The sequence below is a fragment of the Suncus etruscus genome, chromosome 3 (genome assembly GCF_024139225.1).
Source record: "Suncus etruscus isolate mSunEtr1 chromosome 3, mSunEtr1.pri.cur, whole genome shotgun sequence".
Lineage (NCBI taxonomy): Eukaryota > Metazoa > Chordata > Mammalia > Eulipotyphla > Soricidae > Suncus > Suncus etruscus.
This window is the reverse complement of record NC_064850.1, coordinates 97,588,131-97,660,219: the sequence shown is the minus strand read 5'-3', so window position 1 is coordinate 97,660,219 and position 72,089 is coordinate 97,588,131. Positions and strand designations below refer to the sequence as shown.

General features: G+C 38.2%; 1 protein-coding gene across 1 annotated transcript; it reads right to left on the bottom strand.

Moving 5' to 3' along the window:
- Nucleotides 1–46,541: 46,541 nt before the first annotated feature.
- On the bottom strand, nucleotides 46,542–47,972 carry LOC126004414 (tripartite motif-containing protein 75-like). The gene has a single exon (XM_049770851.1). The coding sequence runs from the start codon at nucleotides 47,970–47,972 to the stop codon at nucleotides 46,542–46,544; it is 1,431 nt and encodes a 476-aa protein (XP_049626808.1).
- Nucleotides 47,973–72,089: the final 24,117 nt, after the last annotated feature.

Sequence of the window (72,089 nt, the reverse complement as noted above, 5' to 3'; positions counted from 1 at the left end):
TTGTCATCTTTTGTAAATTTAATTTTTTCTTCTTTTCTTTTTTTTGAGGGGGGGTCACACCCAGCTATGTTCAGGGGTTACTTCTGACTCTGTACTCAGGAATCTCTGGCAGGCTCAGGTGACCATATGAAATGCTGGGATTTGAACCACCATCTATCCTGAATCAACTACATACAAGGCAAACACCCTACCACTGTGCTATTTTTCCAGCCACGCAAAATTTAATTTGGGGGGATTTCACACCCGACACTGCTCCTCAAGAGTTACTTCTGGATCTCTACTCAGAAATTACTCCTTAAGGTGCTCAGTGGACCGTATGGGGTGCTGGGTATTGAACTGTTCCAAGCTCTAAATTATATTTTTTAAATTGACATGGTTTATAGTTATCTATTACTGAGATTTAGGATTTATATTTCCCTGTTTCCACTAAAATACTTCCACTAAACCCAGTCTGTAGTTTTGTTTGTTTTCTTGATTGTTCAAGGAGAGAGTATAATATTATCTTATCACAGTTTTGATAGTTTTCATGTGCATTTGCACAAATTCTTAATGAGAAAATTCATTTCACAATTATCCTCAAATTTTCAAGTTGTTAAAAATGGGCAATTACAGGGCTGGAGTGGGAGCACAGTGGTATGACATTTGCCTTACATGTGGTTGACCTAGGACAGACACGAGTTCAATCCCCAGCATCTTATATGATCCTCAGAGCCAGGAGCAATTTCTGAGCACAGAGCCAGGAGTAACACCTCAGTACCATTGGGTGTAGTCCCAAAACACAAAAACAAACAAAAATGTGGGCAATTAGGAGAGAGAGCATGGAGGTAAGGCATTTGCTTTTCATGCAGAAGGTCATTGGTTCGAATCCCAGCATCCCATATGGTCCTCCGAGCCTGCCATGAGCAATTTCTGAGTATGGAGCCAGGAGTAACTCCTGAGCACCGCCGGGTATGACCCAAAAACCAAAAAAAAATATATATGGACAATTACAAGTGAGACCATCTTAGTTTCTTATAAGTTATGAGGATGACATTGAATTCCGTGGACTCTTTCCAAAATGCTTGTTAAGGGAAAGGTCTTAATGAGTAGAGATTGTCTCTTCTGGCTCAGAAAAGTTGGGTTGGTTTCCTGGTTTCAGTGCAACATACAAGAATGTTAACTCCTTTTTTAACAATCATGTGATTTATAGCATTTATAATATAGATTTATAGTCTCACAAGACTGGAATTAAGATTTATTTCAATTAAAGTAGTCTTGAAAATTTATACATGTAGTTTTCCTGAACAATGAGAAGAACAGTTATTTTATGTTGGCATCTCAGGCATATGAACATTGAAGAAAGAGTTAGCTCAAAGTGGCAGATCTAAAAGTTGGTGACTAATCTCTTCACTTTGAGGTAATTTTAAATCCTGTACATTAAGGGTGGAATGTCAAGCTTTGGTCCATGCCTCTGTTATATGTATTGGGTCATACTTGAGTTCTTAATTTTCACAGTAACAATAACTGGTAATAGACATGAGCATAATAGAACCATGGCACATTTCTCTGCTTATTATGATTGTGGGATATTTACAGAGGTAAAGGAGAAATTGGAGGAAATACTAGCCCATGCCTATTTGGTTCCAGATCAGAGGCTTAATAGATTCACTATTTAGAATGGAATAATGATCCTTCTAGCCCTCCCTGCCCTTAACTCTATTGTCTCTGGACCTTATTACAATAATGTCTTTAATTTTTCTTAAAACCCATAGATGAGTGAGACTATTCTGTGTCTATCTCTCGCCCTCTGACTTATTTCACTCAGCATAATAGATTCCATATACATCCACGTATAGAAAACTTCATAATTTTATCTCTCCTGATGGCTGCATAAGTACTGGCTCACAATATGAAGCTCACCACAACGAGTGGTGAATGCTGTTAGGGAAAGAACTACACTAACAACTAGCATGACAATGTTAAAAATTGAGAGAAGTAGAATGCCTGTCTAGAATAAAGGCAGGGGTAAAGGAGGAGAGGGGTGGCATTGGTGGTGGAAATGTTGCACTGGTGAAGAAGGGTGTTCTGATTTTGACTAAAATCCAACTACAATCATGCTTATAATAATGGTACTTAAATAAAGATTTTTTAAAAAAAGAATATAATAATGAGATTTTTCTTTGAAGAGCTTCAATATGCCCTTTTAGTTTCATTTGGTGTTTTGTAATTCTAGAACCTGCATTTCATTTGTACTAGTTTTTGGTTACTACCCAACTGGCAGCAATCTTTACCTATAGATATATCTGCTGATATTTTTCCCACTAACATACAAATCTCTATCTGGAATCCCATTCACTGTCAGCATGTTTTACTAGTGTATTAATTTAACATATCTCTAGCTTTCTCACTCTCACATGAATCTGATCAGAGCCCTAGAAGAGTGACAATTGATGTTTCCCACAGAAAAAAAGAGGTACATTATGAGATTCATATTTTCAGACAGTAAGTTTTGCTTTTAAGAAATATTGTGATTCTGCTTATTTTTATAAATAATACCATATTTTGAAAGCCAAAGTAGCCTCGAAAAGAAAGTAATTGTGGATGTAGGCATTCTGCCATATGGTACATTGGCCATCCAGGCTTCCTGGAAAAGAATCAATAATACATCAGATTCATGGTACCCATCTATATACTATGACTGAAGGTCTAACAGAAATGACCTGAACCGTAAATATGGCGCAATTGAAATTGAGCCAATTAGCTCAGGTTTTTAATAGGACTCAGAGAGAAGTTTATATAAACCTTTTAAGATCTGAGGAACATACCATATATACTCGAGTATAAGCCTACCAGAGTATAAGCTGACCCCCTGAATTTTACCCTAAAAACTTGGAAACTTAGTGACTTGAGTACAAACCAAGGTGGACTGAGCTGAAGAACTGGACTTTGGGCATGCACCAAATCAAATAACCTGTATGATGGGAGTATAAGCCGAATTTGAAATTTTGTGCTGAAAACTCAACTTATAACGCGAGTATATATGTATATCAAAAGAATAGTATTTCTTCACTCAAGGTACACAGTGAACCATAGAATTTTCACACCACTTCTGATCTTCTGTAGAGGAGAATAACCCTGACTCCTCTGTATAGAAACTTTTTCAAAATGACTAGACATTTGGTTCTCATGATTCCTTTCCCAAGAGTCTTAATGCACATACATTTTTTTTTTTTGCCTAGCTCCAAGATAACTTTAGTAATTGCTACACTTACTGATGTGTTTTAATATTCTAGTTTACAGTCAGGTGAGATCTTAAGAGACATCCAATCCACCAGAATACATTCTGACAGATGGTTGAGTACAGTGAGAAAAAGATGTGAGATGTGATATGTTTTTGAGAATTTCTGTTTATCATACAATATCTCTATAAAACAGTGAAAGAATTTTAATCATTGTTTGCCACCTCTAAACTACATTAATATTTTAATAGTAGATATTGAACATACCACATCTATTAAAATCTTTAATGATCAGGGGGTAGAGCGATAGCAGGTAGGGCATTTGCTTTGCATGTGGCCAACCTGGGACCAACCCGGATTCTATCCCCAGCATCCCATATGGTCTCCTGAGCCTTCCATGAGCAACTTCTGAGTGCAGACTCAAAAGTAACCCCTAAGCATCAATAGTGTGACCCCTAAACCAAAAAATTATAAAATAAAAAACTGTAATGATCACAGTTACAAAAAATGATCAGTGTCATAGCTTTATTTATTAACATGGAAGCAATCCATTAATTTCCTGCTTGTCAGACACCAATGATGCTAGGATGGAGTAAAAAATTATGGACTTGACCCTAGCTCTAATCTTACATGACTTGGAATATGAAAGTCAGTTTCAATGTTGAACTTTTTTTTTATTTACAATAACTAGACTCAAAAAGAAAAAAGATTACTACTTAAAACACTAAGAATCTCTTGAAGGGCCCGGAGAGATAGCACAGCAGCGTTTGCCTTGCAAGCAGCCAATCCAGGACCAAAGGTTGTTGGTTCGAATCCTGGTGTCCCATATGGTCCCTTATGCCTGTCAGGAGCTATTTCTGAGCAGACAGCCAGGAGTAACCCCTGAGCAACGCCGGGTGTGGCCCAAAAACCAAAAAAAAAAAAAAAAAAAGAATCTCTTGAAGGACATTGAAAGGCAACTGACTTCTTATGTCTGCCCAATTCTACTGACAGCAATCTGACATCTTAGATCTTGACAGGTTTAACACAGAGACATACAACAATTATTTTTGTAATAATTTTTATTGTGACCAAAGTGAATTACAAGTCTTTTTGAACTTCAAGAATTATTTAAAGCACATAGTGTCATTGAATCAGGGGTATTTCCATCCCCAGTGTTGTCCTCCCTCCAACCCTGTAGCCAGCATCCCCCTCCTTTGCCCCTCAGACTGCTAGTATAACTGATCCCCTCTGTGTCTAGCTTGTTGAAGATTGGGTATTGATTCTGTTGTTGTTGACTTTGTGTTTAGTGTTTAAGTCTGATCATTTTTTATTGCTATTCAATGTTCATATGACTGTTTGATTTGGGTACCATCCATTTTCTTCCCTTTAATTTATGAGGCAGCACAAGATGACTCAAATTATGTTGTTCTATTTAAAAAAAAAAAAAAGAAAAGAAGAAAATGAGAAAAAGAAAAAAACAAAAAACAAAAAAACAAACAAACAAAAAACTGGGAGGAGTCTGTCTAGAGGTTATAAGTATCAATTTAAAAGGAAGAAAGGGAAAGAAAGAAGAAAAACATAAAAAACAAAAACAAAAAACAAAAACCAACACCAGCAACTACAAAAAAAAGCACCACAGTAACAAATATAACTACTAAACAATAATCATGAGACTAAAAGAAAAGAAAAAAGGAAGGCTGGTGTGACATGGTTTTTTGTTTTGTTTTGTTTTTGTTTTTGCATAGGCACAGTGAATATTGGGTACATTAGAAAGGGAATTCCCTTGGCCTAAAAGATAATAGGGTTTCTCTGCTTTTGAATTATGCTGTCATGGGAGTAACTACAGGCTCCATATATTCTCCTTTTCACACCCCAAGGAATTTTTATGGTACCAGGAAACTTTTTGCTCAGTTGTGGCTGATAGAATCAGGCCTCTAACTAGAGATCTTGGTATTTGCACAAGTCATAGGATGAAGCCTAGGATAGCATCTTTGTTTACAGTTCTAGCAGTTCTGTTCCATCATTGTTGCTGTAATCAGTCTTCTGTAATTGGTGGTCTTGGTTTTTGCACAGATCCTAGGATGAGCCTAGGATAGAGTCCTTCATTATGTTTTCAGAATATCTGCTCAGTCGCAGTTGTCAAAGTCAGACCTCTAAAATTAGAGATCTTGGTTGTTGTACAAATTTGAGGCCGAAGTCTAGGCTAGGGTCTTTCTTATTGGTCCTAGGATAAGTTCTGCTCAGTCATAGTTGTCAAGGTCAGTCTTTTGTAGTTAAGATCTTGATTTTTGCACAGATCAGAGGATGACATGTCTTCTGATTTCATCTTACCATTAGATAATTAGGACAACCTGTTCTTAGATCAAGTTGTTATTTCCTCTTTGTAAGGATACCATATCAAAACTGGAGCAAGTTGGTGCTAGAGCTGTATTAGGAATTTCCCAGGGGTAGTTTGGTTCCTGGTGCTGTTGCAGGGAACTGAGTCCTTTCTAGAGATATATAAAAATTTAAACTTATGTTTCAACAGAAAAAAAGAAAATAAATAGAATTATTTAATGTGAATAGTGATTTGTATAGTTTAAAGACAGCAAAATCACTGAAACCTTGGGCATGTAGGTTGTAGAATTATGTCTGGTGGCTCATACTGGAGAACACCTTGTAGAACTCCTTGCTCATGTCAGTGGGCTCTGGTGCTTCAGAGCTGCTGCTGTCCTAAATGCAGTCATAAGCTAGGTCAAAGGGCCATTAATCCAAAAACTTAAAAAAAAAAAGACAAAACTAAAAGACTTATTCTTAAATTTCAGTTCTTTATAGCTTTAACGTTAATAGAGTAAAAAATATAGAGTATCATCACTAGTTTATTTTTCTTTTCATGCCACATCCAGCAGTGTTCAGTTTCTACTTCTGATTCATTGCTCCCATGATATTTGGGGTTAATCTTCATTCTCCAGAATAAAAAAAAATTTTAGTTTACTGAGCTATTTCTATTTGTGTCTTCTATTATGTACCATTTTAATAATCAATAGATTGTATTTTTTAAAATAATTTTTATCCACATCTCTTCATCTTTGCAAATAATACAGGCTTAAGTCTAGTAAGTATTATTTATTATAAGGATGGCAATAATACAATAAATTCATTAAAATATGGTAGTATTCACTTAAAATTTTTAGAGAATTTTTCAGACTTCAAAATTGACTTGTCTTCAATATTAACCAATTGTGTCCATGATCAACACCCATTTACTTTTTGTATTTTTATTATAACACCATAATTCAGTCATTTTAGACATTAATTGTTCAAATATCTATCCCACCACCAATGTGACTTTCCATTCACTAGTGTCCCTATTTTCTCACTCACCACCTTAGCCTGTCTCCTTGTAGATACAAATTTTTCTTATACTGTGTTACAACACAAATGGAAATGAAATTTTTAAAACCTAGATCAATAAGGGTCAATTTGGAATCATTTTTTATAACTCTCAAAGGTATTGCTAAACTCAGTGTCTATGGATTTACTGGGTTGGTTCTACTAGAACTATTACTGTTACTATTTAGGCACACTGAGCTTGGTAATCTTTTATGTAATATTTCTATCAGGTTTACCGTGAATTTTCTGAGTTGACACTACTTTGAATTACTGGGTTGCTGTGCAACTGCCTGTGACAACACAGTCCATGATCTATGGAACTAGAACATGTGTGGTGGCTTGGCAGTTTGGTAAGTTTAAGTTGTGGAGCTGGACACTTTTTGTTGGAGGCTACTGGGTGTGTCAGTGTTCCTTAAGGCAGAAAGAGAAATCTGCCTCCACCCATTCTGAGATGGGTCCAGAGATTTTATCTATGCTCAGACTACCTGAGAAGAGTTGACAGCCATTATTTTCTTTGAGATCTTTATAGAGGAGTGGGGTCTTTTTTTTGTTTATTACAAAAAGAAGGTGTGGATGAAGGTTGCAGGGTCTTTCAGTGGAGAGGGGAGTGCATGAGGATCCATGAGGCTCTTGGCTTTTGCTCATTTTGAGAATACTTCAAATTTTTCAGCCCAAGCATTTAGGTATTAAAGTCATAATATACTAAAAGCTTTGATTTAAGCTTTAATTTTAAATATTAATAATTTCTGTATTTGTAAAATCTTGGGTCAAATTCAAGACATCCCATTCACAAATAATTTTATTAATTGATGAGAAAATTTTAAGTCCTAAACTACTTTTAAAAGTACATTTAACTTGAGCCTGAGTATATTTTGTGTGCAAAAGATTGCTAATCTTTTGTAGTATATAAACACAAAAACTCAACATTCTTTTTAAACAAACCATTAGATCTAGTAATGTTTTTTCATTGTTATTTTTTTCTATTAATTGTATACTCTCATAATGAAATAGTAATATATCTGTGCTTTTGTAAGTTGTTTATTTTTCTTCATATAATAATTTTCTCAGATATTGTGAACCTTGAAACAACTTGTTCTTATGTCTCTGAGGTCTAATTTGACCCTACACATACCAGATTTTCATTTTAAGAAAATGATAACCTTTACACAATTAATTTTATTTTATGTAACTTTTTTGTGGCCATATCCAAATATTCTCAGGGATTACTCTTAGCTCTATGTTCAGGAATCACATCTGGTCATATTCAGGGAACCATGTATCATGACTAAAATAAAGTACACATTAGCTATGTATAGGCGAGTGCTGTACTATTGATATAACTATTTATTTTTTTTAAATAATATCTTTAAACATCATGATTACAAACGAGTTTGTAGTTGTAGTTTTAGTCATAAAAAGAACACTCCCTTCACCAGTGCAACATTTTCACCACCAATGACTCCATCTCCCTCCTCCCTCACCCCCATCTGTATTTGAAATAGGCATTCTATTTCTCTCACTCACTACCATTGTCATGATAGTTGTTAGTGTACTTATTTCTCTAACTGCACTCACCACTCTTTGTGGTAAGCTTCATATTGTGGGTCGGTCCTTCCAGCCCTCATCTCTACTGTCTTTGGGTATTATTACCATACTGTCTTTTATTTTTCTTAAATCCCACATATTAGTGAAACTATTCTGTAGTTGTCTCTCTCCCTCTGTCTCATTTCACTTACCATAATAGTTTCAATATCCATTCATGTATAGGAAAATTTCATGACATTATTTTTCCTGATGGCTGTATAATATTTTACTGTGTATATGTACTACAGTTACTTTAGACACTCATCTCTTGTCAGGCATCTGGGTTGTTTCTAGATTCTAGAGATTGTAAATAGAGCTGCATTGAACATGAGTATGCAGAAGGTATTTTTGTATTGTGTTTTTGTATTCCTAGGGTTTAGCCCTAGGAGGATATTACTATTTCTTTTTTTTTTTTTTTTTTTTTTTGGTTTTTCGGGCCACACCCGTTAGATGCTCAGGGGTTACTCCTGGCTACGCGCTCAGAAATTGCCCCTGGCTTGGGGGGACCATATGGGACACCGGGGGATCGAACCGTGGTCCTTTCCTTGGCTAGCGCTTGTAAGGCAGACACCTTACCTCTAGCGCCACCTCGCCGGCCCCGGATATTACTATTTCTTAATCAAACTTACTTAAGAGTTTTGTAAGTCTGATGCAGAAATTGGGTCACACCCAGCACCCTTCTACCTCCTTCCTCCGGTACTCTAGGGCTTCCCCTGGGCCACAGGCCTGGACAAGCCAGTGAGGTGGGTCCCGACGACGAGGAGCTTAAAGGTTACTCCAGGCTTTCTCCATTTCCCACCCGGCTCCGGAGGGAGGGTTTGGGTGGAGGCTTTGAACTTCCGGGCTTCCAGCTCTTGAATAACCTTTCCTGGGAGCCAGTAGTTTTTGCCAGCATGGGGAATGGCAGCACAAGAGATTCTGGCTTCAGGAAGTCGCAGGCAACTTTCCTTACTAACCCTGTCCATTGTAAAACAGCACAGGGGCGGAATGTATAGAAAATATTTGTATATCATTGTGTTTAATCTGTTTGTCATATTCAGATCGCTGCCCAGAAGCTCATTCTTTTCCTTTACTCACTTATTCTCACCTCCTATTACCCCACATTTAACCATTTTTTTTGTACTAATGATTTTTGTTTTGGTCAAGGTGGATTGCATATCTTTCACAGTAATGTGTTGGGGGGAATCTGAAGCTTCAATATGCAACACGGGGATTACATGGCTCCTTGCGGTAGTCTTTTTGGCCAAGCTTAGGGGAAGATGCAGTCTCAGCTGCTCCCCCCCCCCCCCCCCCCCCCCCCCGCCTTCTCTCTCCTTCCTCCAGGTCCCTAGGGTTACCACTGGCCACCTGCTCAGGGTCCCAGCAAGTGGGTTCCGGCAAGGAGCAGTTTAAAGGAGACCCCAGGCTTCCTGTTCCTGCAGGGGGTGGGGAGGGGACTAGTAAACTTCCGGCTTCCAGCAATTAGGAAGCAAACGCCTCTCGGCGAGTAGGAAGATTCAGCAGGCTACACAGGGATGACACGGCTCCATGAGCTCTTCACTTGGCCAAATCACAGATCAAAGTGGTGTCTCAAAAACAACACCTCCCCCTCAACTATTTCTAAAGCATAAAAGGGACACTTTGTATATCTCAGATTGTTTTTTTTAATATGATTGTTTGCTTTTCCTCCTTTGAGATCTGTTTTATAAGCAATAATGGTAGAAGACTATATCTGTATAGAATTCATGTTTGAACCAAGTTACAGGGAATGTTGAACTTTATTCGTCGCTCCCCCCCCCCAGAAGCACCATCACTATCTTGTGGCATTGTTTCTCTTTTGCATAGGCACATTAAAATGGGAAAATAATACATATGCAAACAAGTTCTTATCTAATAGAGATGGGAACACAAATTTGGTGATGCAATTAGGCCTTATACCCTGAACATTGGCATAAAGATTTGGCTTAGGCCTCAGAAGAATGGGCATTGTTCATACACCCCTGAACAATGGATACCATCTACAGAAACAACAATAATTGCCTATAACATTACCAGGATCCAAACCTCTACCAGGGAAGACCTACCACTGCTCTGGCATTGACTTACTTCAAAGGGTGCTCTCAAAACCCAGACTACTCAGCAACAGCCTCCTTGCAGGGCAGATCGCTCTGCATCTAATGGTGTGCTAAAACTAGAGGATGCTCCACATCAGCCTGACTTCGATGAAAGAAATGCATAGAATCCAGAATCTTTAAATATAAGAATCTGATACCAACAATAGCTAAAGTGTGAAAAAGTTTTACCGGGACCATGGAGAATAACTCGGGTTGGAAAGACTGGTATGCCTGGAGCCCAGAGTCGGTCTTATGCCAATAAACTTAAGGGGCGAGGCCTTCTTGTAATCATGTCAAGGATTTTTTTTTCCATTTTCCGAATATTTTTCTGGGCCCGCAAGCAATTGTGATTGCCACTGTCACATCTTTACTTTTTTTTTTTTTTATAACTGTTATCCTTTAAGGAAAAAAAAACAATTTACTGAATTTAAAAACAACTGTAGTAGAATGTCTGTCTTGAATACAGACAAGGGATGGGAAGGGGGCATTGGGAGGGGGGAATGTTACACTGGTGAAGGGGGGGTGTTCTGTTTGTTACTCTAACAAACAGACTTAAAAAACTTAAAAAATACATAATTTAAGACAAAAAGAATTTTGTAAGTCTATGACTCCTCATGAATTTCTTCAGTTCATTCTTTGTTTATACCCAGAGATTCTCTTGGAAATAACTTTCAAAATCAATCATTCTGTGTCAGATAGAATATCATATTTTTAAATTACATTCAAATTGTTTTTATCTAAGTAAAATTACAAAGCTCAACTTCCATCAACAGAAGAAAAACAAGAATATGTGACAAACTTATATACTCATATATGACTGTTATTATATTGACATAAAATTTGTGATAATAATTTGGTAAAATGCACTGTCCAGGACTTTGAGGATCTGTGGAGATGGGCCAATGAACTTATATGGCAGCAATGTTGGCTTGTGTGTGAGACTAAGGAAAGGAGGCCTATCCTGATTCCAATAAAGAAGAAAGAACCCTAAATGAGAAATTGGAACTAAAGTGTCCTATGTACAGGACACTTCCTTCCTAGAAACTGAATCTTGTTTAATAGATGACCTGGATTTGATCCCTGGCATCCCATATGGTCCCCCAAGCCTAACAGAAATGATTTCTGAGAAAAGCTTTGAATTAAGATTAAAAATTTAAGATGCTTTTTTTCTTTTATATGTTATATATATATGTATATATATATATATTATAGAGTTAACCCTGAATGCCACTGGGAGTGACCCTTACAAAAAATAGAATCATCATGATTTATCTTTATCATTTAACAAATCTCATCTGGTACATCTATCTTTCAATCAAGTTAGATGTGAATCTATAGGACTCTGCTCTGATACCCAACCAAAAATGGAACTCCCAGAGTCATGTGATGTTACACTAGGATTACTGTAACTAGTCAAACAATATTCAAATAGAATACTAAGGCCTTGAAGCAAAATCACAAAAAAAACCCCCCATGTTTTCTTAAAATTTAGTTTTCAAAAAATAGTTACCTAAAATACTACTGTAAATTATTGTAATCCACTTTGGTCAAAATAAAAATTGTTAATTAAAAAAAATAGTTGCCCGAGCCATAGCAATTGCATAGAGGGTGTTTTACATGCAGTCAACTTGGTTCGATTCTCAGCATCCCATATGGTCCCTGAGCGCCACTAGAAATAACCACTGAGCACAGAGCCAAGAGTAATTTCTGACCACCTTTAAATTTGGCCCCCAAGGGCCCGAAGAGATAGCGCAGCAGCATTTGCCTTGCAAGCAGCCGATCCAGGACCAAAGGTGGTTGGTTCGAATCCCGGTGTCCCATATGGTCCCCCGTGCCTGCGAGGAGCTATTTCTGAGCAGACAGCCAGGAGTAACCCCTGAGCATCGCCGGGTGTGGCCCAAAAACCAAACCAAATTAAACAAAACAAAACAAAAACAAAAACAAACAAAAAAAATTTGGCCCCCAAACAAAAAGCATAATAGTAATGTTAATAATAATAATAATAATGTTAATAATAAAAAAGGGGCAGGGAGTTTGCCTTGCATATGACCAATCTGGGTTCAATTCTGTCATCTAATATGGTCCCCAGAGCCTGGTAGGAGTAATCCCTGAGCACTACCAGATGTGGTCCTAAAACAAAACAAAAAGAATAATTGCAAACTAATCCTGATTCACATTAAATAGAAAAGACTGTTTCCTTGAAAAAAAAATCATGAACCAAAAGTCAATCTATTATTACCACAGTAGTCATTTTTTGTTTCTTATTGTTCTGTTTAGTTTTATTTTAGCTTTTAACTAAGATTACAATTTTAAGATTGTTTTCTTTTATATGTTAATTGTAATATATACATTATTTACAACATTTATATTACATATAATACAAAATACAATATTTTCTCTATGACATATATAGATATATAGAAAGATGTTATATCCACACTTAAAATGGTAAAGCCACAATTAAAATTTATTGAGCATTGTATTTTCTAATAAAGTGTTTTAATAAGTTTATACATAAAGTTAACCTATAGATCTGTTGCTAAATTTTGATTTAGAAGATAAGCTACATTCTCCTTAGTTTTCTTTTATTTTATTAAAAAAATGAAGTTTTTACCTATTAGGGATAAAAACTCACAATTTTACAATACAGGGTCACCTCCTACCTTGAACATATGTCATGTGGTCCCAACTTAGTCTCCATGTAATTAGACAGTGACCTCCAACCTCAAACCCTAGATCTCACATATAGAACCAACACAGTTCTCCATAACAGCTCCAGGAACCAAACTCCCTCTGGGACATTCTTAATACTGCTCTGATGCCAATATGGGCCAGTTTTGGTATGACATCCTGACAATGACGAAATGGCAACAACTTGGTCTAAGAGCAGGTTGTCTCATTAACAATAAGATGAAATCAGAAGACACATCATCCTTTGATCAGTACAAAAGCCAAGATTGCTAACTACAGAAGACTGACTGTGACCACCATGACTGGGCAGAATGTATCGTTCTGCCATAGGCTTTGGCCTATGATCTGTACAACAACCAAGATCTCTAATTCCAGACGTCTGACTGAGACAACTGCAACTGAGCAGAACTTCTGGAAACATAATGAAAGACTCTATCCTAGACTTTGTCCTAATGCAAAAGCCAAGACCACCAACTACAGAAGACTGATTAAAACAACAGTGATGGAACAGAACTTCTGGAACTGTAAAGCAAAATTCCATCCTATGACATGTGCAAATACTAAGATCACTAGCTACAGAGGCCTGATTTTATCATGCATACGGAGCAGAAAACTTCCAGACATCACAAAAGGATCTAGGGGAGAGTAAAAGAGCATGTACGAAGCCTGTAGTTATACCCATGACAGTAAACTTCAAGTGCAGAGAAACCCTGTATCTCTTAGGCCAGGGTAATTCCCTTTCTAATCTCCCCTATTTTGCCTATACCTAGGCAAAAATAATAGCACAAATAAAAATTAAAAAAAATTTTTTGTAATTGCTGTTGATTGTTTTTTTGTTTGTTTTTATTTTTTTCCCCTGTGCTTTGATTCATCTTTATTTCAGGACCGTGGTTAGTGTTTGGTTGTTGTCTTTATTGCTGTGGTGCTTTTCAGGTTTCTTTGTTTTGTTTTGGTTTCGGTTTTTTGGGGGTTTGATCTTTCTTGTATTATTTTTATGTTTTCCTTCCTTTTACCCTTTCTTTTCTTAAACTGTTATTTATAGTCTCTAGAGGGACTTCTCCTGTTTTTTGCTTGTTTGAAGTTTTGTCACCTTTTTTCTTTTTTTCTTTTTTTCTCTTACCTTCAAACAGAACCACATAACTTGAATTATCTTGTTCTGCCTCACAAATGGGGGGGGGGGATAATGGAGGACACCAAAACCAAACAGTTGTATAAACATTGAGTAGAAATAAAAAACAATCAGACTTAAACACCAAATCCAAAGCCAACGACACTAGAATCGATATCCAATCTACAACAAGCTAGACACAGAGGGGACCACTTATACTAGCAGTCTGGGGGGTAAAGGAGGGGGATATGGGATGCATGCTGGGTACTGGGGTGGAGGGAGAACAACATTGGTAGTGGGAATGTCCTTGATTCAATGTCACTATGTACCTGAAATACTACTGTGAATGATTTGTAATCCACTTTAGTCAAAATAATAATTATTAATTAAAAAAAAGGAAAGCAAAAGCTAATCCATCCGTCAAACTACTTAGTAGTCTTTATGGAGTGACAATAGTTTTGTGTGTAAGTAAGCTTGAAATCAAATTTCCTGTACTTAGTTAAGTCTTCAAATGACTGAAGACTGCTTAGACTCTGTGTAAGAGCCATAGAATTAATCAATTTTTCAAATCCAGGCCCACCAAAACTGTGAGATAAAAAGTTAATTATTCGGGGCCGGAGAAATAGCATGGAGGTAGGGTGTTTGCTTTGCATCCAGAAGGATGGTGGTTCAAATCCCTACATCCTATATGGACCCCCGTGCCTGCCAGGGGTAATTTCTGAGCGCAGAGCCAAGAGTACCCCCTGGGCATTGCTGGGTGTGACCCAAAAACAAAACAAAGTTAATTATTTAAAACCATAAATTTTAGGGTAATTTATTAGGTAGCAATAAATAACATAACTTCAACATTAAAAAAATTGTTGTTCTTGGCCACATTCATTTGTGCTCCTGGCTCTTTCTGTGCTTGAAAATTAATTCTGGCAGGTTTGGGGTACCACATATGATGCCAGGGATCAAACCCAAGTAAGCATGTGCAAGGCAAGTGCCTTTCCCACTGCGTTATGGCTCCAGCTTTTCATTTTCTTTTTAATTGAAAGGAATTATATTCTGAGAAGTCTTATGTGTGTTTAGTAATCTATTTTCATGCCTAGTCAAAGTATACATTATCACAATAACTCTACCAACAAAGTATCAATATCTCTGCACACCAATCCATTCAACTCTTTCAACCCTTTCTCCCTTTGTTTCCTCTCTTTCATCCATCATAAATTTTAATAGAAAATATTGACACACTTAACATGACTGCTAATGACTGAAATTTGTCAACTGCATTAATTTTCCAAAAGAAAGTAATGAAATTTTGCCTCAATATTATAATTATTATTTAAAAATCTCCATAACACAAAAGTTACCTCTTCTAGGTAAATTATGACTTCTATATTCTTAAAATGCAGGAATTACAATGTATTGTTACTACAAAATTTTGGTGATTCATTATAAAAAGTAATGATAGAAAATAATTACTATCAAATTGGAATTAAAGAAAAAATGCTCAAATGTTAAAGGTTTTTGTATATGATTGAGGGACAGGGTGAAGTCCAGAGTTGAAACAGAGATTTAGTTTGGTCATTCACAAAGTTCTCTTTTTGTGACTGTGAGACATATAAAATTTAGCTTTAGAGCCTGAGACAGTGAGCATTACATATATAAAAAATTAAGGCCAGGTTTTAGCCAGTGGTCCTCCAACTACGGCCCGCGAGCCACATGTTGTCTTTGATTCCATTTTGTTTCTTCACTTCAAAATAAGATATATGCAGTGTGCATAGAAAATAGTTCATAGATTTTGTTCATAGTTTTCGTTCTTACTATAGTCTGGCCCTCCAACGGTCTGAGGGACAGTGAACTGGCCCCTGTTTAAAAAATTTGAGGACTACTGCTAGACTCAGGATGTTTTTATTCCAATTTATGTTTCTTTCTGAAACATAATCCTAAGAGTGAGCCTTTGTTGTGACTGCTTCTAGTAAGTCTTTTTTTTTTTTTTAGAATTAAAAAAAAATTTTTTTTAACTGAAACCCAACTACAAACATGTTATAATCACGGTGTTTAAACAAAGACACTATTATAAGAAAATAAATCTTCAATCCATTTTCTTCTTTTTTCCCCCTCTTCTTCTTCTTCCTCATTCTGAGATCAGACGAGATTGGGCACATTCAGGTTGGTATGGTTGTAGACTCTTCTTCCTCTTTCTCCTCTTCTTTCTCTTATTTTTCCTCCTCCTCTTCTCTCTTTTCTTCCTTCCCTTCTACTTCTTCCTCTTCTTTTTCTTTCTCCTCCTCTTCTTCATTTTTTTTCTTTCTCTTCTTTCCCTTATTACTCTTTTCTTGTCTTTTTCTTCTCTTCTTTTCCTTTTAATAACAAATCATATGACTGCATCAACATTTTTTTTGTGCACAATATAAAAATTCACTAAACTAAGTTTGTATGTTACAAGATCTCTTCTGGGTTATTAATCCCACTGGAATCTAAGTGAAAATGCAGAATATAGCAGTATAAAGGTATCTACTTAATCTCTACTAGCATGACCCTCCTAGTCCCTAGATAAGAAAAATTCTTATATCCATTACTGAAAAATTGCCCCTGCATAAATTAATGTCCATCTTATCTGAACATATGAAGAATCTTTCTATACTAATATATGTGTCCTGCATTTCTTGAGCATAAGGCCATGAAGTAATGATGAGTTTTCAGTAATTCCTCATAAAAACAAGTTCATAAAGTCCTGAGCTTTGAGTCAGACTTCAGGTGCCTTCCTATACTAGCCCCTTTGCTCTGATCAATCATTATAAATAAAGACCCACTTATTATCATGCTATATATTGTTTGTGTGCAAAATTAAGCAAATATCCATTACAAGAAAATGAACAATTATTTCATAATAATTGAGTTCTTAGAATAAATGCTCAAAGAATTCAAATCTTAACATTACTAAGTCCTCTTCACACATTAATTTAGTTATGTGATACTGAAACTCAGCACTCATTTGAAACTATTTTCAAGGGCTGTATTGATAGTACAATGGGTAAGATACTTGCAGTGGATAAGGTTCAATCACCAGCACTCCATATGATCTCCTCTGAACCTTTTCAGGATGATTCATGATTATAGAGCCATGAGAACACCTGAGCACAATGAGATGTGACCCCAAAACAAAAGAAAACAATTTTTTAGCAATTTATTAGAGGTTTAGCAATTAACCTCAATTTATTTTACTTTCCAAACAGTAAATCTAAATATACATTTAACTTCAGGCAAGACTTGTCCTTTCTCCTAGGGCGGAAGGAACTACTATTGTTACTGGGTGTGGTTTCTACCCACCCACTAGTATATAAATTCGTGGTATGTAAGAGATCACATAAACTGGTGTATCACTAGTACAGATCAAATTTAAGGACATTTTCCTCAGTTACCAGCTTAGAGAAGAGAAAGCTTCCCAGAGTTGCCATATTCAGGTAAGAAGGGAACATGTGTGTGGTGGGCACTGGTGGGGGTGGATGTAGAGACTCTGAATCCATAACTTCCTGAGATATCTGCTCTGCAGGGCTAGAGGTCTGAATCTCCAAATAATATCCAGTTTCTGATTTATTGAAAAAACTTTTTAACATGTTATAAGTCTGAGTTATTCAAAAAAATTGATCTTAGTTCACATAAATCTTTCTAATTAATGATAACAAATTTCTTTGCCTGTCCTAGGATCAGCAATATTGGGGTACTTATTGTGTGGGATTAAGGGTAGAAAGGGCTATACTAAGTCTATCTGCAGTATGAAAAATCCTCCAGAGGTATTGGTATGAAACGAAATATGAATCGTCTTTCCAGAATTCTCAGTAAGGGGTGGTTGTTTTAGATGAAGGTAGTAGATTGATTAAAACATCAAATCTGTAGAGCTAGGTATTCTGTGAATCTTGAGTAGGAAAGCTGGTTGGTGAGATACTAAGCCATATAATTTATCCAGGTATCTAGGTGAATTGTGGGTATAATTAAGTAACTGGTGTTTAAGTGGGTGATACACAATCCTGATAGCCAATGTCTTTCCATAGTATTATTAATTGGTAGAATCCGAATGCTTGATCTTACTCTGGTCTCCAACTGAATTATTACTGTTGGAAAGATTTATATACGGGGCTGGGAAATAAGGAATCTTAGAGAGATAAGATGTCAGGATATTTTTAGGAGAAACTGTAGGAATAATAGGAATGATAGGAACTAAGAAATAGTAGGAATAAAATCTCAGAGTTTGAAATAGAGGAAAATGAAAGTCAAGACAAATAGTTGTCATGGCTAGAAAGGAGCACTGGAAAACAACAATAATGATAAGCTTCATTAATTTTACTTAACAAAATAATAAGCCTTCAAAACTGTAGAACTTATACAGTAAACCTAAAAACTCATTTATGAACATGTTCCCCTATTCCATTTTTTCCTCAATATCATGAAGCAATCCAGATACATATTTGTTTATGTGTTGATCTTATACTCTACTCTTTACTGGATAGGCCCTGTTTTAATTCTCACGATATCATAATGCATAAGACTTTTTATTAATGGAGTTTTCAGCATTCGATTGGCTTATAATTATTTTTACAAGAAATACTTGTATATTTTGTATGTACATTTGTATATGTCTATCAATTAAAGCATGATGTTAATATATATTTATATACGGTATATACATATTATACATTGTCATTTAGTGAATTTGAACAGGTCACTTGTCCCAATAAAATTCTGTTTGTAATTAATTTTATAATTTTTTGAAACTATATATGTATTTTTTAACAGAGTACCAATTAACCAAGATGAATTGAACAATGGTATGTCAGATTCAGTGGATCAATGATTTTTGATTCAGTCTCTTAGAGCTAAAAGCAAGGAAGGAGAAACAGGTTTGTGGAGTTGCAACTTTCTAGGCAACTGGAAGAGTTCCAGTCTCCTGGAGAGAACAGATGCAAACAAGATTATTGCTTTTCTCACCTCATAATTGCTGGAAAAATCAGAATTTTCTAAAAACATTTTGCCCCACAGATCTCGCTTAAAATAATGGCCTTTGCAGCTTCTCTCTCTGAGCTTCAAGCAGAAGCCAGCTGCCCTCTCTGTCTGGATTACTTCAGAGACCCAGTAACCCTTGTCTGTGGGCACAACTTCTGTAAATCCTGTATCCAACAGCGTTGGGATGATCTGGAGGATGTCTTCCCCTGTCCAGTCTGCCTCCATCACTGTTCTGACAGGAACTTCAAGAGGAACAACCAATTGTGTCACATCACTGACTTTGTTAAACAACTTCCCACCAAAAAGACTACATGGAAACTTCAGGAAGCAAAAGTCCTCTGTCAGACTCACAAAGAGGTGCTGGATCTGTTCTGTGAAAAAGACCTGGAACTGTTGTGCCCTCGGTGCAGGTTCTCCCCTGAACACCAGAGTCACCATCTCATCTCCATTGAGAAAGCGGTAGTCAGTCAAAGAAAGAAGCTTGGTACATTCATGAAGATTTTGAAGAATCAAATTAAGGATGCAGAAACCATTCAAGCAAAACAACATTTAAAATCACTTGAAGCGATGGAGAAAATGGAAATTTGGAAAATGGAATTACAACCTGAATTGGAAGAACTTAAAACTTTCTTGAAAAAGCAGCGAGTTTCAATAAATGTCAGTTTACTTACGGAGGAGAAAGAGATGGAGGAGAAATTCAACAAACACAAAGGCCAAATTTTAAAGTATATATTCACCCTTAAAAACCTTTTAAATGAAATAACAATGAATTTTTTGCAGAATGACACGGATCTGCTAAGAAGCATTGGAGATGTTAATGACCAGTTCGGGGAGCTCACAGCCCCAAGAGACTTTTTCTATGAATTCAGGAAAGAGCGCTGCTCTCTCCCGCCACATTATTTTGGCCTTCAGAGAATGATCAGCACATTTCAGGTAGATTTGACACTGGACCCTAAAACTGCTCATTCAAGTCTTTCTGTCTCTGAAGACAAAAAAAGTGTGATGGTTAGAACAAGTATACCAGCTTTAGATAATCACACAAAATATGTTACTTACCCTGTTGTGTTCAGCTATCAAGGCTTTGAAGGTGGTAGGAATTTTTGGCAAGTAGACATTAGAGGAAGTGGTGAATGGGCTGTGGGGTTGTGTGAAAGATCTATTTCAGGAAATCACTCGAAATTACCAATCCCCAAAACTATCTTTTGGTCATCTCAGCAGTTTGAGAGCATCTCAAATATACAAAACAATGAGCAAGAACAAGTTGAAAGATTTGGTGTTTTTCTAGATTTTGAGTTGGGAGAATATTCAATATATGACTTACAAAATAGGAAATGTTTATATAAGTACAGTGATGTATTCACAGGAAAACTAATACCATATTTTGCTATTAGATGGTCTTCAAAACCATTTTCCATCAGTTTGGTTACAGAGGAATAAAACACTACGTAGAGAATGGTTTTCTTTTTCTGTAATTTTTCTTTTTTCTTTCTTTATTTTATTATTGGAAGGAGCATAATTTATGAAATTTTTTAATCCTTGCTTGAAGTTACTGTTAGGAGAAAGGAGGCCCAAACATTAGCACTGTGAGTAGGGTGTTTGCCTTGCATGAGGCTAATCCCTGACATCCCATTTATCCTCTGAACCTGCCAGGAGTGATTTCTGAACTCAGAGCTAGAAGCAACCCCTGAGCATCAGAGGAAGTGGCACCAAAATAAAAAATAATATTAAGAATAATAATAAACAAACACTGTGAGAACTGATGCACATAATTGAATTGATGAAGGAGTATTGGGATCCTTGGTCAAGGGAGGTGGGAACACTGGGAATGAGGTGAAATGCACACCACCACTAATTTATTGTAAATTATAAAACTTTAATAAATGAATGATAAAACTTTAATCTATGATAATGATTAATAAAACTTTTCAGAAACTTATGTGTATGCAACATAATTGCTGCTGACATTTAAAAGAACTTTCTCTGTGAGTGACACTTAGGTGCTAACTGTCCCTAGTAGCTGGTACTGCAAATGTGAGAATAGAGACATGAGGGCCCGGAGAGATAGCACAGCAGCGTTTGCCTTGCAAGCAGCCGATCCAGGACCAAAGGTGGTTGGTTCGAATCCCGGTGTCCCATATGGTCCCCCATGCCTGCCAGGAGCTATTTCTGAGCAGACAGCCAGGAGGAACCCCTGAGCACCACTGGGTGTGACCCAAAAACCAAAAAAAAAAAAAAAGAGAATAGAGACATGAGAGGACCACCAGCAGGGTTTTTCTTTAGACTTTGACTTTTCTTTTCTTTTTTTTTTTTATTTTGGGGTCAGACTCGGCAATGCTCAGGGTTAGCTTCTGGCTCTACACTCAGAAATTGCTCCTGGCAGGCTCGGGGGACTATATGGGATGCTGTGATTAGAACCATCATCATTCTGCATGCAAGGCAAATGCCTTACCTCCATGCTATCTCTTCAGCCTCGGGCTTTGACTATTTTGACAATAATTCACCCAACCAGTCCTGACTGCCTGGAACTTTCAGCTCATTGTTTTTTGCTGCACTCTATTACTTTAATGAACCCATCAAGATTAAATAGCCCTACTATTGGCAATTTGAGATAAAGTATGCCTGAGTTCTTAAAGTGGATTTATCTTGTATCTGAGAAAGGACTTGTTTTTCTTAAAGTCAATGGACTGACGTCAACCATGGCTCACATAATCACAGAGAATAGACTATTATCTATTACTTTGTGAATCTGTTTGATACTGACTCCTGTTCTGTGGAGTTATCATAGAAAATTTTATAACTGTGCATTATACAGCCTTTTGTGAATCTAGGATAGTCAATATATAAATAACCATCTTGACATACAGTTTTGAATGACTTACTGATGGCAACATTCCTAAACCAGAAAGTTTATTACAAAGATACAAAATGTCTTTGCTTCTACTTTTTTTCCCCACTCCCCCTGCTTCTACTTTTATAGTTAGAACACTTTCTTACCTTTCTGACCCAGATGTGTGTAGGCTTTTATTTTTTAATGTTTGAGAATTAATTTAAGCACTGATTTATGAAGTTGTTTATACACTCATTTCAGGTACGTAGTGTTCCTACATTTCCTTTATTGCAGGTACCCGATACTCCAACTCCCCAGCCTCACCCCTTAGAAGCATAAAATAATTTACTTTATATTCCTTGTTACCACATATATCTCATGATGATATTATTAGTCATGGTATGGGATTTTCTGAGCCTTAGGTGCTGAATTAGTTTTTGTTCATTAAATTTAGTTGATTATTTTCTACACAATTTTCCCATTTAATATGTTGCGCTCCTATTGGGCTGTCTGACCCCTGTGTTTGTCAGGCCTGCACAGGTCCACCTGTCAGCATGCACAGGTGGATAGGGAAACGTAGTTTGTTTGACAAAGATTAATGAAATGTCTTTTTTTTTTTTTTTTTTTGGTTTGTTTGTTTCTGGGGTTTGGGCCACACCCAATAAGGCTCAGGGGTTACTTCTGGCTCTGCACTCAAGAGTCACTCCTGGAGAGATAGCACAGCTGCGTTTGCCTTGCAAGCAGCCGATCCAGGACCAAAGGTGGTTGGTTCGAATCCCAGTGTCCCATATGGTCCCCCGTGCCTGCCAGGAGCGATTTCTGAGCAGACAGCCAGGAGTATCCCCTGAGCACCGCCGGGTGTGGCCCAAAAACCAAAAAAAAAAAAAAAAAAAGAGTCACTCCTGGCAGACTCAGGAGACCATATGGGAGGCTCGGACTCAAACCCCAGTAGGTCAAATCTAAGGCAAGTGCCCTACCCACTGTGCTCGATGAGATGCTTACACTTGGCAGAACCCTCTAGCAAGGCAAACACCCTAAGAGCTATAATATTGCTTTGGCTCCAAATAATTTTTTTTGTTTGTTTTGTAACTCACCCTGTTATGTTCAGGTGTTACTCCTGACTAGCTCAGGGATCACTCCAGGCAGTGCTTAGGGGTTGATATTGGATCTCAGAGTCAGTCTTTTACAATGCCAAGGCTTGCCTACTCTAATGTTTCTCAGGTCTTTCATTCATTGTCTTTTTCTTACCCCTCAACAGGAAGCATCTGTCATTTCATTCTGCATTGCTATGAAAAATATTGACCTTCTGGGTAGTAATATAGTTTCCAAATTTGGTGTTATTTCTGTAAAAATTTTAGGCATCATGGGGCCGAAGTGATGGTTCAGCAGTAGAGATTTTGCCTTGCACGCAGCTGACCCAGGATGGACCGAGTTTTGATCCTCCAGTATCCCATATGGTCCCCCAAGCCAGGAGCGATTTCTGACCACATAGCCAGGAGCACAGACTCTGAGGATGACTGGGTGTGGCCCAAAATTAAAAAAAAAATCTTTAGGCATCTTGTTCTCTCGTGACTGTGATCTTGATTTACTATCATAGACTATACAGTTTATATCTTTTTTTGTTTGTTTTTCTTTGGGTCACACCCGACAGCGCTCAGGGGTTACTCCTGGCTCTATGCTCAGAAATTGCTCCTGGCAGGCTCAGGGGACCATGTGAGATGCTGGGATTGGAACCACTGACCGTCTGCATGAAAGGCAAACGCCTTACCTCCATGCTATCTCTCCGGCCCCATATAGTTTATATCTTTAAGAGATTATGATCCTCTCCCTACCCCCTCAAATGTATGTAATTCTGAGACTCACTCTCATCACAATTTTGATTCGTCATCTCAGGACTGCTTCTTCTAATGACCCACTAGATGGTTATGCACAGCATTGAGATTCAAGAGAACATTAATGGAATAAACAGATTTGGTTGTTTTGTGTTTGTTTTGTTTTTGTAGTTTTGGGCCACACCCAGCAGCACTCAAGGGTTACCCCTGGCTCTGCACTTGGGAATCACTCTTGGTGTTTGGGAACTACATGACATGCCAGGGTTAGAACCCAGGTTGGCCAAGTATAAGGCAAATGCCCTCCCCACTGTGCTATCTCTCTGGATCCAGACATAGTTTGTTGTTGTTTTGGGGGCCACACCCAGAAGCGGACAGGGGTTACTCCCAGTTCTGAGCTCAGAAATAGGTTCTGGAAGACTGGGGGAACCATATGAGACAGGGGGAATGGAATCCCAATTGGCTACATGCAAGGCAAAAGCTCTACCCATTGTACTATTACTATAGCCCCCAGATTTAGGTTTTATTTGGTATTAAATAGTAAGACTTTGGGATTAAAATACAGTGCTAACTCTGACATACTGATCATATTTGTGACAAATTCATATTTGACCTGTTCCTTCCATCATTAGAGAATTGCCAAGCTACAATATGTGGTTTGAGGGAACCCTTTATGTGGATGGATGGCTATAATAGTTATTGAATAAAATAATGTTTACCTTCATGATTTGTTAAATAAAAAATGTAATTTATGAAATTAATTATTTAATTTATTAATTATAGACTTATGATTATTTTATTTAATTACATAATTATACATAAGATAAAATTTAAATATCAGATACTATAAAACATTATTTGATGTTTAATATTTTACCAAGTATTGCCAGTTTTAGAATATTTCAATAGCCCTTATAAGTTCCGTTTAAAACAAATACAGGGCCAGGGAAATATTACAGTACATAGGACTCTTGCCTTGCATATGGCTGAACTGGGTTTGATACCTAGAGCCACGTATGTTTTCAAAGTCCACAAGGAGTGATCAGTGAGCACAAAGCCAGGGGTAATTCCAGAGTACTGTTAGGTATGATCCCAATACACACATATAGTATAGTTATGTAAAATAAATATGCTATGTGCTGTAATCAGTACTTACCCTTTACACTTTATCTAGGGATCTTATTTCCTACCCACATATATACAACTATGCCATCTGTTACTTTTATAGATGAGCAGACTGTCTTGCACGCCATCTGAGAGTGATTTTATTTTATTTTATTTTTTATAATATTTTATTTAAACACCTTGGTTACAAACATGATTGTGGTTGGGTTTCAGTTATATAAGAGGACACCCCCATCACCATTGCAACATTCCCACCACCAATATCCCAAATATCCCTCCTCCCCACCCTGTCCCTGCCTGTACTCTAGACAGGCTTTCTATTTCTCTCATACATTCTCATTATTAGGATAGCTCGCAATGTAGTTATTTCTCTAAACTCATCACTCTTTGTGGTGAGGTTCATGAAGTGAGCTGTAACTTCCAGCTCTCCTCTCTTTTGTCTTTGAAAATTATTGCACGAATGTCTTTCACTTTTCATAAAACCCATAAATGAGTGAGACTAATTTTTGTCTTTCTCCCTCTCTCTCTCTGACTTATTTCACTCAGCATAATAGATTCCATGTACATCCATCTATAGGAAAATTTCATCTCTACTGATGTGTGCATAATACTCCATTGTTTATATGTACCACAGTTTCTTTAGCCATTCATCTGTTGAAGTGCATCTTGGTTGTTTCCAGAGTCTTGCTATGATAAATAGTGCTGCAATGAATATAGGTGTGAGGAAGGGATTTTTTAAATTGTATTTTTGTGTTCCTCGGGTATATCCCTAGGATTGGTATAGCTGGATTGTATGGGAGCTCAATTTCCAGTTTTTGGAGGAATCTCCATATCACTTTCCATAAAGCTTGGACTAGATGGCATTCACACCAGCAGTGGATAAGTTTCTTTCTCTCCACATCCCCACCAACACTGCTTGTTGAGAGTGATTTTAGCAATCACTGTCTCTTTGAAGTAAAGTGAAATAACAGATTATATCGTATTTTTTTATATTTTTATTATTTTTCAATAATTTTGTGTGTCTTTATTTAATAGAGGGTCAGATGCACAGTGATGTCTCTATTGTGGGATATAAAGATATTTAGTAAATAAGCAACAATTAATCAAAAGCAACAAGTGTTCAATTGGTCAACAAAATGAGCTTCCCTGAGGCAGGGGCACTCAATAGCAGTGTTCTAATATTGCATAGCAGAACATTTCTGGAAAAACCTGGATGCTGTGGTGGTGGTGGGTGTGGTATTGGAACTATGTTTGATGAATCTACCATTAACAATATTGTAAAGCATGGCACCACAATACAATGTGAATATATAAAATAACTTATTTTGCATTCCTTTATTTTGTTGAAAAGGTGTCATTTTATTTTATTTTATTATTATTATAATTTTTTTTTTTTTTTTTTTTTTTGGTTTTTGGTTTTTGGGCCACACCCTGTGACGCTCAGGGGTTACTCCTAGCTATGCACTCAGAAGTTGCTCCTGGCTTCTTGGGGGACCATATGGGACGCCGGGGGATCGAACCGTGGTCTGTCCTAGGCTAGCACAGGCAAAGCAGGCACCTTACCTCCAGCGCCACCGCCCGGCCCCTTTTTTTGGTTTTTTGAGCCACATCCGTTTGATGCTCAGGGGTTATTCCTGGCTAAACACTCAAAAATTGCCCCTGGCTTGGGGGGACCATATGGGACGCCAGGGGATCGAACCGTGGTCCTTCCTTGGCTAGTGCTTGCAAGGCAGACACCTTACCTCTAGCGCCACCTCATGGACCCCGAAAAGGTGTCATTTTATAATTGCAAAGAAGTCATTCTAATTTCAAACATTTCCCCATAAAAATTGGAACTAACTAAAATTGAAACAAATTTGAGAACTTATAGACTGTCAGAACAATTGAAAGAAATTATAAATTTTATAAATGTTTATAATTATAAATTATACATTCTAAACATTCAAAGTAATTAGAGAAAGATATCCTGTGTTTACTAGATCAGAATATCTTCAGAATTAAACTAGAATTATAAAATAACCTAGGTATATTTGTGAGCACATATGGAATTAAGCTGCTTTTTCAAATTATGCTCATTTTTCCATACATGTCTCAAAATTTTGAAGTAATTGTATAAATAAGATAACTATAGAAGAAAAGTTTACCACATAATAATATATTCCCCAAAGATGTTACAGAGTTTTAGAAATGAGGTTAATAAAAAATCTAATTGTATAGTTAATTCAAAAAATTAATAAATAAGTGATGAAAAAATATATAATTAATAGTTTTGATAATTTGATGAAAGCAACAGATTAAACTATACTCCTGATACAAGCCCCCAGTACCAAATTCAGATGTTTAAGCCCTTTATGAGGATGTGATTCTATCTGGGGATAGTGCATTTCAGAGTATATTACAGTAATTGAGACCATAATGGTAGGAATCTAACCAAAATGAACTGATGATCTCTTTTTTCAACCCAATATCAGTGCTCTGGAGCCACACCTGGCAATGCCCATGGAGCAAATAGCTTTGTGTTCCTTCACACAAAGTACATACTTGGCTACTCTGAGCTGTCTGTGTGCTCCCAGGATTGGTGTAAATAAACAAATGGGACTATAGTAAACTAAGAAGCTTCTTCACCTCAAAAGAAACAGTGACTAGTATAGAAATATACTAACAGAATGAGAGAAGCTAGTCACCCAATACCCATCAGATTAGTTCATGTCTAAGATATATAAGGCACTGTTAGAACTTAGCAAGAAAAAAATCTAACCACTTTCAAAAGTGTGGAGAAGAAATGAATAGACATTTCCTTAGAGAAGAAATACAGATGGCCAATAGACACTTGAAAAATTGCTCCACATCACAAATAATCAGGGAAATGCAAATAAAAACAACAATGAGATATCTCACAACACTGAGACTGGCACACATCACAAAGAACAAAACAACCATCAGTGCTGGTATCAATGTGGGGATAGAAGGACTCTCATTCACAGATGGTGAAAATGTCAACTGGTCCAGATTTATTGGAAAAAATGTGCATATTCCAGTAAAATCTAGAACTTGTCCTTATATATAATCCAGAAATACCCATCCTAGGGATATAACTCAGGAAACCAAAATACACATTGCAGAAAAAACCTAGGCATTCCTATATTTGTTGTAGCACTATTTACAATATCTAGAAACTGGAAACAACCCAAGTATCCTAGAACAGGTTAGAGGCAAGAGAAACTGGTGGATCTACATAATGAAATACTATGCAGTTATTAGGAAAAATGAATTCTTGACATTTGCTTATACATAGATGAATATGGAGTACAATTTTTAAAAATAATTTTTATTGTGACCAAAGTGACTTACTAATCTTCACAGTAGTATTTAAGGTACATAGTGACAATGAATCAGGGCCATTCCCACCACCAGGGTTGTCCTCCCTCCATCCCTATTCCTAGCATGTGTCTCTTACTCATTTGTGGGATATAAGAAAAATTAAATACAGTATGATAATAATATCCTGAGATGATAGAAATGATGGTCAGGAGGACTAGTAAGTGATATAAAGCTTGCCACTAATAATAGAGCAGGGAAGTTAGGGCAGAGAAGGAACTATTATGACAATGACAGATGAAATTAATCAAATTGGCTAAAGACAGGGTGTTAAAAGTGTTTAAAGTGACCTCTATAACACATACCCCTTCATTAATGATAGTGCAAACCACAGTGTCAAAAAGAGAAAAAAAAAGAAAGGTGGGGAGAAAGAAGTAAAATGTCTGCCAAGATGCAGGCAGAGGGGAAGATTCAAGGCTATTAGAAGGAAACTGGGGACATTATGGTGAAAAATACACACTGGTGAAGGTAGTATACAATGTATGATTGAAACTCAATTATGAACAATTTTGTTTTGTTTTTATTGTTTTTTTAGGGGACATATTGGTGGCACTCAGGGGTAACTCCTTGGTCTGTGCAAAGAAATCACTCCTGGCTTGGGTACCATTTCGGATGCTGGGGATCGAACCGATGTCTGTCCTGGGTAAGCCATGTGTAAGGCAAATGCCCTACCATTGTGCTACCACTCTGGCTCCCGTGAATAATTTTGTAACCAATTAACTAATTACAAAATAAAAAAAAGAAAGAAGTTCAGAAAACCATTGTCATGGTTCTCTTAGATCTATGCTTTAGTTCTTGGTTCACAGCAGATTTTCAGTAAATCTTAGGGCAATGACACAAAGACTGAATTAGGTTACAGTTGCCATTTATCATCTGAACCTTGAAAAATTGATAATTTTACTTTTTGAGCATTAACTTGATCTTTAATAACCACGCATTCAGGCAGGGAACAGTATCTTTGTAAGGCACTTAACTGTTTTCTATATAAACTATGACCAAGAAAGGAAAACTAGGGCAGGAGTGGTGGCACAAGTGGTAGGGCATTTGCCTTGCACGTGCTAACCTAGGATGGACCATGGTTAGATCCCCCAGAGTCCCATATGGTCCCCCCAAACAGGAGCAATTTCTGAGTGCCCCTGAGCAGCTCTGGGTGTGGCCCAAAGAGAAAAATAAATAAATAAATAAAAAGAAAGGAAAGCTCAGAAAGAGAGTGACATGCATGTGATGCAACTTTTCTCACATTACATGGACTCCTTATATGAAAGCAGAACAGAATAATTTTAAAACAAATTAAAACAGGGGCTAGAGTTTTAGTACAGCAGATGAGATTCTTGCCTTGCATGTGATCATCTTGGGTTCAACCCCTACCATTATATATGGTTGACTGAAACTACCAGGGGTGATTCCTGAGCTCAAATCAGGAGTAAAAACCCTGAGCAACAATGAATCTGGACCCCAAACCCAATCAGAACAAAACCAAATTGTGACATACACTAAGTGGGTTAAAAATCAGCTATCAATGCAGTTATAGATATGAATTACACAACCATGATTCAATACCTAGCACTACATAAGATTCTCTGAACACAGAGCCAGGAGTAGTCCCTGAGCATTATTGGAAGAGATTCCAGTGATCCCTCCCAAATAAACAAGAGGAATAATATACCCGTAAGCACGTGATACAAAAACAAGTAGAGACAGGAAGGCATTTTATGTTGTTCAAGTGTGAATCCTGGATAACCCTCACTAGCATAAGACTTGAATAGTTTTTGGCTTTCTGCCTGCATCTAAAAAGGGAGCACCTGGGTATCCTCATAAAACCATCCTTGAGAGGGACAAAGGGGAAGAGAAGAGCAAGGAAGGACAGCCACAGCCACACAATGGAAGAAGTCAGTCACTCTTTATGCACCATTCATGTTTAACTGTTGATATACAGTTTAGATGACCCAAACAAAGTGCCTCTCTGGAACCTCCCCTTCTGGCTCTTCTCTGGATAAAAATCCCAAGCTTAGACAACAGCTTCTGCTGTTTGATACCCCGGCATCCCATATGGTCTCCCAAGCCAGGAAGAATTTTTGAGCACATAGCCAGGAGTAATTCTTTAGCGTCACCAGTGTAGCCCAAAAACAAAGAAACAAAAAAAAAGATTATACAGAAAGAGCATAGAGGGGGAATGTGTGGTAAGAGTATTGCTCCAGCACCTGTGATGGCAATCAGAAGAAATTAGGGGTCAGGGAGACAGGTGTTATGCTGGAGGACACTTCCTCTGCTATGCTCAACCCCTTATACAACTCTTCCTGGCAACTAGATCATGGACTCTCCCTTTGTCCAGAGGCTTTACCCCAAAGTGGCTTTTCACGAAAGAAAGGAATGACCTAGAGCAAGAAACAGTACCATCCCTATTTGTTCTAGGGTCATTCTCATAACCTGGAGGGAAGGAAAATGAAAATGACCAATATTGTCTTAGAACATCTCCCTAAACATTTCTAAATGGAGGAGATGGTGGTAAACCAGCACAATATTTCCTATTTGGCTCCTGAAAACACAGCTTAAATACACATCCTGTGCTTTCTGAACCTGCCTTTCTCCTCAGAAATTGTAGCCAACTTCTCTGACTAGAGATAGGGGCACGTCATAAATTATAAATGAGAGCAATTATTGGCATCTCAGCTAATTCACAGAGAAGTAGGAGATACAGCCACAGAGAGGCTGAGTCAGGCCCCTTAGGGAAGGAATGGCCTTGACAAAGTCAGATTGGCTGGAGACCTCAGCCCTTAGAAATAAGGAACAGTCTAGTATTGGCACAGGGGTGGATTTGTCCTCCAGCCTTCCCACCTCCAGCTGAGAAATCTGGTTCTAGGCAGTTTCTTTAAAAAGAATAGGGGAGAGAGTGCCACACCAGAGAGTGATCAGGGGTTACTCCTGGCTCCTACCATATACAAGATAGTAACCTACCACTGTACTGTCACTCTGGCCTCTGGAGCAGGATGGTATCTAGGAGTTAAGAATGGAGGCGAGTGCAGGCAACCTCAGATAATCAGTCCTCTCTCTGCACATGGAGATCTATCTTTAAAGTCTAGGCCAATCCAGCTCCTGCAGTTAAGAGTCCTGTGTTAGGGCATGGGGGTTATTACTGTGGTTATAAAAAAGTTATTAGTCACAGGCTATGAAAAGTTTGATTCCTCTCAGATAAGCTCTTAGGAGGAGACTAGGAAAGCAGAGTAGGTCCCTAAGGCCTAAGAATGCATGGTGAATAGAATAGCTACTCTTCATATGATGGGTATTAGCCCATGTGAAGAGAGAATAAGTAAACTAGGGGGTTGTTTGCTGTAAGATTTATACTACGTCAGAGGTCTTTCTTATTAGCTTTGGAAGATTTGGGCTCAAGGAAAAGAGGAAATGAGTGCTAACCAGACAACAAATACAAACCCAAACCTTTATAAATACTGTTACTTGCAAAGAAAAAATGCACACAATCACAGATCATGCTCTAATTAATACATTATTCCTCTGTGACCAAACTAATTGAAAATCATTTTAAAGAAAATATAATAGAGGGACCAGAATGGTAGCACAGTTGTAGAACATTTGTCTTGCATGTGACTGACCCAGGAGGGATGCAGGTTCAATCCCCACAATTCAATATGGTCCCCCGAGCCAGGAGCGATTTCTGAGCACAGAGCCAAGAGTAACTCCTGAGAGTAGTTGGGTGTGACCCCCTAAAAAATCTAATAGAAAAATATGAAATCTCTTTTTCTGTGAATATATCAGTGACTTTATTGCAAGTATGACCTGCCAGTCAATTTATAAGGGTAAATTTCTCTAACTTCTAGTACATAAGTATACCGATCCACACACTTTCAGCTATTTTTTTTAAAGTCCTCTGTGGATTGTTCAAATGGCCAATAGCCATTCTCAGAAGAAAGAGATATAAGATTGTTCCTGTAGAAAGATTCTTTTCTTTTTTTTTTTTGGTTTTTGAGTCACACCCGGAGGTGCTCAGGGGTTACTCCTGGCTGTCTGCTCAGAAATAGCTCCTGGCAGGCACAGGGGACCATGTGGGACACCGGGATTCGAACCAACCACCTTTGGTCCTGGATCGGCTGCTTGCAAGGCAAACGCCGCTGTGCTATCTCTCCGGGCCCAGAAAGATTCTTTATACACTCCTAGTGACCATACACCTGTGCCTTTGACTTCTACCTGTCCAAAATGTCTGCCTCTGTCAAAGCCCTTACAGCTGAACATGGCTACACAAGAAGTAAATATCCGAATTGTTAAGAAATTGTGGTAGACTTGTTCTAAGCATAATACTTTTCTATCTCTGAAAATGGTAAAACTTGGCTGAGTAGTTTCAGCATCAAATTTTAAGTCCCCATTGAAAGTGCTGATCATTTTTTAAAGACCAAAATAATGTTGAGGGAGGGTGCAAATCTCTTTCTTAAAGCAGTCATGTGAAATGACTGCTGTTTGTGGTAGGTCTTCATACTTCCTTTGTCTGTTTGTTTTGATTTTGGTTTTGTTTGGGGGGGGTCACACCTTGTAGCACTCAGGGGCTACTCCTGACTGCACTAAGAAACTACTTCTGGCAGGCTCAGGATACCATGTAGGATGCAATGGATCAAACCTGTGTCTGTTGTGTGCAAGGCAAAGGTCCTATCCACTATACTATCACTCCAGCTCCCCAACAAGATAATTTTTAACTTCAAGTTTGGCTCAGAAGTTGGCTTTTAGGGTTGAACACATAATAATCCTGGTTCTTATTTTAGTCCTGTACCAGGAATGACAGTTGAGCATGGCCAGGTGTGACCAAAATGAGAATATCTACAATAAACATCTAAAAAAATAATCTTAAAATTAGTTCACTAAGGGCTGGAATAATAGAATAGTGGTTAGGGCATTTGCTTTACTCCCAGCCTATTTGGGTGTATTCCCAACAACCCCATATGTTAAACCAAGTTTGCCAGGAGTAATTTCTGAATGCAGAGACAAGAGTAACTTTTTGTGTTTGTGTCTCCCTCCAAGAAAGAATAACCACATCTTAACTGGTGTCCCTGCAGGAAGGGCAACCACAGTTGCAGACTTGGTAATTCATCTCTTCCTTCTCAAGCAGATAGATTTTTTATGTAGTTTGTAGACTCAGGAAAAAGGTATGGCAAAATCCATTACTTACTGATCATAAACAAGTAACTTGAAAATAAGCATTCTTAATGTATGAATGTCCAAATACACACACTAATGTGATGTGCTTTTATGTGATAGTTTTTAAGAACAGATTATTTCAACATGAAATTAATGTAAAATTGAAATTATTTAACATAAATACTAAATAAAAATATATAGTTTTATAAGTTCCATAATAAATACCTAGGTTAGTATAATATGTTAATAAATCACAAACACATAAATATATAAACATATCAAAATATAGAGGCCAGATATTATATTCAGGTTATTTCTATTATGCCTCTCCATTATCATAGTCCATCCAGCCACATAAATTCTTGTAGGAGATTCATTGTGCTCTACTACCCATATTTGGATTCTGACTTTTTTGTTTTGTTTTATTTTGGGGCTACACCCTGATGCACTCAGGGGTTACTTCTGGTTCTGTGTTTAGAAATAGCACCTGGCAGGTTCAGAGGAACCATATAGGTTGCAGGAGATCAAACATGCCTTGCCTGTCTGGAAGGAAAAAGTCCTTCTTGCTGTGCTATCTCTATGGCCCCAGATTCTGACTTTTTTTCTTTTTAGGTTTTTGGGTCATATCCAGCAGCTCTCAGGGGTTACTCCTGGCTCTATGCTCAGAAATTGCTCCTGTCAGGATTGGGAGACCATATGGGATGCCGGGATTTGAACCACTGTCCTGCATGCAAAGCAAACACCCTAAGTCCATACTATCTCTCTGGCCCGAGATTCTGACGCTTCTAATATCTTTTTATCACATCAAACTGAAGGATTTTTTAAAAGAGCAAGTAAGGTGAAGCCACTCCTAATTCTAATTCCTAATTCCGAATTCTTTTTCTAATTCCTAATTTCTAATTCTCCTCAGCCTGACTAGAATGTTTTACAAACTATTTTAAGCTAGGTTAAGAGACCTCCATTGGCCTTCATTCTCCACAATGTTGACTGTGGTCAATATTTCTAATAGTGCTTTCTCTCTCTTTTTTTTTTTTTAATCTCCCTCCTCCCCACCCAACCCCTGCCTGTACTCTAAACAGCTTTCTATTTCCCTTGTACATTCTCTTTATTAGGATAGTTAAAGATGTACTTATTTCTCTAACTAAACTCATCCCTGTCTGTGGTGAGCTTCATGAGGTGGGCTGTAACTTCCAGCTCGTTTCTCTTTTGTGTCTGACAGTTATTATTGCAAGAATGTCTTTCATTTTTCTTAAAACCCATAGATGAGTGAGACCATTTTGCGTCTTTCTCTCTCTCTCTGACTTATTTCACTCAGCATAATAGATTCCATATACATCCATGTATAGGAAAATTTCATGACTTCATCTCTCCTGATGGCTGCATAATATTCCATTGTGTATATGTACCACAGTTTCTTTAGTCATTCATCTGTTGAAGGATATCTTGGCTGTTTCCAGAGTCTTGCTATGGTAAATAGTGCTGAAATGAATATAGGTGTAAGGAAGGGATTTTTGTATTGTATTTTTGTGTTCCTAGGGTATATTCCTAGGAGTGGTATAGCTGGGTCGTATGGGAGCTTGATTTCCAGTTTTTGGAGGAATCTCCATATTGCTTTCCATAAAGGTTGAACTAGACTGCATTCCCACCAGCAGTGTATAAAAGTTCCATTCTCTCCACATCCCCACCAACACTGCTTGTTCTCATTCTTTGTGATGTGTGCCAATCTCTGGGGTGTGAGAAGGTAACTCATAGTTGTTTTGATTTGCATCTCCCTGATGATTAGTGATGTGGAGCATTTTTTCATGTGTCTTTGTATTTCTTCTTCTTTTTTTTTAACAAGCTAACAAGGTTTATTATATCAAATGCTTGTATAATTTCAATGTGAAAAAACTTAACATACATTTGTTAAGGTTTCATTATGATTTGTCAAAGTGTCTGTCCATTTCTTCTCCCCACTTTTTTATGGGATTAGATGTTTTTTTCTTGTAAATTTCTGTCAGTGACTTGTATATTTTGGAGATTAGCCCCTTGACTGATGGGTATTGGGTGAATAGTTTCTCCCACTTAGTGGTGGGCTCTTGTATCATGGGTGCTATTTGTTTTGAGGTGCAGAAGCTTCTCAGCTTAATATATTCCCATCTGTTAAACTCTGCTTTCACTTGCTTGGAGAGTGCAGTTTCCTCTTTGAAGATGCCTTTAATCTCAATGTCCTGCAGAGTTTTACCTACATGTTGTTCTATACACTTATCGTTTCAGGTCTGATATTGAGGTCTTTCATCCATTTGGATTTAACCTTCTTACATGATGTTAGCTGGGGGTCTAAGTTTAATTTTTTGCAAGTGGCTAGCCAGTTATGCCAACACCACATGTTGAAGAGGCTTTCTTTTCTCCATTTAGGATTTCTTGCTCCTTTATCAAAAGTTAGGTGATTGTATGTCTGGGGAACATTCTCTGAGTATTCAAGCCTATTCCACTGATCTGAGGGCCTGTCTTAATTCCAATACCATGTTGTTTTGATAACTATTGCTTTGTAGTACAGTTTAAAGTTGGGGAAAGTAATTCCTCCCATATTCTTTTTCCAAATAATTGCTTTAGCAATTCCACGGTGTTTATTGTTCCAAATGAATTCAAAAGTGCCTGATACACTTCTTTGAAGAATGTCATGGGTATCTTAAAGAGGAATTGCATTAAATCTGTACAATGCTTTGGGGAGTATTGCCATTCTGATTATGTTAATCCTGCCAATCCATGAGCAGGGTATGTGCTTCCATTTTCACGTGTCCTCTCTTATTTTGTGGAGCAGAGATTTATAGTTTCTTTGTATAGGTTTTTACATTTTTAGTCAAGTTGATTCCAAGATATTTGAGTTTGTGTGGCACTATTGTGAATGGGGTTGTTTTCTTAATGTCCATTTCATCCTAATTACTATTGGTGTATAGAAAGGCCATTGATTTTTGTGTGTTAATTTTGTAGCCTGCCACCTTGCTATATGAGTCTATTGTTTCTAGAAGCTTTTTCTAGAGACTTTAGGGTTTTCTAGGTAAAGTATCATGTCATCTGCAAACAGCGAGAGCTTGACTTCTTTCTTTCCTATCTGGATTCCCTTGATATTTTTTTCTTGCCTAATCGCTATAGTAAGTACTTCCAGTGCTATGTTGAATAGGAGTGGTGAGAGAGGACAGCCTTGTCTTGTGCCAGAATTTAGAGGAAAGGCTTTCAGTTTTTCTCCATTGAGGACAATATTTGCCTCTGGCTTGTGGTAGATGGCCTTAACTATATTGAGAAATGTTCCTGCCAGTCCCATCTTGCTGAGAGTTTTGATCAAGAATGGGTGTTGGACCTTATCTAATGCTTTCTCCGCATCTATTGATATGATCATGTGATTTTATTTTTCTTGTTGTTGATGTTGTGTACTATGTTGATAGATTTACGGATGTTAAACCATCCTTGCATTCCTGGGATGAAACCTACTTGATCGTAGTGGATAATCTTCTTAATGAGGCAATGAATCCTATTTGCCAGGATTTTGTTGAGGATCTTTGCATCTGCACTCATCAGCGATATGGGTCTGTAATTTTCTTTTTTCGTAGCATTTCTGTCTGGTTTAGGTATCAAGGTGATGTTGGCTTCATAAAAGCTATTTGGAAGTGTTTCTGTTTGTTCAATTTCATGAAAGAGTCTTGCCAGGATTGATAGTAGTTCCTCTTGGAAAGTTTGAAAGAATTCATTAGTGAATCCATCTGGGCCTGAGCTTTTGTTTTTGGGCAGACATTTGATGACCGTTTTAATTTCATCAATAGTGATGGGGGTGTTTAGATATGTTACATCCTCTTCCTTCAACCGTGGAAGATTATGAGAGTCCAAGAATTTATCCATTTCTTTCAGGTTCTCATTTTTAGTGGCGTAGAGTTTTTCAAAGTAGTTTCTAATTACCCTTTGAATCCCTGACATATCAGCAGTGATCTCTCCTTTTTCATTCTAATACGAGTTATCAAGTTTCTCTCTCTCTTTCTTTGTTAGTTTTGCCAGTGGTCTATCAATCTTGTTTATTCTTTCAAAGAACCAACTTCTGCTTTAGTTGATCTTTTGGATTGTTTTTTGGGTTTCCACTTGGTTGATTTCTGCTCTCAGCTTTGTTATTTCCTTCTGTCTTCCTATTTTTGGGTCCTTTTGTTGAGCACTTTCTAGTCCTCTGAGCTGCGTCATTAAGCTACTCAGTTAAGCTTCTTCTTCCTTCCTGATGTGTGATTGCAAAGCTATAAATTTTCCTCTCAGTACTGCTTTTGCTGTGTCCCATAAGTTCTGATAGTTTGTGTCTTTATTGTCATTTGTTTCCAGGAACCTTTTGATTTCCTGTTTGATTTCATCTCGGACCCACTGGTTATTGAGCATGAGGCTGTTTAACTTCCAGGTGTTAAAGTTTTTCTTTTGTGTCCCTTTGGAATTCACAAATAATTTCAGAGCCTTGCTTTCAGTGAAGGTAGTCTGCAAAATTTCTATCCTCTTGATATTATGAAGGTATGTTTTATGTGTCAGCATGTAGTCTATCCTGGAGAATGTCCCATATACATTAGAGAAGAATGTGTATCCAGGCTTCTGGAGGTGGAGTGTCCTATATATATCTACTAGGCCTCTTCCATTTCTCTTTTCAGGTCTAGTATATTCTTCTTGGTTTTCAGTCTGGTTGACCTATCAAGTGTTGACAATGCCATGTTGAGGTCTCCCACATTTATTGTGTTGTTATTGATATTATTTTTCAGATTTGTCAACAATTTTATTAAATATTTTGCTGTCCCCTCATTCGGTGTATATATGTTTAGGAGAGTGATTTCTTCCTGCTGTACGTATCCCTTGATTAATACAAAATATCCATATTTGTCCCTACAACTTTCCTAAGTATAAAGTTTGCATCATCTGATATTAATATGGCCACTCCAGCTTTTTTATGGGTGTTGTTTGCTTGGATGATTTTTCTCCAGCCTTTTATTTTGAGTCTATGTTTGTTCTGACTATTCAGGTGCGTTTCTGGGGATGAGGTTTCTTATATATATCCACTAGGCCTCTTTCTTCCATTTCTCTCCTCAGGTCTAGTACATTCTTGCTGGGTTTCAGTCTGGTTGACCTATCCACTGTTGACAAAGCCGTGTTGTACAGATTTAATGCGATACCCCTAAAGATACCCATGACATTCTTCAAAGAAGTGTATCAGGCACTTTTCAATTCATTTGGAACAATAAACACCCTAGAATAGCTAAAGCTATCATTTGGAAAAAGAATATGGGGGGAGGAAGAAGAAGAAGAAGAAGAAGAAGAAGAAGAAGAAGAAGAAGAAGAAGAAGAAGAAGAAGAAGAAGAAGGAGGAGGAGGAGGAGGAGGAGGAGGAGGAGGAGGAGGTGGAGGAAGAAGATGATGAAGAAGAAGAAGAAAAAAATAACCTAATTGTACTTGACACAAACCAGAGCCCTATTACCCCTTTCTGTAACTTACTCAACAATCTCTGTTGGTTAGGCATGCACCACACTTATACAAGTTGCCTCTTTGCAAATTAAAAAATTGAGGTAGAATATGTGTGAACTAAGGATACTGTTGACCATATGATGTAGCATAGAACTTTTATTCTAAAATTGGTCAAAAGATTTCAACAAAGTTGATAACACTGACAGCATTTCTGTTTCTAGGATCTACAAAAATAAAGCAGAAGAATTTGGAATCTATTTCTATTAAAATAGACCCATAAAATTGTGACATATCTTATATTAAAGAAGTTTTGAATGCAAGATGATGTTATAGATAAACTAATGTTAATATTTCTAGAAACTAAAATAGATGAATTTTCCTTCTCAGCTCAATCACATTATTATTTGACACAAGACTACTATCTTGTTCTTGACTTATTTTCACCTTTCTTATTTACTCTCACCCCATAACAGTTTTACACATTTAATCTGTATTAAATATGATGTGTCTGAAATGCATAGTATACTTTTGTGTGTACTTACTTTATTAATAAATACACTATACCTGTATATATGGCAAGGAAATTAATTTCAAATTTTTGTTTGTTTTTGGACCACACCAGTCAGTTCTCAGGGGTTTTGCACTCAGAAATCTCCCCCAGCAGGCTCTGGAGACCATAGAGATAGACCATAGAGATCTGTCCCTGGTCATCCACATGCAAGGCAAACATCCTATCACTGTGCTATAACTCAGGCCCCAAACAAACTTGTGAGCATTTCAATATATTTTGGAATGAGGAAACTCTGGTAAAAAAAAATTCTCAGGCAGACATGAAAACAGAAGTTAGGTTCCTTCCACAGCCCTAATGCTAGGTCCTATCCAGGACACATTAATATTTATTATATTGTCAAAGCAACAAATTGTGCAAAACTTCATTGCTCAAAATGAAGACTATACTGACAGAGCAACTATCAGCACAGGAACTATAACCAGGTATCTTTGTTGTCTTACTTTTGGTTTATTATGTTATTTGTTTATTTGTTTTGTTTTGTTTTAGGGTCATATTTAGTGGGACCCAAGGGATACTTCTGGTTCTGGACTCAGGAATTACTTCTAGTGTTTCTCAGAAGATCAATTGGGATGCCAGGGATTGAAACTGGGTCAGCAAGTGCAAGGCACACAATTTACCCACTTTACTTTTGCTCTACCCACTCTTTGCTGTTTTTATACTTTTATTTTTATTCTATTTTTTGTTTTTATACTTTAAATTATTCTTTCTCTCATTCCTTTGTGGTACTATGTCTTTGTGCAAATTTAGAATTTCTTTCTCTCTCTTTTTTTTTTTTTTTGTTTTTGGGCTACACCCACTGAAGCTCAGGAGTTACTCCTGGTTATGCATTCAGAAATTGCTCCTGGCTTGTGGGAACATATGGGATGCCAGGGGATAGAACTGAGGTTGGTCCTAGGCTAGAGCACTCAAGGCAGACAGTTTACTGCTTGCACCACTGCTCTGGCCCCCAAATTTAGGATTTTTATTTTCTATACTTTAGTGGGTGTTAAAAGTTTTGTTTAATTACTCATTAAAGGGGCTAGAGAGATAGCACAACTGTAGGGTGTTTGCCTTGCATGTGGCCAACCCAGGATGAACCTGGATTTGATTCTTGGCATCCTATATGGTCTCCTGAGTTTGCCAGAAGCAATTTCTAAGCCTAGAGCCAGGAGTAACCCCTGAGTGTCACTGGGTGTGGCCTCAAAAAAATACTCATTAAAATATCTTAACAATTTTTTTGATGTTTTGGCTAGCTTTATTTCAAAGTAGTTATTTGTAAGGAAATCTCCTGGTTATAAATAAATTTTATTTATTTAAGTTGCACTTTAATTTATACAAGCTCACTTCCAATATGTTTACCATGGTATGACTATCTCCTCTAACACAGAGTGAACAATAATTATGAATTATGTTTGTCAAAAGTACTTGAGGAGGGTAAATGATGGTGTTCACATGTTCTATGACTTGATCCAGTTAAGCACTCTATTCTTAACTTACTACTAAATCCAACTAAATCCTTTAGTCTCTAATATCATAAAAATTAGCATGTAATTGTTCTACATGTAGATGATGTAGCTCAAGGGACACCATAACAATGAAAATTTGTGGTATTAAAGAAAGCTCAATGGTATATGTGCATGTAGGAGGCTTTAGCACGCAGTTGAGAAAAACTGAGCATAGACAAATATGCTACTCCAATAAAAATAATAAAACAAAGTGCAAGCTCAACTATGTGTGTATATCTCTGATTATAAGAATAATAAATGATAATGACTGAGGGAAGGGGAAAATTATTTTAAAATAAAAATATTTTGTGGTAGACCTATGTCTTTAGTAGTAAGCTTCAGTTTTGTTCACTTCTGGTATTTTCTTTTATAATATCCATCTTTGGTTTTGATTTTGGCAACCAGTCTAGTATATAGGTGACCTGATGATGGTGCCTCACCAAGGTTTAAAAGGAGTCCATAGTCACTGTGAAATAGAGACTGAGACTCCTGGGTGCCCACGGTCTTGGCACCATTGCAAGTCAAATTTGCTCTTGAAGAATTAGAATCCTTTCTTGCACAGGCTGTCAACTTCCTGCAGTCAGGACAGCTTTGAACTGCTTGGAGCTTCTCTTCTATATTCTATGGCTTCTATTTTAGGAAGAAGGGAGCTTAGGCAGAGATTGGGAAGAAACCAGTGATGAAGTCCCAGGAGCATTAGAGAAAAAAAATGAGTGTTTCAGGGAGAGTCAGTTCAATAGATGCACTTTTTTTTTTTAACTTCTGACTAAAAGAACTTAATGTTTTTGTCTGATGCAGATGAGGATACAGCTGAGTAAAAACAGGGAGCATGTCACCAAATGAACTGGATATAAAATTAAATTTCCATGGTGCTGCTTACACTCAAGAAGGTGCCAGGTCAATGAGAACTTCCCTCCTCTTGTTCTATTAATTTTTTGTTCTATTAGTTTTGTTTTGACTGACAAATGCCAGTGCTTATCTAATCTCAGTGTATTGCTTGGCAAGGGACCTCAGCACTGCTCAGGAATTTTATATAAAATTTGATTAAAAATTCTGTAAAATTTGTAGAAAGAAATTTTTACAAATATAATACTAGAGTATTCTTTTATTTATGAAAATTTTATAGCATTGCAAAGAAATGATACTATTTCTATATCATATTCATGAAAAACTAGGTTCTAACAAAGTTAGTGTTACAATCAATTATAGAAAAGAATGACAAAATGTTTTATGGCAACTGAAATTTAAATACTGTACAGTCCTTCTAAGTTTATAAATGCCTTAGAATTACACAGGAATGACAAAATTTAAAATTTTTGCATCACATATGGTACCTGGAATCTCACCAGTGATCATTCCTGAGTACAAAGTCAGGAATAAGCCCTGATAATCAATGGGTCTGATCCCCACACATACCCAGACTTAAGTTACAAATGCATAAAGGCAGCTAAGTAAAAATCTGTGACTTATAAAGCAGGATTTTATAGTGTATATGGAAGTGTATTTGTGTTTGTTTGTTTGTTTGTTTTTGGTCACACCCAGCAGCGCTCAGGGGCTACTCCTGGCTCTATGCTCAGAAATAGCCCCCGGTAGGTTCGGGGGACCATATGGGATGCCGGAATTCGAACCACCATTTTTCTGCATGCAAGGCAAATGCCTTACCGCTGTGTTATCTCTTCTGCCTCAGGAAGGGTATTTTTAATAAGTTTTTATGATAGGGTTTTTTTTAATATTTTATGTGGGTTGAAAGTGGATCTTTTTGGGGGGTTGGGTCACACCCGATAACACTCAGGGATTACTCCTGGCTATGCACTCAGAAATTGGTCCTGCCTTGGGGACCATATGGGATGCCGGGATTGAACCGCAGTCTGTCCTAGGCTAGTGCAGGCAAGGCAAAAGCCCTACCATTGCGTTTTCGCTCCAGCCCCTGAAAGTGAATCTTAACCTAAAATTTGCTACTGTTTTTATCAGAGCCCCCAATTATGGATTGGACACTCAATAGCTTTTCATTAATACTTACAAAGAGAAGCTCAAGGATAGGTCATTTGATAGAATGCTATTATTCAGATATGTATATGAAGTATTTCTTTCTGATACAAATGGGAAATGAGAGTAAACAATAGTTAGGGAGACTCCTATACCAGAATACCTGGAAAACCTTGTTCAGTGTTTGTGAGCATTACAACTAAGGTATATGATTACCAGGAAGTAGCACAACCTCATGTGTAAAGTTCACTTTTATCATGTTTAAAATATTATGTTTACCCAATTTATAATTTTTAATTTTCAGTTAGGTTGTATAATATAAATGAATATTGTTGTCATTAGTAGGTAATGGATTCAAGTACTTGGTTTTCCAACATGGAAATTCTATATCCATTAGTGTGCTGGCCTATTCTGGTTCTATACTATTGATTAATTTGATATTTTCTATATAATTAAACATGATATTTCATGTAGAGCAGTGATGTGATTTTTCTGACTATAGTTCTTTGTATAGAGTAGACAATAGGATTTCTATTTTTGAAGGTTGCATAAAATTATTTTACTTCTGGCAGCTAGGAGGATGCTTGGTCATCCACATGCAAAGAAAACTCCCTACCCACTGTGCTATTGCTCTGGATCACATAAAATCATTTTAGTATAATATTATATTGCTAACTGTTAGTGGTAAGTTCCTGAGGAGTCATACATGGGAAAAATCTGCACAAAGTTTGGTGATGTGACCAGTCTGATCCTGCCAGTCCCAAAGGCAAGAGTCAGGCTACATCTGAGATTTTCTTGATCTACTTGATATGGAACTAGTTTCTACTATCAGAATTTTTGAAATCATGTTTTTTTTTTTTTTTGGTGGCACACTGGACAGTGTTCAGGGCTTATTTCTGGCTCTGCACTCTGGCATAATTTCTGGTCGGATTAGGGGGACCACATAGGATGCCAGGGATGGAACTTGGGTCATCTGTGTGCAAGATAGCACAGTCTTTCCCAGTGTACCATACTTTCTCTCAGGAAAGTCGAGCTCTTCAGAAGTAAAGAAAGCCAATCTAATTCTCCTCTTCTTCGGTTTAATTCTTTGACACTCCCCACCCCTTTGGGCCTTTCATGTGGTGCTCATGTGGTACTCAGGAAGTTCAGGTTGCACTAATGATACTTGGTCAACTTGGTCATCAGTACAAGATCTCATTAATATAAGAACACAAGGATGCAGTACTGCTTGTGTCTATGGGTTCTGAAAACCACCCTAGCAGTACTCAGGAGTATGCTCAGCATTGTCCAAGAGGCTATGTGAGACCAAGCATTAAACATGGATGAGGCAAATGAAAGGTATATATCCTAAGCCCTATGTTATATCTTAATCCAGTTTATTTGGGGGGGGTCGGCCACACCCAGTGACTCTGAGGGGTTACTGCTGGCTATGCACTTAGAAATCACTCCTGGCTTGGGGGACCATATGAGATGCAGGGGGATTGAACCGCAGTCCGTCCTAGGCTAACACATGCAGGGCAGACACCTTAAGGCTTGCATCGTCACTTAATCCAGTTATTTTTTGTTTTACCACTGAAAATAATTTTAGAAGACTCTTTGAGGATTTAAGGCATTTTATTAATGTCAAATTATTAAAGTCAACTAATTTTATTAATTATATAAATGCAGAATTTTTCAGAGAGAGAAAGAGGCAAAAGTCAAAAAATAAAGAAAATAGACACCCTGAAGAATAATACATCTCTTTGTGGACCTGTGTAAGAGATTAAACATCTGGGGTTGAGATGTTTGATGCTAGGGTGGTGGGCATGCAATAGTAAAGGGAGGGGACTGGAGAGATAGCATGGAGGTAAGGCATTTGCCTTTTATGCAGAAGGTTGCTGGTTCAAATCCTGGCATCCCATATGGTCCCCTGTGCCTGACGGGGGGTGATTTCTGAACATAGTGCTAGGAGCAACCCCTGAGCACTGCTGGGTGTAACTCAAAAACAAAAAAAAAAATAGTAAAGGGAGGAAGTCACACCCATAAGAGAAGGATGTGAGTGATTCAGTGATTGATTGGATCATAAAGAGAAAGTATACACCCTGTGCTTGGACACTGGCAGCTCCAGAATAGAGCATCTAAGGCAATTGTCTGGGTTACTTGTGACTTATGACTCTATCAACTATCAACTAGGGTTTTCAAGGAGAAAGATTTCTGACTTCTGGTATTCTTCTGCATTTAGAACACCATTAGTCTTTAGTTTCTGGTGCATTGTAACCTGAGGAATATTTAGTCATTGAGTTTAGATAGGGTTCTTCATTGGGTCTTAAGTAACAGCTGGATCCTGTGTCATTTTAAGCTGAATTTTTGGCCTGAACAAAGCAGGAAACCTTTCCCAATTATCACTAAGGACTTCCCCTAATAACCAAGTTATAGACACATGTATATGTTCCATTTATATATTTATGCATTATTTTAATTTACTTATAAAACAGTTCAAGCAAATTATAAAGTCCTCATACAACAAAATGATTTAAAAATGCCAAAATTTGATCATGCTCCTCAAAATACTTGTTAGTCTGAAGCAAGAGTGAATACAAAGAAAACAGTGGGCAATAAATATATTCTGGGATCTGATATTTATATCTGAGAAGGTTTGAGTAAAACACATTTGCATAAAATAATATGAAACAACTGATTTCCCAACAGTACTCCACTGGTACTTGATAGAAACAGTGAATAACAAGAAAAAGTTGTTTTAGACTTGAACAGCGATAACAAACAGTTCAAAGGATTGAAGCAGATATTTTGAATATAGAGAGTCCAGGTTCAGTTACCAGCACCAAATGGTCCTCTTGAGAACATCTGAAACCTACCATAAAGAATGTGGCTAAATGTAAAGATAACATAGCTAGATGTATTCTAAATGTATTCTGAATTTTGATAATTGCCTTTGTGTTTAACAATATGAAGTAAAATGTTTTTGTCTGCTGATGGAACAGAACGGGGTGCTGGGTGGGAAATTAGGAACACTGGTGGAGGGAAGGTCACACTGGTAGTGGGATTGATGTTGGGAATTTTAATGTATGAAACCATTGTATGATGAATAACTTGGTAAAGAGTAAGCTGTGTCAAATTTTATTTAAAGTATAGAGTTCTTAAATATTTATAATGATCAAATGTTAGATTCTTCAAATATTCTACTGTGATGATTCTTTTTAATTTACTGAAGTAGAGAATTCTGCTGCTCTCCAAAAGTATCTGAGCCTGTGTCAGGACAAAGGTAAAAATTCTCTCCTCTTGTACCTAATCACTATCACAAACATGTCATACACTTTAAAATAACTTTTTGTTACAATAAAATAACATATAGTTAAATTTTTATTTAATTAAAGGCTTATTCGGGGCCAGAGTGATATAGCACAGCGATAGGGCATTTGCCTTGCACTGGGCCAACCCAATTTCGATGCGGGTTTGATCCCCGCATCCCATATGGTCCCCGAGCCTGACAGGAGTGATATATGAGCATAAGCCAGAAGTAACCCCTCAGAACCTCCGGGTATGGCCCCAAAACAAAAACAAAAAATTGATTATTTACCACAGAATTGTGCCAAAGAAACATATCTTCCACATCTTCCTCAAGTGTAAACATCACATCCAATTTACAAAGCGTTCCAACCATCCCACTGTTTATAACAGCAAAATCTTTCCAAAATTAAGCCAAGGCAGAGATCATTCCTGTTCCCCTGTGCCAGAGTTCAGGGTCAGAGGGGTGCAGTCGGGCCCCACACGGAAATAGGGCTTCAGCACCTCAACAAAGTTCTCCGAGAAAGAGTGGAGGTAGGACCTATCGCTTGCGTTGTAGAAGCAAAGCTGGCCCAGCTCATAGTCCAGGAAAATGCCGATGACCTTGGGCCTGTCCTTGAGAGCCAGGGGCGCCAGCGCAGAGCCGGCCCCCAGGTAGACGCCATCCTGCAGCTGCAGGACCCAGAGTCCCTTCCTGCCTGGCGGGAAGCCCTGGGCCTGGTTGCAAGGGGCGTCTGTGCACACGCCCACGGCCCACTCGGGCTTGTCGCCCACCTGCACCTCCCAGTAGTGGCGGCCACAGGCGAAGCTTTCCCTGCCCAGGACCACCAGTTCGGCGCTGCTGCCCTGGGCCTGGCCTCTGGCCTGCGCTTTGGGGCTCCCGGGCACCCAGGACACGGACTTGCCGTCTTCGGACACGCGCAGACTGGGGTGAGCCATTTGGGGATCCAGGCTCACGGGCTCGAGGAACCTGCGGATGAGGTTGCTCAGCGCAGAGCACAGAGGAGGGAGGCTGTAGTTGATCCAGCTGAAGGTCGGGGGCTGCACGTCCGGGGGCTCCGGGTCCTTGCAAAGCTGCTCAATGCCTTTGAGCTGCCTCAGCAACATCACCTCGGACATCACGCTCCGCTCTACTAACTCCTTGATGAGGCCCCTTATTGTGTCGAAGTACTGTGAGTAGGCTGCATTTCTGGTGTTTAGTTGCCTTTTCAGGTGTTTTCCTTCTTCCACCAGCGTGGACAGAGCCACCTCTTGTTCATGCTGCACAAACCGGTTTAACTGCTCAAATTCCGAGACTAGTTTTATCCTATGCTTCGTCATGTCCTCCTTCATATGCAGGAGGTTCTTGTCCTGTAGGGCCAGCAGCTTCTGCACCTCTTCCATTTGCTTCTTCAGGGGCTCAATATAACTAATGAGCCTCTGTCGGTGATGATTCGCAGCCTCTGCCACAGGTGTCGTGTGGTGGCCCTGGTGGGCAGGACCCTGAGCGCACAGGGGACACAGCAGCTCTTCGTGGTCCTCACAGAAGAGGCTCAGCTCTTGCTGGTGCTCTGCACACCTGCCTGCCTCTTCCTGAGTCATTGCCATGCTCTTGGCGTCCTTTAGAATCTTGACCAGGTCTACCAGCCTTCCCAGCTGCAGGTTTTCACTGATGAACTTCTCTGGCAGAGACATCCTGCACAGAGGACAAGGGAACATGTCCTGCAGGTCCTGCCACGACATCTTGATGCAGGAGCCACAGAAATTGTGGCCACAGATGAGAGTCATTGGGTCTTTGAGGTAGTCCAGACACACGGGACACATGACCTCTCCCTGCAGCTGGTGGGCCAGGGATATCGACAACTCCGACAACTCCATTCTCAACTGTGGGAAGGGCAGGACTGGGGTGAATATTGTTGTTAAAAACAATGCACTCAGATAGCACTCCTAAGCTTAATGTATCATCAGGGTAAGTGTCCAAAGGTAAGACTTTGACTTGCCACTAGGATTTGATCACACATGGATGAAGATGTGAAGAGAGCCAAGCTCAATAACTTTTTTGACCAGGAGTCTTTTAGGCCTGTAAAGTACTTTTTTGAACATTTATGAGAAGATACTTCCGCCCTTTATTCTATCATTTAAGTAGACCTGCTCATGCCATTAATAATACAACTCTCCATTATTGCCCAACAATCCATCTGCATTCACATCCTAGAGCTCTCAAAGAACTTCACCTCAGTAATAAACTCTGTGGATGGGGCAGTGATTCAACTCAAAGATATCAGTTCATGGGCCGGAGAGAAAGCACAGTGGTGTTTGCCTTGCAAGCAGCTGATCCAGGACCTAAGGTGGTTGGTTCCAATCCCGGCGACCCATATGGTCCCCCGTGCCTGCCAGGAGCTATTTCTGAGCAGATAGCCAGGAGTAACCCCTGAGTTCCGCCAGATGTGGCCCATAAACAAAAACAACAACAACAACAAAAAGATATCAGTTCATTTGTGAGATATTCAAACACTCCCTGAACAAAACAGGCCCTAAGAAAGTCAGAGAAGTTATGTTTTTCTGCCCCACCCTCCACCCACTATAAAAGAAAATTCCTGACTGATCATTACCTTAATTGGTGATGATGGTCTGATGCTAGTATTAAGATGACTCTTCCTGCAGAGCAGATGAGAAAAGGCTAACACACTGTGTGCCTTTGGCAGTAACCCTGCCTTATTTATGCTCAGTGGGTGGTGCCTTGGACACACACCCAGGAAATATGTGTAGGGTGGTGGCTGGAGTTATGAGAGTTTTAGAAATGTGACTGGATTATTATGGTAGTTTCTTAAGTAAATTGGGACAAGATTTGGGCATTTGTTAACTTCATAGCTTAATTTCCATCAATGCCTCCTTCCTCAAATTCTTCTCACTCTAAATTTCATCCTTTTTAAAAAATGGAAAAGCAAGGTTTACCTGCAAGTCCACTCTTTCTCGAGAGAAATGTAAGAATTTTTCTCCGGGGACCCTATAGTTCTGCATCAATGCCATGAAAATAGTTTTTTATTGTTACATATAAATATTATATCAAGATTGACATTAAAGACACATTCTCCATGAAAAACTAACCTTTAATCATTTCCACAGCACTGTGACAAGTTTGCCATCTTTTTTAAATACTGAATTTTATTTTTTTCAGAGTCTGTAGTTATTCCTGGAGGCTTATGACATTACTTTTTTTCTAATATGTAGAAGTATTTTCCTTGAGGGCATGAAATATTAAAGGGATCTCTTGTGATTCCTGGGTGATAGCACAGCAGGAAGAACATTTAAATATCTTGCAAGTGGCTGATCTAGTTTGATTCCCGAAACATCACAGAAATGATCCTTGAGTACAGAGCCAGGAATAACCCCTCAGTATTACTGGGTATAGCTCCCCAAACAAAAACAAAACAAATAAAATAAAAACAAAAATATTATCATACATTCTACTTCTGCGAGGCAGCATTCCTGTGTAAAGAGCCAGTAAAAGCTTCTAAGCTTTTAGGGTGAGGTCAAACACCCCTCTCACCTCACCCCCTCCCTCATTTATATCCTGGTTGTTAGTCAAATCATGAACACAGTCAGCACTGAATTCTAAATGATCTCCACAGCTCACTAAATGCTCTGTAATGAGATTTGAATTCTCATTCCAAAATTACAAACTGCAAACATGCCACCCAAGGGGAAAACCCTGGCTGACATACTATGAAACTATTTCTCTAGTTTTCTACGATTCTTTCCTATTGCCTCTGCTCTGTGTCCTCCCCCTAGAACCCCCTTTAATGCTTTGTCACAATACCTCAGTAGCTCAACCAGTTGCTATGCTACATCAGCTGTCAGAGTAAAGACCTTTACCAGTGAGTCTTGGCAAACTATTAACTGTCTGGAAACATGGAGTTTTTCTTAACCCAATTTCCATGAATAGAGCCAATTCATAGAGAAAACACTGAATAATAGCTTCCAGATTTTGTTTTGAAATTACTTAAAATAGGAACCAGAGTACAGTAGTAGGGTATTTATGAAGCACACAGCCGACCCTAGTTCAATATCTGGTATTCCATATTGTCCTTCAAGCTTGCCAGGAGAGATTTCTGAATGCAGAGCCAGTAGTAAACCCTGAGCTCACCAGGTTGAACAAAAAAACCACAAAAATTAAGAAATAAATAAAATAAAAATAATAAAAAATACTTAAAATAGTTTTACTTGAGCTATAAGATTTAGTGTTAACTTTGAATTGATGCATAAAAACAGGTCAAAATATATTATCATCTCAGTTATTCAGTTCACCTATTGTAGGAGATTCAACCAATGAAGAAGATCTTCTCCCTCTTATTTGTTTCCATTTCTTAGGCCACACCCAGTTCCCTGCATGGGGACAGTGGTGCTGAAATCAGACAGTGCTCAGAAGTATTCCTTATAATATTCCTGTGTCTGTCTTCTTTCTTTCTCTCTCTTTCTCTCTTTCTCTCTCTCTCTTTCTCTCTTTCTTTCTTTCTTTCTTTCTTTCTTTCTTTCTTTCTTTCTTTTCTTTCTTTCTTTCTTTCTTTCTTTCTTTCTTTCTTTCTTCTTCCTTCCTTCCTTCCTTCCTTCCTTCCTTCCTTCCTTCCTTCCTTCCTTCCTTCCTTCCTTCCTTCCTTCCTTCCTTCCTTCCTTCTTCTTCTTTCTTTCTTTCTTTCTTTCTTTCTTTCTTTCTTTCTTTCTTTCTTTCTTTCTTTCTTTCTTTCTTTCTTTCTCTCTCTTTCTTTCTTTTTCTTTCTTTCTCTCTCTCTCTCTTTCTTTCTCTCTCTCTCTCTTTCTTTCTTTCTGTCTTTCTTTCTTTCTTTCTTTCTTTCTTTCTTTCTTTCTTTCTTTCTTTCTTTCTTTCTTTCTTTCTTTCTTTCTTTCTTTCTTTCTTTCTTTCTTTCTTTCTTTCTTTCTTTCTTTCTTTCTTTCTTTCTTTCTTTCTTTCTTTCTTTCTTTCTTTCTTTCCTTCCGTCCTTTCTTTCCTTTCCTTTCTTTCTTCTCACTGTGCTATCACAGTGTATTTCTATATTCCAGCCCAGGCCTAGTGTATTTCTATATTCTAACTGTTGTACTGATCATGAAATTAACTTGACTACCTGGGAGATTTCAACACATAAAATTAATTTAAAATTGCCAAATTTATGTCTTGTTTTCTGGTATATACTAGCTAAAATCTGGAGGTTAGAGGTGCTTTTGTTGGGGGACATAAAAGAGATAAGAAGTATTGTTTTATGCGAAATAAATAGGTTTCAGCTGTAGGTTGGTCTTCATAATAGCTGAACAGGGTCCAAAAGTAGTTTTTAAAAGCAAATCATTCAGAAATTTCAGTATTAAGCTGAAAAAAATTTTTTTGACATTTTAATTTAATTTTATTCTATCTCTGACTTTCCATACAAAATACTTTTATAGCATCAAAATTGATCTCATACATTTCTTAAAGAAGTACTACTGCTCTATCAATAATTTCTTCTATGACATTGACTTTTTTATTGAATATATTTTTTATTTAAGTAACATGATCATATTTGGGTTAGTCATAACCAGAACACCCCCCTTCACCAGTGCAACATTACTCCCTTCCCCCTTCCCATCCCCTATCTGTATTAGAGACAGGCATTCTACTACAGTAATTTGTTTTTAAGTTTAGTAAGTTGTATATTTTTTCCTTAAAGGATAAGAGTAAAAAAATATAGTAAAGGTGTGATAGTGGCAATCGCCAATTTTTGCATAGGTCCAGAAAAATGGAGAAAATGGAAAATAAGCTGAAATTTTTAACTAAGTGCTTTAAGATCCAAAATATGTTTTTTTTTCTTGTAGGAAAATGTGACAGTGAAGAGATAAATTGAAGGGTCAATTAGGAAGAAGAAAAAGAAGATGGAGAAAGAAACAGAATAAGGGGAGGAAAGAAAGAATCAGTGCTCACAAGTTGGTTCATTTACACTATATCCAGTTTCTTTAATTTTTGGGCAAGGGTTTTTGGGGGACTATACCTGGCAATATACTCAGGAGTTACTCTTGACTCTATTCCTGGTATATCAGGGACCATGTGAGATACTGAGAATGGAACCTGGGCCAGTTGTATGCTGTATTATAGCTCCATCACCTCACTATATTCATTTTGTAAAAATGTACACAAATTAGGAGGCAAAGAGATAGTATAGCAGGTAAGACACTTGCCTTGCTCATGGCCAACTCATATTCCATTTGCAGAATCACATATGCTCCCCTAAAGGCTCTCCAGGAGTGATTCCTGAGCATAGATCAGAATAAACCTGAGCACAACTGGGTGTGATTCTAAAACCTCCCAAATAATTAACTATAATCTTAAATAAAAGAGTCTAGAACTGTGCTCATAGCTGCACCTGTCTAGTTTTTCCTAAAGTTATCAGATTTTTCTCTCTCTGCATCTATGAAGCCATGGGTTTAATTCCTGAGATTACTCATGAAATTAAATGATCAGGGACACTTATTCAACAAATTGTTAACTTCAGCAGAAAATATTCTACTATGTTTATAAACCTGGAATTAATCTTCTGAATTATATAGTGTGCTATTAGGATCCTAATTACTTACATTAAACGTTCAAGCACAGCGAATATACCTGAAGGTTGAACCAGTAGAAAGTGTGTTATTTAACTAAATATGTGCTGAGTTTTGTATTTATTGAACTCTTTAAAGGAAAGTTATTTCTCTATTTCCCTGAGTGTTTATTAGGTATAAGCAAATTTCAACACATTCATGTCCTTGCAATGCCATTCTAGTCACTTACAAAATCCCTAGTTCTTTGTCCACAAATTGAGAAAGATTGGGTTGGAGCAGTAGCACAGTGGGTAAGGTGTTTGCCTTGCACATGGCCAAACCGGGTTCAATCCTCAGCATTCCATATGGTGCCTGTGAGGCAAAGAAGATGGATCCAGAAAAATTATTTTTTCAATGCCTTGAAACTGATTAGAGAAGTGTGGCAATTTTCTCCTATCTCTACAGAAGCATGAAAAAACCTCAGAAAATTGTTGTTCTCGGCTTAATCACTGTGTGCTGTGGTGTTCTGAGCACATTTGGGTTCTGTTAGTATTTACCTTTCTCATGATTTATATATAGTCTTGGGAAAAGAGAGGTCCATACAGTAGAAGAAAGACATTCCAGGGTACTTAGTTGGATACATTATTGAAAGGTTTCCCTGAGAGCAAAAATACTAAGACAGAGGGTGTCATAAAAAGAACAATGACTCAAGGGCAATTTGACTTCACAAGGCAGATTTTGAAAACTCATGCCCTAAAATTGCTTTGTCTTTGAAACAGTGGTAATTTGATGCTGAGGGATGGTTGCATGGAGATGTTTAAGATCTTCTCTTTATAATAAAATACATTAAAAATGTTTTTGTTGTTATTTTGAGCCACATCTGGCAGCTTTCAGGGGTTATTCCTGGCTCTGTGCTCAAAAACTACTCCTTGTAGACACTGGGAAACCATATGGAATGCCTGGATTGAACCCAGGTTACCCAACATGCATGATAAACGCTCTACCTGCTCTGCTATTACTCAGGCTTTTATTTAAAATTTTTTCAATACAATTTTAACAGGAGTGATTCAAGTTTAGACATCTATAGAGCTTTGAGGCCAACTCCAGTGCAGATTAATTTAAGATCTGAATTTGGGATTAAAAACCAGAAAAACCTATTCAGTTTGGAATACTTGAAAATGTTAAGAATGCCCCCCTTGGGGCCTGAGAGATAGCATGGAGGTAAGGCATTTGCCTTTCATGCAGAAGGTCATTGGTTCGAATCCCAGCATCCCATATGGTCCCCCGAGCCTGCCAGGAGCAAATTCTGAGCATAGAGCCAGGCATAATTCCTGAGAGCTGCCGGTGTGACCCCCCCCAAAACAAACAAACAAACAAACAAACAAAAAAGAATGCCTCCCTTTATCTTGTACTAAAAGATAAGATGATGAAAACATATAGATAGTAGGCCTCAAAGCATTTAGGTATGAGCCTTAGAGCTTGAGGGCATTTACTAACCAACTAGACAATCTGTAGTCTGAAAACCAGTTTCTCTTCCATTTTCTCTAAAAAATCTCATCTTGGAAATCTGAGCTCAAAGTTAGCTCAAAGGACTAAGTGAATGTGTGCATGTAGAAAGTCTGGATTTTATTCCAGATATACATGTTCTGCAAAAATGTTGGGGACTGACCCCTGATCACAAAACTAAATGTGACCCTCTACTACCATTAAATCAGATAAAAGTCCCCAAATGTCTAAACAGGATTCATTTTGGCTATTTTTGTTTGCTGTTTTCCTGTTATGGGATCATGCCCTATGGCACTCAGGGGTTATTTCTCATTCTGTGCTCAGATATTGCTCCTGGCAGGCTCTGGGAACCTTTAGGAATGCTGGTGATGGAACCCAGGTTGGCTGCATGCAAGGCAAAAGTGCTATCCACTGTGTTATAGCTCAGACACCAGGATTATCTTTTTTTACACTATAGAACAGATATTTATATTAAGGATGTGCCTTATAATCTTCTACTCTGTACACTTATTGACAATAAAGCATACTCCATTTATCACCAAGTTTCCTATGTGACCTCCAAACCACAGTGGAAACAGACATCTAAGTTTATAGTCTTACTAAACAATTCATGGATCAAGCAGCATCTCAACTAAGAAACATATTATTTCTCCTGGAAACTTCATAAACAAAGTTATTATGGGGAGAAAAATGCAGGGCTAGGAAGTTATTGGCTAAAGAAAAGACAGCATTGTCAGAGAGCAACTTTAGAATAGAAAAAAACTTTACACTCAGATTGGATTAAAATTTGAGACCTCAGTCTGATACTAATTTCTTTAAGTTTTAAGTTTATTGAAATGTATTCTTCATAAAGCCTTTATTTCTACTTAACAGTGGGAAAATGTGTTTGTAAATGAAAAAAAGCCATTATTGTATAAATGGACCATTCATTGAAATCCTTTAGTAAACCTTACTTTAGAAAAGTTATCCTTAAGCAATTCACTACATGTTGACTCATAAAAATGAAATATGGTAGCACTCCACATGAGAAAAACCAAAGCAACAAAAGCCAGCTATTGACAAAGGATCTTGATACTTTATTTGTGAACTATAATGTATACTGTTAGATATTTTATTGAAGACTCATAACTAAATGTCAAGCCAATTTATTGTCAAACAAACTTATTAAAGTTAAAAAGCAACAGAGGGGGCACCCCATTGAATATCTGTAAATATTTGGTACTGCAACCATTGCTTTGGACTGCCAAAGTGAGTCTGTGGACAGGTTTCTCAAGGGCCACTCATGCTTGAACACCACTTGCACCTCATAGGGCTATTGGCCAAAACTAAAAGCCAAAGATCACTAGATCATAGCTTCTGAAATGTTTGCCATTCAAAATCTCTTTCTCCTGAAAAATGTCTTTATTTGTTTGTTTTACACAATATTCAGAGGCATTGAGAAACCACTCCCAAATTCTGCACAGTTTCAGATAGTTCCAAAATTTCAACTCAGGAATTCACAAATGCAAAGCAAATGCACAAGCATGGATCTATAGCCTTGACACCCATCTGAGAATTTTTATTTTATTTCATTGTTATTTGGGCCATACCTGGAGGTGCTCAGAGATTATGCCCAGTTTTGTTCTCAGCAATCATTACCAGTAATTTCTGGCTAACATGTGTGATGATGGAGATTAAACTGGGATCAGCTCTATGCAAGGCAATTTCCTTAAATGTTACAGAAATTCTCACCAAGAACCATTAAAAAATCAAACCACTGGGCCTGAGAGATAGTACAGTGGTAGGGTGTTTGCCTTGCATGTGGCTGACCTGGGAGGGACCCAGTTTGATTCTGGCATCCCATATGGTTCCCCAGTCTGCCAGGGGCAATTTCCGAGTGCAGAGCCAGGAGTAGCTCCTGAGTGCTGCCGGGAGTGGACCAAAAACCAATCAACCAATAAAGTTTAAAAAGAAAAGAAAAATCAAGCCACAGTTTTGAAAAGTAGAAGTACTCAGTTTTAAGTACAACAGGTAAATTCAGAGTTTATGCTTAAAAGAATGAGTCCACTGCCAGATCTTAGAAGAAAGTCTTTTTAGTTTATTTTCCTATTGAATGTAATGTTTGCTGTGGGCTTGTGGTTAATGACTTAGAATATATTGAGGAAAGTTCCTTCAGTTCCTATTTTTTTGTTTGTTTTTGGGTTATACTTGGTGTGCTCTGGTGTTACTCCTGGCTCTGCACCCAGAAATCCCTCCTGGCAGGATCAGGGACCATATGGAATGCCTGGATTCAAACTGTCCATCCAGGATTGGCTGCATGCAAGGCAAACGCCCTACACTGTGCTATCTTTCCAGCTCCAATAATGAAAAATTCTTTCAGTTCCTATTTTATTAAGAGTTTTTGTCTTTAATGGGTACTGGATCTTGTGAAGTGCTTTTTTATGCAACTATAGTTATTACCATATAACTTTTATTACTTCTTCTATAATAGATATGATGTAATTATGTTGATTCACTTGCATATGTCAAACCATCTTGCATCCTTATGATAAATCCTACTCGGTCATAGTGATCATACTATGAGTATTTTGAGAAATAGTAGGACTCTATTTATTGGTATTTTGTTAAGGTTCTTTGCATGATGAAGAATGGGTGTTGGACATTGTATGACTGATACATAAACATGAACAACTTTGTAACTGTATATCTCATGGTGATAACAAATATTTAATTAAAATGAAAGAGAATGAGTCTCAAACAAAGGTAAAGATTCTATTACAGATTATCTGATTGAGAGTGGGACATTTGAAAGCAGCTTGCAAAAAGCAGAAATTCTTTATTTGCTGTTGTTTGTTTGTTTGTTTTATTTTGGGGCCACACCCAGCAGTGCTCAGGGATCATTCTGGCTGTGCTCAGGAGACCATATGTAATACCAAAAATTGAACCTGCGTCAGCTGTGCAAAGGCAAACACCCTACACACTGTGTTATGGCTCTGGCCCATAAGTAGAAATTCTCAACCATATTATTTTGCAAGGCATGTCTGGATGCAAAGCATGGTCTGGACCATGTCAATGACATGAGCATATTTTTAGTACATTCCCAGGTTACTAAGGTTAAAAATCAAAACAAGGACATTCTGAATGTATTTCATATTTATTATTCATGTTACTCAAATTGAGTTCCTCCTTGGTAACCCCTTATCTTTGGTGGTGTTGTCTCAGTTTTAGAGGAGCCACACATAGCGATTCTGAGGGGTTTCTCTTGGCTCTGTATTTAGGAATTACTTGACTGTCAGTATCTACAGTTGTCAGAATCTCCCTGTTCCCCCAAATCCCAACCATGGAGCTAAGCTTCCAATTGTTCCCTGTTCACCATTTTGTAACTAACCATGAGTGCTCCACCTCTGATGCAATTCCTAAGTATCACAGTCACTGATGTGGGCCTGAGATCTGCTCCTCAAAAGCAAAGCTCCAATTCACAGAGCTCCCTCTCTTTCTTGAAAGTCCCAACATTCCACAGGCACTACAGACTATGGTTACCTGATGTTTCTTCCTACCCTCTGTGCCTCTAGGACCTTCCCCTGGAGGGTGCTGCTCTAGCCTTATGATCTCTTTTCAGGTATGCTTTTTTTTTTTTGTTTTTGGGGCCACACCTGGTGATGATCAGGGGTTATTCCTGGCTATGCGCTCAGAAATCGCTCTTGGCTTGGGGGACCATATGGGACTCTGGAGATGAAACTGCGGTCTGTCCAAGGTTAGTGCGTGCAAGGCAAATGCCCTATGCTTGCACCACTGCTCCATCCCCTTAGGTTTGCTTTTCACTCTATTTGTCATTTAGTCCTAAAGGCAAAAAGTGGAAACTTGGTTTTGTTTACTCTTCCTGCATCTGATATAAAATTTTATTTTGTCTGTTTGTTTATTTGTTGTTTTGTTTTGGGGCCACACCCAACAGCTCTCAGGGGTTACTTCTGGATCTGCACTTATACAGGTAGGGGCTGGGAGAGGAGGAAAATAAGGGGCATTTGTGATGGGAAGATTGCACTAGTGAAAAGGTGAAGGGGGAGTATTTATTTTATAACTGAAATCCAACTACAAACATGTTTGTAATCATGCTGCTTAAATAAAGATATTATAAAAAAGAAAAAGAAAAGAAATTACTCCTGGAAGTCTCTGGGGACCATATGGGATCAAGCCCAAGTTGGTTCAATTGGTCTCGTGTAGGCCATATGCAAGGCAACCGCCTTACCCACTGTACTATTGATCAGGCCCTTGATGTCAAATTTTAAAGCAGCAAAACTAGTTTCTGTACAGTGCTGTGGAGAGAGGTGTTAGAGATTAGGCTATATCCCATCCTATACCTCTAGTCCAAGTGTAGGATGCTGGTGAAAAAAAAACCAAAAACAAAAACAAACAAAAAAACAACGAAAAGAATATTGTAAATAAAGGCCACAATATACTATTTAATATTTAAAATATATATAATTGAATTTGGTTTATAAAGGAAATGTAATGTCTTATTGAATAATGAACAACACATAGTACTGGTAAAAATGAAGAAACTTCTTTAAAAAATATAGTTAGCAATTTTAAATTGCAATGCCTTCAAGATGAAGGTGTCATGTTAAGGTAGATGTTAACCCAGGGGTTCATGGGGAAGAAAAAGAACGTACTTACAATTGTTTTGTAAAGAGCTTGTAAATATTTGCTAAAATATTTTGATAATTTATTTAAAATTATTTTAGAATTGTATGATAAAATTTTTTATTAGCTAAGAAGTTGTTTTGGCACTAGAATATTATAAAGCATTTGAGTTTCTTCCATTTTCTTGGTTTTGGGCTCAGAACTTACGCTTTGCTCTGCCCTCAGAGGTAATTATTAGCTGGACTGGAGGACCACATGGGTATTATGGATCAAACCTGGGTCTGCCATACAAGGTACGCCATAATAGTGCTAAAATATGTAGTGTTGATATGAAATTTTACTAATCTCCTACTATACTAGTTTACCTATGACCTTTCATCATTATCTGGTCTCATCTAATCTGGTTCTCCTCTCCATTTTTTCGCCACCCACCTCTGCTTGTCAATTTGTGTTTCAATGTGAAGGGTTTGCTCAGTACTGTTTATGATCTATTGTTGTTGTTCTCTATATTCCACAGATGAACATTGTCATTTTATTTTTAAGGAAAAATCATTTTGTTTGGGGGATGTTCTTTGTTATTAAAATGAGACCAAATTAGGGTTGGGGATGTAAACTGCTTTGCAGGTATGAGGAACTGGTCAATTTTCAGGATTTCAAATAAAAATTGTAGATACCATAAAAATATTTTTGAAAGCACTATTTTGTATTATAAAGGGAAAATGTGTATAAAATATTTTTTGTTTGTTTTGGAGAGCACCTCCTGGCAGTGCACAGAGTTTACTTGTGGCTCTGGCCTTGAAGATTACTACTGAGGACCTGCAAGGCCATATGAGGTACCTAGGATCAAACCCTCAAAAGCCACATGAAGACAAGCACCCTGTCTGCTGTACTTCTATCTTGGTGTATAATTTATAATTTTTATAACATTAGAAACATCTAAATCAGGGGCCTTGAAAAGATCCAGTAGCCAACATTTATACTTGTATATAAGGCCATGAATCTGGTCACATATGATGCTCAATACACAGGTACACATGAGCAAAATGACTTAAGTGTGTGTCTCCAGCACTGCAATAAAAGATGTGCCAGAAATCTATAGTCAGCAGAAGCGATCCTTGTCTTGCACATGGCAGACTGAATTTTAAGCCTTGGCATCTATATGGTTCCCTGAGCCCTGCCAGGAATGATCCCTGAGCACAGAGCCAAGAGTAAGCACTGAACATTGCTAGATGTTGGCCCCAAAGCAAAACAAACAATTAAAAAAGGGCATTCCCGGAAGATGAGAATTGAATCACTTGCAGAGCATGTGCTTTGCCATCACTGTGGCAAGCACAACAACCAGAATGTGAAGGCAATTAACTGAGGCAACTCCCAGCAAACATGTTCACAAGCACAGCAGCTGAAAGTTACATCCCTGTCAAATACCAAGTATGTAAGCACTATAACTGGTATTATGTGGTGACCAAAAGACCCCCCCAGCAACAATGATGGTAAGTAAATGTCTCAATAGTTATACTTCAGAATATCATCATTCCTGGGTAATAGAATTGTGATTTCCTTTTCTATGTGTTGGTAATCAAATATAATAAAAACTATTTCTGCAGATTTCATAAAACAATAGTGTGTTAGCCCAGAATGTTCTTAAATCAGCACTTGTAAATGTTCAAATTTTATTTGTATATTTTATTATTTTGGGGGTCACACTCAGAGGTACTCAGGGCTTATCTGGCTCTTACTCAGGGACATTGCCTGTTTCTCTGCTCAGAGGGCCATCTGAGGTGCCTCAATTTGAATCAGGATCATGGCTATGGCATTCTGGGAAAACATCTTAATCTTTCTACTCTCTCTGCAGCTCTTCAAATTAATTTAATTTATAAAGGTTGCTATCTTCATACTACCAATATGCTCATCTCATGTGGATTCAAGCACTGGAAGATTTGACAACATCTATGCCCTGTATCCCCATCTTTTTGATAAATCCAGGCGTATCCTTACTAGCTCACTTTCTTAGTTCTCCACACAACAACTTTACCACCTACATAAGTAGTAATCATTGGACTCTGGAATACTGAGACAAAACCAGTGTACCAAACTAGACACTTGACATTCTAGAAAAAGACATACAAGGGCAATGGAAGATGTTTCAGTGTAAAGAAGAAAGAATAGTTTTCTCTCTCCCTCTGAGACAAAACCAGTGTACCAAACTAGTGTACCAAACTGACATTCTAGAAAAAGATATACGAGGGCAATGGAAGATGTTTCAGTGTAAAGAAGAAAGAATAGTTTTCTCCCTCCCTCTTTCCCTCCCTCCTTCCCTCCCTTTTCCCCTCCCTCTCTTCTCTTCTCTTCTCTTCTCTTCTCTTCTCTTCTCTTCTCTTCTCTTCTCTTCTCTTCTCTTCTCTTCTCTTCTCTTCTCTTCTCTTCTCTTCTCTTCTCTTCTCTTCTCTTCTCTTCTCTTCTCTTCTCTTCTCTTCTCTTCTCTTCTCTTCTCTTCTCTTCTCTTCTCTTCTCTTCTCTTCTCTTCTCTTCTCTTCTCTCCCTCTTCTCTCCTCTCCACTCCTCTCCTCTCCTCTTCTCTTCTCCTCTCTTCTCCTCTCTTCTCCTTTTCTCCTCCTCTCCTCTTCTCCCCCCCCCCTTTCTGTCTCTCTCTGAACACGCGGCTCCCGGCCAAAATGAATGTGGCTCTTTGCCTCTTATCATTATTTTGTATACTGTGGCTCTTTGCCAAGATTGGATTTTGTTCTGCTGCTTCTGTGGAGGGACCTCTGAGGAGAGATCTCCAAGCGTAGTCCCGCCCCCAGGCTGTGTTATCCCGTCCCCCATCCCTCGGAAACAACTGCACCGGCCAGCGAACTGGGGGCGGGGGGAACCCATGTGTCACATGATGGGTCCCATCTTGCTGTTAGTTCTTAGTGTGGAGGAAGCAGTACACCCTCACCATCACTGCAGGATTTTGACCCTCACTCAAAATGGCAAAATGCAATATGTGTTTAATAGATTATTGTTAAAATTATATGCTCTTGTGTGAGTGTTTGTCTGTTTTGGCAGGTCACTGTGTGGTGTGGCTCTCTGACTCTCACAGTTTAAAATTTTGGCTCTTTGTGTCGAACTTGTTTGCTACCCCTGATCTAGTTCTTTGTCAATTGAGTTTCTTTTCTTTAAGTACCATGTTCTTTGTCAATTGAGTTTCTTTTCTTTAAGTACCATTTTCCTGTAGTTACTCACAATAACTCTTTGTCTCAAGAAATGCCAAACTTCCATAGTTACAATGTATTATATTTCTTTTATTTGAGGATTGTTGCAAATCCTATTTTACAGACAAGAGATATCTTCCATGAGAATTACTGCTATAACATTTAGACAGACTTTTATTTTTATCTATGCTAAGCAAATTATAATCAGAGTTTCAATCCTAGTTTTTTTTATTATGTAAAGTCCTATTATGTCTAATTAATTATCTTAAAGATTGTGTTAAAGGGCCTGAACACAGAGGATAGGATGCTTGCTTTGCATGCAGTTGACCAAGATTACATATAATACCCTTAGCCTGCCAGGAATGATCCTTTTGAGCTAACAGGAGTAAGCCATGACCACTTTCATGTATTCAAAAAAATGGTGCTAAAGCCAGAGAGGTAGTACAGGGAAGAAGGTACATTCCTCGCTTGAGGCCAAAATGGTTCCTGGTTATTCAAGTGGGTTATCTTGTGGTTCATCAATCATGACTTGGTGTGGCCTAGTGCCTCCTGACCATGGTAAGAGACATAGTAATCTGGATACTCCATGGCTTGAGCACAAGGCTATAAGTAAACAGAGGGGAATCAAATTACACAAGGGTTGACTAATCCAGTTATAGGAGGATGGGATTTTGCTGGGATTGTGAGATGGTTGACAATGTTTTGAAGAGGAACAAAACTGACTCCTAGAACATGTGATGTCTGTGAATAAAATTAAAACACATAAAAAGCGGGGGAAAAATAAATGTGCACCACCTCCACTACTCTAAATATTTAATGTAGTTCTATTGTTCAGTTTAATAAATAAATTTTAATGAAAATATAGACAATATTTGTTATAAGTACACAGTAAACTAAGAAATTTCCATTATTATTAGTTAAAAATTTTAATTATGATGGAAAAATATATATTGTAAGGAAAATATAGAACATTGAAGGACAAGTGTAATAACACTTCCCTGCACATTGCTGACCCAGATGCTGTGTCTAAAAAATAATTGTACTAAAGATAGAGAGGTAGAATAGGGGTAAAGATACACACACACACTTGTACCACATCACATATGGACTCTTGGAACACCCGGAGTAATACCTGAGCATGAGAAAGCCCTGAGCACTGCTAGGTATAGCCAAATAAATACATAAAACCATAGTGAAGAACTGATCAATGAAATTGAGTTGGCAGGGATGAAGGTGAAGAGAGTGGTGTTGGCCTTGAAGGAGAGGGTAAACTGATGATTAATGCAGTGTTGGATTTATGTGTATGAGAAACTATTATTATCACAGAATCTCAATAAAGCAATTTAAGAATATAATTGACTATAATAAGAATTTAAATAATTTAAAACATTTAAAAACAAAAGAATAGTTTCTTTCATTTTTACTTTTTGACTTTTTTTTCTTATTTGTCATGTATTATTTTGAACCCACTTGACATAAGTGAGACATTGTATACAAATTTAGAGTAAGAAATTAGAAAAAATTCGTGTTGTCTAGGCTTTTAGTAGCAACTGGCTAATCTTTTTATCATTGAGGGAGTCCCTTCTTGGGTGGGTAGGAGGCAGTGCCCTACTGAATCACCTGCCTTTTACAGAGAAAAGACAAATATGTCCTGCTAAGTCACTGAGATCACACAACACAGCAAGACTCTATTTCTTTTACCTTAAGGAGAGTAAGGAAATCTAAATCAAGATGACAATGAGATATCATCTTACGCCCATGAGGATGGCACATAAAAAATAAACTGGAAAAATTTGTGTTGGTGTCCATAGTGGAAAAAGAAACTTTCATTCAATGCTAGTGGGAATGCTGTCTGAAGTGTTCTCAATAAATTCAGAATCTTTTCTTCCATATGACCAAACAATCCTGCTTTTGGGTATCTATTCCCAAGATAGAAAACACTCATTCACTTTGACTTCAATCCTGTACAAAAGCCAGGATCTCTAACTACAGAAACCCGACTGTGACAACTGTGATTGAAAAGAACTTTTACTGGACCAAAAGAAAGACTTTGGGATAGACAATTTAATATACCTGAAGCCTGTAGTTGGTCTTATGGCAGGATGCTTCATGGGTAAGTAAGGTCTCCTTAATTTTAGGCCAAAGGTTTTTCCTATCTATTTTTCCAATTTTTCTGTGCTTATGAAAAAACAAACAAACAAACAAAAAACTGCCACACACACTCCCTTTGTTTTTCTTTTAATTTTTTTATCTTCTAAATAGGGGCTCCCACAATTCTATAGAACCTTGGGACATGATTACTTTATTTTACCACATATATCAGCATTTTTCTATAAAATTAAGAAGAAAGGAAAAATGAAAGGTTAGAGGCCAAGGCTAAGTGGTCTCAGATGCATTAGTGAGGAAAAAATAAGGGCAGAAGTAAATAAAAATCTAAGCCAAAGTCAATAACAATAGAGTCAAGAGACCTAAATTTTGCCAGGGGAGCAAAGTGTGGTGGTATTGGATACACTCTGGAAAAAAAATAGACACTTGATGGGAATGACCCTGATTCACTGTATATATAAAATTCAACTTTGTAGATCACAACAGTTTTAATAAAATAAAATTTATAAACAAACATTCATCCAAAAGGATGTATGCATACTGCTAAAAGTTGAAATAACTTAGATATCCAACAACAAAGAGTGGATCATGAATATGTGGTACATAAATACAAGTTAATACTGCATAGTTGTGGGAAATGATGCAATCATGGAATCATCTACAACATTAATAGAACTGGAAGATATGTTAAATGAAGCAAGCCAGAAGAAAGAAAATAGTGAATGATATCATCTATATATTGTATTTAGAATAACTGCATAAAGGAATACAATGACTTAAATAGAAGTCGTCTAGAACACTCTTTGTCTCAGAGTATAGTAATAAGGAAAGAAATATAATGGAAGAGGAGAAAAACAGATGTAAAATAACAAGGGACATGTGTCAAAGGAACTCAGGTACATTGGTAGTGTTAATAAAGGACAGACTGGAACCAGAGAGATAGCATGGAGGTAAGGGGTTTGCCTTTCATGCAGAAAGACGGTGGTTCGAATCCGGCATCCCATATGGTCCCCTGTGCCTGCCAGGGGCAATTTCTGAGCATAGATCCAGGAGTAACCCCTGAGTGCTACCCAATGTGACCCAAAAAACAAGAAAGGACAGAACTGGGGTCTGTGAGATAGCATGGAGGTAGGGCATTTTCTTTGCATGCAGAAGGACAATGGTTCGAATCCTGGCATCCCATATCATTCCCTGAGCCTGCCAGGAGTGATTTCTGAGTGTAGAGCCAGGAGTAACACCTGAGCGCTGCTGGGTGACCTAAAAAAAAACAAAAAACAAAACAAAACAAAAAAGTACAGAACTAGATATCAAAACCATAGAGTCAAAAACATTGAGATCCTGAAACACACTTTTTTTTTTAAATGCATAATTTTTTTTATTTAAACACCTTGATTACATACATGATTGTGTTTGGGTTTCAGTCATAAAAGGAACACCACCCATCACCAGTGCAACATTCCCATCACCCAAGTCCCAAATCTCCCTCCTCCCCACCCAACCCCCGCATGTACCCTAAACAGGCTCTACATTTCCCTCATACATTCTCAATATTAGGACAGTTCAAAATGTAGTTATTTCTCTAACTAAACTCATCACTCTTTGTGGTGAGCTTCCTGAGGTGAGCTGGAACTTCCAGCTCTTTTATCTTTTGTGTCTGAAAATTATTATTACAAGGGTGTCTTTCATTTTTCTTAAAACCCATAGATGAGTGAGACCATTCTGCGTTTTTCTCTCTCTCTCTGACTTATTTCACTCAGCATAATAGATTCCATGTACATCCATGTATAGGAAAATTTCATGACTTCATCTCTCCTGACAGCTGCATAATATTCCATTGTGTATATGTACCACAGTTTCTTTAGCCATTCGTCTGTTGAAGGGCATCTTGGTTGTTTCCAGAATCTTGCTATGGTAAATAGAGCTGCAATGAATATAGGTGTAAGGAAGGGGTTTTTGTATTGTATTTTTGTGTTCCTAGGGTATATTCCTAGGAGTGGTATAGCTGGATCGTATGGGAGCTCGATTTCCAGTTTTTGGAGGAATCTCCATATCGCTTTCCATAAAGGTTGAACTAGACAGCATTCCCACCAGCAGTGGATAAGAGTTCCTTTCTCTCCACATCCCCGCCAACACTGTTTATTCTCATTCTTTGTGATGTGTGCCATTCTCTGGGGTGTGAGGTGGTATCTCATCGTTGTTTTGATTTGCATCTCCCTGATGATTAGTGATGTGGAACATTTTTTCATGTGTCTTTTGGCCATGCGTATTTCTTCTTTGTCAAAGTGTCTGTTCATTTCTTCTCCCCATTTTTTGATGGGGTTAGATGTTTTTTTCTTGTAAAGTTCTGTCAGTGCCTTGTATATTTTGGAGATTAGCCCCTTATCTGATGGGTATTGGGTGAATAGTTTCTCCCACTCAGTGGGTGGCTCTTGTATCCTGGGCACTATTTCCTTTGAGGTGCAGAAACTTCTCAGCTTAATATATTCCCATCTGTTAATCTCTGCTTTCACTTGCTTGGAGAGTGCAGTTTCCTCCTTGAAGATGCCTGTAATGTCCTGTAGTGTTTTGCCTATGTGCTGTTCTATATATCTTATGGTTTTGGGGCTGATATCGAGGTCTTTAATCCATTTGGATTTTACCTTTGTACATGATGTTAGCTGGGGGTCTAAGTTTAATTTTTTGCAAGTGGCTATCCAATTGTGCCAACACCACTTGTTGAAGAGGCTTTCCCTGCTCCATTTAGGATTTCCTGCTCCTTTATCAAAAATTAGATGGTTGTATCTCTGGGGAACATTTTCTGAGTATTCAAGCCTATTCCACTGATCTGAGGACCTATCCTTATTCCAATACCATGCTGTTTTGATAACTGTTGCTTTGTAGTACAGTTTAAAGTTGGGAAAAGTAATTCCTCCCATATTCTTTTTCCCAATGATTGCTTTAGCTATTCGAGGGTGTTTATTGTTCCAAATGAATTTCAAAAGTGTCTGATCCACTTCTTTGAAGAATGTCATGGGTATCTTTAGAGGGATGGCATTAAATCTGTATAATGCCTTGGGGAGTATTGACATTTTGATGATGTTAATCCTGCCAATCCATGAGCAGGGTATGTGTTTCCATTTCCGTGTGTCCTCTCTTATTTCTTGGAGCAGAGTTTTATAGTTTTCTTTGTATAGGTCCTTCACATATTTAGTCAAGTTGATTCCAAGATATTTGAGTTTGTGTGGTACTATTGTGAATGGGGTTGTATTCTTAATGTCCATTTCATCCTTATTACTATTGGTATATAGAAAGGCCATTGATTTTTGTGTGTTAATTTTGTAGCCTGCCACCTTGCTATATGAGTCTATTGTTTCTAGAAGCTTTTTGATAGAGTCTTTAGGGTTTTCTAAGTAGAGTATCATGTCATCTGCAAACAGTGAGAGCTTGACTTCTTCCTTTCCTATCTGGATTCCCTTGATATCCTTTTCTTGCCTAATCGCTATAGCAAGTACTTCCAGTGCTATGTTGAATAGGAGTGGTGAGAGAGGACAGCCTTGTCTTGTGCCAGAATTTAGAGGGAAGGCTTTCAGTTTTTCTCCATTGAGGATAATATTTGCCACTGGCTTGTGGTAGATGGCCTTCACTATATTGAGAAAGGTTCCCTCCATTCCCATCTTGCTGAGAGTTTTGATCAAGAATGGGTGTTGGACCTTATCAAATGCTTTCTCTGCATCTATTGATATGATCATGTGGTTTTTATTTTTCTTATTATTGATGTTGTGTATTATGTTGATAGATTTACGGATGTTAAACCAGCCTTGCATTCCTGGGATGAAACCTACTTGATCGTAGTGGATGATCTTCTTAACGAGGCATTGAATCCTATTTGCCAGGATTTTGTTGAGGATCTTTGCATCTGCATTCATCAGTGATATTGGTCTGTAATTTTCTTTTTTGGTAGCGTCTCTGTCTGGTTTAGGTATCAAGGTGATGTTGGCTTCATAAAAGCTATTTGGAAGTGTTTCTGTTTGTTCAATTTCATGAAAGAGTCTTGCCAAGATTGGCAGTAGTTCCTCTTGGAAAGTTTGATAGAATTCATTAGTGAATCCATCTGGACCTGGGCTTTTGTTTTTCGGCAGACATTTGATTACTGTTTTAATTTCATCAATGGTGATGGGGGTGTTTAGATATGCTACATCCTCTTCCTTCAACCGTGGAAGATTATAAGAGTCCAAGAATTTATCCATTTCTTCCAGGTTCTCATTTTTAGTGGCGTAGAGTTTTTCAAAGTAGTTTCTGATTACCCTTTGAATCTCTGTCATATCAGTAGTGATCTCTCCTTTTTCATTCCTGATACGAGTTATCAAGTTTCTCTCTCTCTCTTTCTTTGGTAGGTTTGCCAGTGGTCTATCAATCTTGTTTATTTTTTCAAAGAACCAACTTCTGCTTTCGTTGATCTTTCGGATTGTTTTTTGAGTTTCCACTTCGTTGATTTCTGCTCTCAGCTTTGTTATTTCCTTCTGTCTTCCTATTCTTGGGTCCTTTTGTTGAGCATTTTCTAGTTCTATTAGCTGTGTCATTAAGCTACTCAGGTAAGCTCCTTCTTCCTTCCTGATGTGTGCTTGCAAAGCTATAAATTTTCCTCTCAGTACTGCTTTTGCTGTGTCCCATAGGTTCTGAGAGTTTGTGTCTTTATTGTCATTTGTTTCCAGGAACCTTTTTATTTCCTCCTTGATTTCATCTCGGACCCACTGGTTATTGAGCATGAGGCTGTTTAACTTCCAGGTGTTAGAGTGTTTCTTCTGAGTCCCTTTGGAGTTCACAAATAATTTCAGAGCCTTGTGGTCAGCGAAGGTAGTCTGCAAAATTTCTATTCTCTTGATCTTATGGAGGTATGTTTTATGTGCCAGCATGTAGTCTATCCTGGAGAATGTCCCATGTACATTGGAGAAGAATGTGTATCCAGGTTTCTGGGGATGGAGTGTCCTATATATATCCACTAGGCCTCTTTCTTCCATTTCTCTCCTCAGGTCTAGTATATTCTTGTTGGGTTTCAGTCTGGTTGACCTGTCCAGTGTTGACAAGGCCGTGTTAAGGTCCCCCACAATTATTGTGTTGTTGTTGATATTATTTTTCAGATTTGTCAACAGTTGTATTAAATATTTTGCTGGCCCCTCATTTGGTGCATATATGTTTAGGAGAGTGAATTCTTCCTGCTCTACGTACCCCTTGATTATTATAAAATGTCCGTCTTTGTCCCTTACAACCTTCCTGAGTATAAAGTTTGCATTATCTGATATTAGTATGGCCACTCCAGCTTTTTTATGGGTGTTGTTTGCTTGGATAACTTTTCTCCAGCCTTTTATTTTGAGTCTATGTTTGTTCTGACTATTCAGGTGCGTTTCTTGTAGGCAGCAGAAGGTTGGATTGAGTTTTTTGATCCATTTAGCCACTCTGTGTCTCTTAACTGGTGCATTTAGTCCATTGACGTTGAGAGAAAGAATTGTCCTGGGATTTAACGCCATCTTTATTTCAAAATTTGGTGTGTCTTTTGGGTAGTCTTGTCTTAGATTAGGTCTTTCAGTTTTTCTCTTAAGACTGGTTTTGTGTCTGTGAAGTTTCTGAGCTGTTTTTTGTCTGTGAAACCATGTATTCTTCCATCAAACCGGAAAGTGAGTTTTGCTGGGTATAGTATTCTGGGTGAAGCATTCATTTCATTCAGTCTTGTCACAATATCTCACCACTGCTTTCTGGCATTGAGCGTTTCTGGTGACAGGTCTGCTGTAAATCTCAGGGAAGCTTGCTTGAACATGATTTCCCCTTTTGATCTTGCTGTTTTCAGAATTCTGTCTCTATCTGTGGGATTTGTCATTGTGACTAGGATGTGTCTTGGGGTGGTTTTTCTGGGGTCTCTTTTGGTTGGTACTCTTCGGGCATGCAGGATTTGATCACATATATTCTTTAGCTCTGGAAGTTTCTCTTTAATGATGTTCTTGACCATTGATTCTTCCTGGAAATTTTCTTCCTGGGTCTCTGGGACTCCAATGATTCTTAAGTTGTTTCTGTTGATCTTATCATAGACTTCTATTTTCGTCTGTTCCCATTCTTTGACTAATTTTTCCATTGTCTGCTCATTTGCTTTAAGTTTTTTGTCCAATCTCTCCTGCTGTATGGAATTGTTATGTATCTCATCTTCCACAGCACCAAGTCTATTCTCAGCTTCTGATACCCTGTCCCAGAGCTTATCCATTTTGTCATTCACTTCGTTTACTGACTTTTTCAGTCCTGTTAGTTGACATGTTATTTCAGTTTGGAGTTTTGTCATTTCTGCCTTCATATTTTCTTGGTTCTTATTAGTGTTCTGTTCAACTCAATCCATGGTTTCTTGGAGTCTGTTGAGCACCTTCCATATTGCTAGTCTAAAGTCCTTATCTGAGAGGTTGATTAGTTGTTCAGTCATTATCTGGTCCTCAGAATTGTCATCTTCATCTCTATGTCTGATGCTGGCCTGCGTTGTTTCCCCATTGTCACACTTGTATTGTGGGTTTTTCTATGTGTTGTGGTGGTATTCATTGTCTATATGATGTAGGCAGCACACTCCTCTGGCTCCTCCCTTTCTGGATGGGCTGACTTGCCTCTAAGGGAGGGGAGTCCTCCGTGGATGAAGCCTCACACTGGGTCAAATCTTAGGCCCGAGCATGCAACAGAGAAGACAGTCCAGAGAGAAATGTTTGCTTCTGTGATATAGCGCCGTTCTTAGTGTGATTTTTCCTTCTTGTTGCAATGGAGTTCTTTCCTTAGAAAGAGTGCACGGCCGCGTAGCGAAGCGGAGCGGCCGTGCTCCTCTGAGCCTCTTTTTGCCCCACTCGCAAGAGTTTCACGCAAGAGGACAGTAGACAGACATAGACAGGTCACACTCACAGTCTTTCACAGCTGAGCCCCACTGGGCCGGTGTACTTTTGCGGATTTTCCCCGCCTGGTGTCACATACAGGGAGCCAGCTTTTGCAAAGGTTAGCCGGTTTTGATGCTCTGAAGTCCCTCCCTGAAAATGGCGTCTGGGCGAGCAAGGTTTCTGGAGGCTCTTTTTGCCCCACTCGCAAGAGTTTCACGCAAGAGGACAGTAGACAGACATAGACAGGTCACACTCACAGTCTTTCACAGCTGAGCCCCACTGGGCCGGTGTACTTTTGCGGATTTTCCCCGCCTGGTGTCACATACAGGGAGCCAGCTTTTGCAAAGGTTAGCCGGTTTTTATGCTCTGAAGTCCCTCCCTGAAAATGGCGTCTGGGCGAGCAAGGTTTCTGGAGGCTCTTTTTGCCCCACTCGCAAGAGTTTCACGCAAGAGGACAGTAGACAGACATAGACAGGTCACACTCACAGTCTTTCACAGCTGAGCCCCACTGGGCCGGTGTACTTTTGCGGATTTTCCCCGCCTGGTGTCACACACAGGGAGCCAGCTTTTGCAAAGGTTAGCCGGTTTTTATGCTCTGAAGTCCCTCCCTGAAAATGGCGTCTGGGCGAGCAAGGTTTCTGGAGGCTCTTTTTGCCCCACTCGCAAGAGTTTCACGCAAGAGGACAGTAGACAGACATAGACAGGTCACACTCACAGTCTTTCACAGCTGAGCCCCACTGGGCCGGTGTACTTTTGCGGATTTTCCCCGCCTGGTGTCACATACAGGGAGCCAGCTTTTGCAAAGGTTAGCCGGTTTTTATGCTCTGAAGTCCCTCCCTGAAAATGGCGTCTGGGCGAGCAAGGTTTCTGGAGGCTCTTTTTGCCCCACTCGCAAGAGTTTCACGCAAGAGGACAGTAGACAGACATAGACAGGTCACACTCACAGTCTTTCACAGCTGAGCCCCACTGGGCCGGTGAACTTTTGCGGATTTTCCCCGCCTGGTGTCACATACAGGGAGCCAGCTTTTGCAAAGGTTAGCCGGTTTTTTATGCTCTGAAGTCCCTCCCTGAAAATGGCGTCTGGGCGAGCAAGGTTTCTGGAGGCTCTTTTTGCCCCACTCGCAAGAGTTTCACGCAAGAGGACAGTAGACAGA

What these genes read in the sequence shown, in the direction of transcription:
- LOC126004414 (XM_049770851.1), bottom strand. Translation starts at nt 47,972, where the DNA reads ATGGAGTTGTCGGAGTTGTCGATATCCCTGGCCCACCAGCTGCAGGGA.